The 60,948-nt window shown below is 40.7% G+C and overlaps 1 protein-coding gene across 3 annotated transcripts; it reads left to right on the top strand.

The window, feature by feature from the left end:
- The first annotated feature begins 5,061 nt into the window (after positions 1–5,061).
- On the top strand, positions 5,062–53,707 carry ACSL3 (acyl-CoA synthetase long chain family member 3). Of its 3 annotated transcripts, none has more exons than XR_005629026.1 (16): positions 5,062–5,153; positions 19,593–19,696; positions 24,156–24,577; positions 31,153–31,330; positions 35,228–35,337; positions 36,547–36,685; positions 38,459–38,609; positions 39,224–39,347; positions 39,509–39,580; positions 40,085–40,224; positions 40,921–41,093; positions 41,840–41,914; positions 42,555–42,746; positions 43,526–43,640; positions 47,950–48,140; positions 48,341–48,479. XR_005629026.1 is itself a non-coding variant. In XM_039722363.1 (16 exons), exons 3-16 carry the CDS (start codon positions 24,227–24,229, stop codon positions 49,810–49,812), a joined length of 2,142 nt encoding a protein of 713 aa, XP_039578297.1. In that variant the 5' UTR covers positions 5,069–5,153; positions 19,593–19,696; positions 24,156–24,226; the 3' UTR covers positions 49,813–53,707. The 3 variants fall into 3 exon arrangements, 2 of the variants coding, with proteins under 2 accessions (XP_039578298.1, XP_039578297.1); XM_039722363.1 differs by lacking the exon at positions 47,950–48,140 and adding an exon at positions 49,649–53,707 and having other exon boundaries at positions 5,069–5,153; positions 48,341–48,498; XM_039722364.1 differs by lacking the exons at positions 39,509–39,580; positions 47,950–48,140 and adding an exon at positions 49,649–53,707 and having other exon boundaries at positions 48,341–48,498.
- Positions 53,708–60,948: the final 7,241 nt, after the last annotated feature.

The raw sequence follows: 60,948 nt of genomic DNA, 5'->3' as shown, positions 1-60,948 counted from the left end.
TTTGACACTCAGCTCCACTGTAACGTTTCAGTGGCCTAGAAAATGACAAGCAGCTCTTGAGCAAGAAAGTTCAGGAGCAGAAATAAATTCTATTTTTAATCCTTCCCCTGATTTTCCGTGGGTGACACAGTTTCTCATGGCACGGCAGTTCCAGGGTGTGGCAGTGTTGCCGAGTGTGCCTTGCAGCTTGTTTTACAGATTCAACCCGTTTACATGCTTTCCCTTAACTAGAAATTTCAGGTTTGTGGGGTTATCCTACTATTAATATCTGAATGACACTCTGATTTATCACAGTGGGTTGGTAACAGAACTGTAGGATGAGAAAATACAAGCTAGGAATGTAAAGTACTTTAAGCATTAAAAAAGCTGAGCCTGTGTCAAGTGGTGATAAATTTTCCACTATATCCTCAGTCACCTTATTATTAATGTCATCAATCTCTCTGTGAAAAGTGGCTCTGGGCATGCCCATATGACCAAGTGTTCTACTAAATAATTAATCATTGGGGCATGTTGCCAGAGTTTGCTGCTTTCCAATTTAATCTTAGCAACTTACTCATTCGTTTCTTTATTTGGAAACAAAAAGTTTCACAGATAAAAATGAGTCAAATGTACTGATATGTACATGAGGATTATTTAGCATTGAAACCTCATGTTGCTTGGTCTAGAAACGTTTTCTCATCTTTTAAAGCAACACCCCGAAATTAACAGCTGTGAGAATGATCACTTCAGGAACACAAGCTGTTTTTGCTGCCAGAACCTGCATCCCAGCTGGCTCTTCCTGCCCCTTCAACAGTAGCTCAGCCCTCTATATGCTTAAAAAGGCATCAAAAATGCCACACTAACAGGATATCTTTAGATATAAATTATTACAACATCAGTTTCAGTCTTTAATTAAACACGGTCATGGATATGAATCCCTTTGTTGAACAGGTTATTGTTTGTAACTAAAGCAAAATAAGTTCTAAGCAAACTGTTTAAAAATGTTATCTTTAGTTACAATTAATTTAATTTAGACTAACACTGTATTAAGTTGTAGCATTCAATTATTTAATGAGACATGAAGACAGTTTTGTAATTTTAGAGTAATTCATTTTTCACAGTTTTGAAGGCATACACTGAAATATATTCTGTTGAGAGCATGAGCTTTGTCCCACTCAAGCCCTTCTTTAATGGCTTTTATTTCACATAGGAAGTCAGTTTGATTTTACTTTAAACACATGTACTGTCCTGTACTCCTAAATTTTGTATCCCTCCAAGGATTTTTAGTTAAAAGCTCCCACATCTGTTATATCTGTGACACTGTTGGGTTTTCCCCCTCTAGCTTCTTCCCAAAAAGAGGTGGGCAGCAGCCTGCTCATGAAAGATTAATGCCAACCTTCCACACATATTTATCCATTCATAGCTCTCCTCTTTCAGTGTGGCTCGTGGTTTTGTTTTTATTAATTCCCCCTGGATATTAGCTAGAATTGGCCAAATATAACATTGGGTTGCTGTTCTCTTTCCTGATGAGTCAGTTGACTTCCAAATCAGTATTTTCATAAGATCTCTTGCAATCTTCCCTGCTATTTACCACTTGCTATTCATTCTGTTGTTGAACAAAACATATGGCAATGTTTTTTTCCCCTCGACTGCATGCCTGAAACTCTTTAAAAGGGAACGTGAGAATAGTTAATGAGCTTCTCCTTCTGGAAATCAAAAAGAACCAAGCCAAACAAGAGTTTGTGAATACATGAATGTGGTGAGGAACAGCCATGCATGTTTTCCCTGATACTCCTTCTCTGCTGAATGCTCTAGGGTGATACAACTACTTCTTTCCTGCCTTCAATTGTGCTCTTGTGCCTTTCTAATGAAAATATAAATAAGCTACTATTCAATTTCCTATCATTATGCACAACTTGTGTAGGAAAGGCTACTGTCCCCCATAGTCTCTAGTGTAGTGCCTTGTGCAGGTTAAATTTCCAAGGACAAACATTTGTTATTCCCTCATTTAATTGGTGACTCTTTTGTGTACTATCTATCCCCACATTCTTTGGTTTCCCCATGGGATACTCGGCATAGGCTCCTGCAAGAAAAGAGCTACAGTAACACATGACACCAGTACCTTCCAAAGCCCTGCCCTGTGAAATCTACATTTAAGCAAAAGGCGGGGTAATACCTCTGATATCATGAAAAGCTTTACTTCTGCTGTATGTAAACACCACGAATCTATGAAGAACCTTGTGAAAGTACTGCATACATGTAGGAATCTTTAAATCAGCATGTTGTTGTTTGTGTATATATGTATAATTTCTTAAGCCTTAGGTGTTTGTGAAGTTGAAGTTGCTTTATCAGTGTAGGCTGCAGTTATTGTTTCTCTTCTGATGCTGAGCTGAATTAGGAGCCATCAACTCCTCATTTACCCTGAGAACTGTTAGGGGTACAGCCAATAGCTGTGTCTATTTGGAATAAATATAGCCAGTTACAGAGTTAGTGTTTGGATTTCAAATGAATGAAAAGTTCGGGCAAACTTAAATTGATGCACCCTGTAATAAAGATGAGGCTGAAGTCCAAAGTTTACAACAAATCTGTATTTGAAGTTAAAGTTTCTTTGAAATCTCCTTCTCATAAAACTTGATAGTATTCAGATCCAGCAGTTTAATAAGGATAATATTTAATTTCAAGTTGCAGATTCCAAGCATTTCTCAAAGTGAGGCTTTTGACAAGGTGTTTTATGGCTCAGTTGCTGGTGCTAACCCAGAAATAAATAAGAGCAGAGGGTTCAACATGAGATCTGAGGAGATGAGCTCTGTGCTGTCCAGTGCTTTACCTCCAATCTTCCTTTACATCAAATCACTTTTGTAGTTTTATCCTGAAGCTTCTTTGCCTTGAAAGAAATGTGAAAGATGGTGTAAGACAAATCTAGGACTCTTCCCTGTGCTAATGTTCCCAACGAATTTATTAAGTTTACTCTGTCTCTACCAACATTAGTAAATCTTTTGGCAGACAATGCCTTAATTCCCTTCTGTTGCACAAATGTCTGCATTTTTCATCTTTGAAAACTGAGTTCCTTCTCCTTCCATGTCAGTTTATCCTTTTTCACTTTTTCCCAGTGAGCGTGCAACTGTTTTAAGTATGTCTCCACACTCCTACCCATAATTCAGGTAGCAGCAGGTAGCAGCTCATGACCTTTATGGCTCAGATAACTCCTGTGGATAATGTTTCCCTGCTTTTCAGAACAGCCAGCAGCCATCTCCTGTGTTCCAGTTCTAAACACTTGGAAGTGTTTTTTCCAGTAACTGAGGTGACTGACTTAGTTGGTCTTTGGATTACAAGTATATATCCTGTTAATCTGCTTTTAGCAAGGGTGAACACCCGAGTAACTCTGCAGATGACTGGACTTGCAAACAGTGTTTCTGCCTCTGAAAGGCGGTGTCTGTGAGGGGAAGGAGGAACGGGAGGCATGGGCGGTGGCAGCTGCACAGTTCACACCTGGCTCCAAGCAGCTCACAGCCGCTGGTCTGTGGGCTCGGGGTGTCCCAGCCATGCCCGATGGTCTGTGGGCTCGGGGTGTCCCGGCCATGCCCGATGGTCTGTGGGCTCGGGGTGTCCCGGCCATGCCCGATGGTCTGTGGGCTCGGCGTGTCCCGGCCATGCCCTCAGCTCCGCAGTCCTGCTCTCCCCTTGCCACGGGCCGTGCCCTCACACCCCCGGGCCGCAGTGCCAGGGGCTTGACCAGGGGAGGCAAACAAAGCTGCCCTTGTGACAGCGGTGGCTGTCACCGCCGCAGGGGCCGGCCCGGCACCCTGGGCTTTGAAACCTTCTTCCCATTTGTTGTTTTTATTTCGCTCCTCTTTGGCAGGGGCTCGTTTGTTTTGTTTCAGTATTGCATTACACCGGTTAAATGAAAACCTCTGATTCTGAAGGAACATTTGCAGGGCCTGGATGAGTCACTGGTGACAAAAGATCCTCAGGAATTGCTAAGGAGGAGCCCAGCCTCGAGCAGCACCGGCCAGAACCTCTCCAGGTGACGCCAGCTCTGCCCAGGGGCTGTGCCATGAGCGATGAGAGGCCGGCCAGGAGCCCCGGCAGCAGCAGCTGCGGCGGGGGACACGCTCCAGTGAGCCCCCAGAGCCGGCAAAGCCCGAACGGCGGCCCCGGCTCCTGCAGCGACCCGCGCGGGGCGGCTCCGGGGCGCGCTCAGCCCGCCGCCGCGGTCACTCGCTCTGACCGGGAGGCTTGGCAAAAAGCATTCTTTAACGCACGGCCATTCTTTAACGGCGGTATCGGGCGTGGGCCAGCGGCGGGCCGGGGCCGTGAGGAGGCTCCGTGAGGGACAACACCGGCACCAAGCGCGGGGGCGCCGGGGCCGCGGCGCGGAACGACGCGCAGCCGACGCGGCTCCGCCCCCCGCCAGCGATTGGCCCGCGGCGCAGGCCCCGCCCCCCGGCGCCGGTGACCTGTAGTAACCCCATTCAGCGGGAGCCCGGCCCCGCGCGCCACCCGGCGCGGGCCAACCAGGAGGCGGCGTGGCGCACGGAGTGCTGAGGCGGCCCGGCGGGGCCGGCGGCTGCGCACCGGCGCCGCCCCCGCGGGAGCGGCGCTCCGGATAATTAGCGGGATAATAGTCGGTAACAGGCGCGGTTTTGCGCGCTGCTCTGCTTTGTGTCCGTCCGAGCGGGTGGCGGGAGCGCGGCGGGCGGCAGGTGCCCGGTGCCGGGTGCCCTGTCCCGGCCGGGTGCCCTGTCCCGGCCCCGCGGTCGGTGGGCGCGGGGGGTGCGGAGGCGGCAGGGCCGCGGGAGGAGCGGGCCGGGATGTGCGGGCTGGGTTCGGGATTGCCGGGCTGTTTCCAGGGGATCCATGCAGGGTTTGATGCTGGGGTGCGTTCCCTTCCAGGGCTCGCCGGGAAGGATAGCACAGGGACACCTTTCACTCCTAGGGAGAGCAGCAAGCCTTAAAATACTACTACAGATAGTTCCATAAGCGTGAAGCTCAGTGTTTGGGACTCACACAGAATCCCTGCGACATGAGGAAACAGTAACCTCCGGAGAAATGAGGGCAGTAACAGAGTAAAAATATTTGTAAGATAGTTTATAACCAATCCATTTATTTTTTTTTTACTGTGCTGAAGAAACAAGCCCTCCCCACCAACATTGAATTATTGTGTACAGCAGCTGGTATGTAATCTCTTACAATAAGTACTGCATTTTGTTTCGGAGTATCAGATTCTATAGTTCAGCACTTTTTTTTTTGGCCTGTGAAATGGGTTTGGTAACACCAGATGTGAAATTCTTGTGTTTGAGCAGCCTCAGTTTTTAAGTGTTGTTATCAGTACAGAATTAATGAAAAAGAGTAATACCAGTGATAAAAATATTTTGGTTACTTTAAAAAGTCTGTTAAGGGCAAGGGAAATAATTTTTGCTCAAAATACAAAAATTTGAGTTCACATGAAATTTGTTTTTTTTTTTTTTTGTCGTGTTATTATTTTAAGTATCATGTAAAGAAAAACATGAAAAAAAATGAAACCAAAAGCTTTAATGTGATTTTTGACTGCTTGCATTCTGCTCTTGATACTGTCTTTCTCCAGAGTGGATTGCCATCTCGTTGTGCAAAAATTCACTTTGGCTTATGACTTTTATTTCCTGGGGCTAAAAAATCAGAAGCATGAAATAATAGATGTGTTATCAGGTCTTAACTGTATCCTAAGAGGAAGGTAATCATCTGGGTGCATTCGTAAGACTTTTTATTCATTGCTGTCTGCAGCACTTCTCATCCTGTTTGTTGTGTGTGCTTTGAAAAGTTAAGGAAAGACATTTGTAAGCTTGGTGAGTCTTCCCTGACCTGTAGATTTATGCCTCAGGAATGGCTGAAACTGAGCATTGTGACTTACAGACCTGTTTTTGTTTGTAGTTGTTCAGCATTTTTGTTGTTGTTGGTCCCTAGAAACAGGAGGTTAGTTCAGGTTTAACATTTGTTTGTTCAGTGACAAACTTCAGTCAGTGTGAAGGAGCTGCTGCTCTGTGTGGTGAACAATTTTGAAACTTGTATTGAAGTCAGTCTGTGGTATGGATCTGGTCCCTCTTGGCTTGCTGACTTAATTCCACAGTAGTCTCTTTGACCTGCAATAAGCTGGCACTTGGTTCTGAATGTTTGTGCTATCTTCAAATGTCCTGCTCCACTCAAGTAAGGATGCAGGTATAAATTCCAGCCTCAGTTTTATTCTTTATATTTCACAGAGGTGGGATGTTTTGAGAGAGCTCTGGCTTACAGCTGTGGACAAGGGGTAGACTCTCCATACCTGTGCATCGAGTGCTGTGGGGCTTTGATATAAACACTATTAATGGCCTGAAAAGAGGTGTGAGGACTGTGGTGTGTAGAATCTGGTTCCCCTTTTCAGAAGTGTTTCTGTGTGGTTCCCATCTTCCCTGCTCCATCTCTTTTGCTTGGAGAATCCTGAGTATGTAAGAACACTGAGTAGGGCCTGTTGAGCTGACTATGAGTAATTTCTCACTTAGGACACTTCCAAAAGTGTCTATGATGCTTGTAAGAAATAACTTCTCAAAGATGTGGTTTAGCCAGAAACCTCAGAAAATCAGAATGGTATTTATCGGAAAGCTAATTAATCTCTGAAGAACTAGGAGAGTTACTGTCGTGTTTGACTTAAAGCATGGTGTGCTTTTGCTGAACTGGTGAGCATTTAAACCACTGTTTTCCCCAGCCCCCATTCAGTGCTGATTGTAGGGCTTTTATTCTGCCTTTCTGTAGACCAGTGAATGGTTTGAGCCATTGAGTCATACTAAAGACCCAATTTTTTTGAATGGACTGTCAAGACTTCTGGAACAAACATAGCACATGGCTCAGGACAAAATTCAAAAGGACTATGGATAAAGTGTTCTTGTTAAAGGAGATCCAGCTATGGATTAAATTTCCAGAAAGTAGCAGGAAGAACTGAGTCCTGAATTGTTTAGCAGTCTACATTTTCTTTTAAAATACTTGTTCCAGTGGGAGGGTAACTAAACCTGTCCTGACAGCCAACTGTTACTTACTGCCATGGTGGCAAATCCAAAAAATAGTGCAGTCTGATGCTGCAGTGTTACTGGACCTTAAAAACTAGGCTCAGGTGGCCTGAATTCCACTGGAGCCCCTTTTCCCAGTCAATGGAGAATTCTAGGTGGTTCTGAAAAGCAATTCAGAGAATTTACATAAGACACTGAGTGGGGAGCTGCCTGAAAGCCAGCTAATAAGAAATAGGAGGCAGAAGGATTTATGTGGAATTTAGGCCATCTGAATATGGCCCTAAGAGGCGACTTAGTACTACTAAGTAAGGTGTATTAACACTAAGAAGACTTGGCTTCAATTTCGATCCGTTTCATCTGCTGCCGATTACTAAGCAAATTTACCATTTAAGCAGCTCCTTAAGGGTGGGTGGGGGCTCCCTGGCTCTCTCCCTGTCAGAGTGACCCCTGCACCAGCACAGCCTGTTCTGGGGCCAGCCCAGCTAGGAAGGCTCTGGGGGCCATGGTGGCCAGCGAGCTGAACACAGGAGCACAGCCAGTAGGACAATTGAGACAATTATCCCATCCATTTGGCACTGGTTAGACCATGTCCAGAATACAGCATCCAGTTGTGCTCCCCTCCCTTGGGTGAGGGAAATGTAGACAAACTGGAGTGGGTTCAGTGGGCAGCTGCCAAGATTGGCTGGAGTTGTGAGCTTTTGATTTGTGACAAGTAGAGGAACTGTGCCTGTTGTTGAGCCTGGAGAAGAAAAGGCTTGGGGAACCTTTCCAGCACCTGTGAAAGTTTTCAAGAGAGTGAAGCCAAGTTCTTCACAGTGGTGTGTGGTGGGAAGAAGAGACAGCAGGTGTGAATTGCAGTTGCAGAGTTCTGTGTCCATAAGGCATTTTTCACCCTGAGGTGTGTCAAGTGGTGAGACTTGGTAGCTCAGAGAGCCCGTGCAGACTCTTTCTGTGGAAGTTTTCAAAATCCAGCTGGATAAAGCCCTGAGAAAGCAGGTGTGATTTCACAGCTGAGTCTGCTTTGAGCTTGAGGTTGTACCAGAGTCCCCCTGCTTTCCTTTTCCACCTGAATTATCCCATGGCTCTACCTATTACTGCCAGCAGATCAGTTGCAGTGGAAGGTTGTGAGCCAGCTTGTTTAGGGCTGCGTGTGGTCTGGCAGTGCAGGTTTACATGTCAAACTTGGAGCAGTATAGCAAGCACTCAGGCAGCTCTCAAATGGCAGGACTTTGTTTGTTTAATTATGCAGTTAAAGTTGGAAGAACCTGCTCTTCATCCTGAGGGCCTGGTCTACATCAGGGCTATGTAGTAAAGCTTGAGAGGCTCTCAAAGAGTTCAGTACTCAGCTGCAAGATACAGTTTGGGATCTGTTGAAGGAAATCATGTGGACAAGGCCACATCCTAAACACACCTCCTGAACAACTATTCCAAAATATTGGGGAGGGGCAGGAGTGCAACTCTGAAGGAAACTCAGATCTTATTCTGTATTACCTTCTGAATCAATTAGAGAAAAGTTGTTCACAATTCAAAATGGTTTGAACCAACTCAGTTCAAAACTTGCAAGAGTCTTTTACAGATCCTTGGGAAGGAATCCTCACCCACGTGCCCTCTCATTCCTTAAGTGAGCTCATGGGAAGTCTAGGTGCTGACTTAAGGTGTCTGTAATCCCAGAGGAGGAGGTGGCAATTTGTCACCACCTGTGCATTGGGACGTTGTCTTTGCCTCAGTGTTCATGAGCCTTGTTAATTACAAAAATGTGCTAGTTAATTACAATACCTGAAACGGGACAGGCTGGCCTCTCAGTCTGATGAGTTTCCTGAAAAGCAGGGAAGATAAGATTATTGAAGTTACTGGCCTATGGATTTTCACTGTTGACAGTGAAAACAGCAAGAACAAACTGCAAACCTTCTCCCATTGCACTATAAAACTGGAAATCTAGTGCTTTGCTTTTTAGAGCTGAGTAAATATCCTTACCTTGAATGTTTGTATCTATTAGACGAAACCAGTATGAGACCTGGAAGGGGAAAATAGATAGTGAAGATTAGAAGTGACTTGCTGAAGCAGCAGAGTGGCACTAGTACAGTACTGCCACGTTCAGTCCCCTTCTATTTGCTGTGTGATATTCCTGTCTGTAGAACATTCTCTCCTGAGATAACTCCATAAGGATACTGTGAACTGAAAACTATGTAGAAAAGCTTTTTCTGCATCTTTAGAAGCAGGACTTCTGCCTTTGCCTTACTGCTCTCCAGGACAGGGTATGGAACATGCCTCATTTTGTTCAGGGTGGTTGCTCAGACGTGTGAGAAATCTTGGCCATCCTCAGGAAAGTTTTCCATGGGCACTGTGCTTCTTGTGCAATTGTTGCAGTGCCATACATCAGTGTGCATGGTGATGCAAGCTCTGTTGGATCAGATATACAATAAAATTTCTACCAACCAAAGTTGAGACAGTATGAGAAGACAGTCTATGAAACTGAGTGTGGTCTGCAGTTGTTTCACCAAACCATTATTAAAATCAATGTTTATAAGCTCATTCTGTGAGAACCTATGAAAAACTGGAAAGTAGAACATCTGTGGTTAACTTAAAATTTAGATGAGTTGATAATTTGTGTTTGGTAAAGAGGTATCTGTAGTTGGTTTTGAGTGCATGGGTATGGAAAAAGGCAGAAGGGAATAGAAGAAGCAGGAGGTGATGGCTTGCAGGAGGATTTAAGTGGTTATGTAGAGAAACATCTGCTTTTTTGTGTCTACAGATTCTGGCAGGATTTTTGTGAGTGCTGAAGAGAGGTAAAGGCAGCAGGCGCCCAGGGGAGACAGCTGTCCCAGGAGTGCTCAGGCAGGGAGCTTGGTGGCAAGCTGGGTTTGGTCTGCCCCAGTGTAAGTCCACAAATGACTTGTAAAGCCCTGGTAACAGAACTTTCCAGGCATTTACAGCTGCAGTTTAATTGTCCTGTTGAAGTATTGCTGCAGTGTATTGTTCTAGAGAAATTGTGAATAGAGAAGTGCTTTTCCTAATGGATAACTTCAAGATGCATAGAAAACATTTTCCAATTCTGCAGTGCTGAAAAACTGCGTCAATTTTATTTTTTCACCTTTCTTGAGGGGGAAGATGCTTGTGGAGATTCTTACCTGTTTTTCTTACAATCTGCACAAAAGGTTTAACCTGGTAACATCCAGTACTTTCAACAAGGTACAAATCCACTTCCCAGCAGGGCTGTGTGCTCATGTGTGAATGTCTGGGTCACCAAGCCAAGGCTGTTAGTGGGTGTTGGAAGGTGGGGTGAGGGTTTTTGATCAGGAAAGCTAGGTAAAACAGACACTCAAAAAAATTTAAATCTGTAATTTACTAATAATATCAGTTATAGTTAAGAAAAAAAGTCTTCTGCCCAGATCCTGTGTTACACAGTCACAAATGCAGTTGTGGCTGGGTCAGCTTGTGAAAGGACTGACATATCTGCTATCCTGACTTGTTTTTTTGTGCATCTGTAAATGTGTATACATCTAAGATAACAGATTCTAAGAGTACAGTGGTTGAAACTGCATATATTTTAATTACATAATGAGCTTAATATTTCATTATTCTTTGGGGGATTTTTTTTAAAAGCAAGATGTATTTTCCTTGTCGCTTGTAATGCTAGCGGCTCATGAAACATGTGAAATATTTATATTCTTCTAGAAATATTTAATAGTCTATTCTGGACTTCCAGCTTGTCTCATTGTATTAATCTAATACTGACATCTGTATAAAGCAGGCAAAATAATTTTTCCTGAGAACATTCACAAAATTACTACAAAAGGTGTTGCTACTGTGGCACCTTTCTTTTTAAAAAAGGTCAGTGCTCTTGAAACTTAGCAGTGAAGGCTCTACCCAGCCACGTACCTCAATTTTGGTCATGTTTGCATAATCAGAGTCTAAGGGTGTGTTTGATTTCCCTGAAGAGAAAAACAGGATTCTCTTCTACCCAAACCTCCCTCTACCTACGCAGTATTTGTGTACTGATTCTGAACTACTGACTTGAGTGATCTCCTGGGAGGATGTAGTTCCTTCCTCACCTTCATCCCATTCTGAACATATCTGTGGGCACTGGATATTGTCCTCTGATTGTCACCACCTGTGTTTGTGAGTTTTATTTTTAAGGGTGACACACAAGGACTTGGAGCTGAGAACAACACTTGTGTAATGCTTCTTCTCAGAGAATAAAATGGCTTCTAATTTAATGAGACCTTGTTCTGTGTTTGCTTCGAGTTATGCAATTGTTGAGCATGTTCATGACTGATCCTGCCTTGCTTTGCTTACAAAAGGAAGAGTGATAAAAAGAGAGAAAAGGATATTTGTTCCAGTGTGATGGAGAGAGGTTGTCCTGATACTCTATTATTTCTAAAGCTAGAAAATAGAATGATGACTCAAATAAGCAGGGTAGACTTCTGTATGCCATGTTTAAATAAATTATAGTGCTGGATTTTGAACAAAAGAGTAATTTTTCCCCAGGCAGTATCGAGATAAAATCTAGATCAAGTAGCTCCTTAGGAAAACACTGAATTTGAAGTATTTTCTTTTTCCTTGGCTGTTTCTTTCTTTTGTAGTACTGTATTCCGCACCGTCCCTAGAACTTTAGAGCAGCCAAGAGAAATAAAAACCATACAAAGCAGTTTGTAGAGAAGCAGCCTACTTGTCTTTCTGTAGCTCAGCCTTTTGTGTGACTTCCATCAGTCACCCCACAACGCGTTGAATGCAAAATGTGCTGTCTGTCCATAGATAGATGGAGAAACGAGGCTGAAGCACTAACAGTCAAAATCTTCTTCTCTGGTAGTCTTCCCCAGATTTCATCAAGTGCTTGATTGGCCAATGGTTTGGCCATGGTTTCCAGGCTTTCCAGTTCCTTTTGGTAATTTGGTGTTTATGGTGCTATGCTTGTATCCATAGGAAATATTTGTTGAAGTCCCGTTTCCACTGATTGTGTGTGCAGCATTTCTGGTGTCTTATAAATTGGTTTGGTTTAGTTAGAGTTTTTTGAAATCAGAAGTTAAATAAGTAATTTTTTAGCATTAGGTCCTGAATATCACTAGGAGGGAGGCAGTTTCTTGCCATTGCAGGACAATAGTTGCATTTGGACATATACTCCAAATCTTAAAGTATTTCTGTTAAACCAGCTTAAGAGTCAGGCTTAATCATCTGTGAACCTGGGTGTTTAGGATGTGGGGTTTCACAGGTACCACTGTAAGCAATCTGAGAAACAGATGACTCTGGTTTTGAGAACAGGTTTCTAACCTGTGGCAGGGGTAAAGTTACCAAAAGTGAAAATTACATATTCCTAGAACTTAGAGCAAATTTAATTTCTCTCTTATGGAAAAGCTCCATGGTTTATTTTTGCATGTAGAGTGAAGCAGTGCTTTTGAGATGTCTTGCTTAGTCCTTACGGAGAGATTCAGTCTACAAACTGAAACTCCCAGTGAATCTTGTGTGAGTATTGGTTTGAGTCAAGACTGGCTAGGGCTGTGATTTTCATAAATTGCATTCCTGTTGTTTTTCTGCTGTGTGGCTCGAAGGGGAGCTCTTCATTGTACCGAGTGTGAATGTTGGATAACCCAGTCTGAACCATGCACATGGGTTGGGAGAAGCAACCTTCCTTAATAAGGTGGTGATCCTTTCTGAAGGACTTGTGACTTCCATTGCAGGCCAGTGGAGAGGGGTTGTTCCTGTTCTGGAAAGTGTGGGGTGTGAGAAAAGCAGATATTCTTGTGGGATCTACTTAATTCCATTTATTTTGGTGGTAAATCACTCTAGATGACTGGACACAATGATGTTTAAAAAAATAACAAACCAAACAAAATCTAGCAAAACCCCAAATAATTGGAACCTGAAAATGTATTTATCCTTCAAAAAAGAAAGTGTATAAAAAATGTTGCCAGCTTAGCCTTTCAAATTAAATGGTGGAACATCCCTCTTTATCACTGATAGCTTACATCATGCTATGGATATCCTTCTTGCTTTGAAATGTACTGTAAAATTCCTCCTGTAAAATTCCTATGTATTGTTCATCTGGCTGATATTTTTCTTGTGAGAAATTTGTCTCAAGACTTGGAATTTTCACACTTCCTTGTGACGTCTATATCTTCTATTTTGTTCTGTCAGATTTGTTTTGTTACCTGAGTATTCATCTATTTCTTGTTTTTCAGGAGCTTCTGGTGTAAGGTTATCAGGTCCTTCAAGATTTGAACTGAACTGTGCAGTTGTTTTGATGTTAATTAGTAGCTATAGGTAGGCAGTTCTGATTAAGCAATTGCACTGTGAAACCTGCAGAGACTTGTAGGCTTGGCTAATCTTCTGTTTTGAGGGAAGGAGAACACGGTCCAAGATGAGAGGGCTGTCTGGACAGGAGCCACCAGTGTGGAGTCAGCAGGACTGAGCAGTGCCTGGGGAAAGGTGATTCTGGCAGGGGAGTTCATGGCCACCACCCACTGACCACCTACTCAAAACTGACCCTGGCTCCAGTGCAGAGGAGGCTGTGCATGTGGAATAATGAGCAGGGAGTAGTAAGAGGTAACTGGTGAATAGGGGTTTGAGGCTGTGTATTTGTGACACTGATGCCCTTGGTAAAATGTGTAACTAAAGTTTCGCTGACTTTTGGGGTTACACCTAGGTCCCTACTTTGTGCAAACTAGAATAAAGAAATCAAATCTTCATCTTGGTGTGTGAATTGACATTGCACACCAGGGAATGTCAGCCAGCATCAGGGCCAGCAGCTAGCCCTAACAAAATCCCATCAAATAGAGAAGAAATGTTAAAGAAAGAAGGTAAAGACAACATAAATATACAGGCTTACCAGATTTTGGACCTGGCCAAAGTTCATTGAAAAATGAATGCAGTATAATGGGTTATGATTTTTACTGTGGCACTGCATGAACTTCAATTCATCTGAAAGTAAATAAGAACAATTTTCTGCATGTATAGCTTCTGCTGGTTAAAAAAATACCTAAGCACCTTTACAGTTAAAAATATGTGGGACTGTTTTGTTAATTTTTTTTTTGTTCTGATCTAATGAATACATGACTAGGATACAGTACAAACCACATTGAATGTATCGCAGTTGATCATCTATTTTTATTCTGTTTTCTAACAAACAAACAAACCATAACTGTTCATGCCTTAGCATTTCAGATTTCCCAGAAACTGGAGAGCTGATCTTAGGCTGTGTTTTGTAGTAGAAAACAGCACATGAAACCATTCTGGTGAATCCCTTGGGCTGGGATGGAGAGCAGAGTCTGCCTCCCAGTGGAAGCACTTAGGGCAATTGTCTTAAACGAGCTGGAAAATGACTGTAGGAATTTGGAGTGACAAGCTGGCAGTGATAACTCAGCTGTTACACCACTTCTTCAGTAGGCAAAGGTTACTGCTGAAGCTTCTGGCTTATTTTTTCGCAGACTTTTAAAATACTGTATGTGCCGTGGTGTCAGTGTTTGTGTTTATGTACTCTTCCACATTTAATTTGTGTCTGTGGTTTGAAAATCTAGCAGTATGCTGGGGAAATTGGTCGTTTCATCTCTCTCTAGCAGTGAATTGGCAGATACCAAAGCTCCTCTGAGGCCTTCTCCACTAGCAAGGTACTTTACCCACTAGTTTCTTTTTTTTCTCTGTCACAAACATGAAAACATTTAATTTAGTTTGGCACTAAATGCATTTCTTAAATGCTCTAATAATTGCTTGTGAAGAGGAATGGAAGCAGAGTATTGACAATATCTGGTAAAGTGCCTGAAACGAGTTAAGACACTTGTTTGCCATGAAGTTTCGTGTGTGTAGTGGGAGGGGAAGGAGATGAAAGATGGAGCAGCCCTGGATTGTGTTCTGGCATAGCTGTTACTTTGTTACATCATTTTAAAGCATGTTTTTAGCACATTTCTTTTGGGGAAGTGCTTTCAGCTTTTCTGACAAAGTTGTCACATTGGAGCTGGGTTTTATTGTTCGTATTAATAAAGATGTATTTGTCAATCCATTAAATATCTAAACTGTCTTGCATAAGTTAAAAAAACCCCAACCATATTTAAGGAAAATAAATTTTAAAATGTTTTAAGTAGAAAAAAATCTAAGATACAGAGTTGCAATGAGGTTTGCATTTTTAGTTGGGTTTATTGGAAGGGTGTTCATATTGTGGGTTGAAGGTAGCTTTAGGAGTGTTTCATTATTGTTCCAGGAGCTCATTAGTGTTGAACTCACTTTCATTTAGTTTTATTTTTCACCTGGAACTAAGATTTAAACTTAAGTTGTAGCCTGTGCAGTCGGACAGTGCTTTGGAGTCCTGTTCCTTTTTTGTGGGGGAAATAAATCTATTTGCTTTGTAATGTCACTTTACCTTTCATTTTCTTACAAATGTCACTCTGTTTCGTTAGGAAGCAGAGGAGAGATGTACAAACCTGGGCCCTTGCTGTCCTGCAGTGTGCAGTGATATTTCAGATAGTGGGGCTTGGGTATACCTAGTGTGCAGTGATATTTCAGATAGTGGGGCTCATCAAAAGAGATTGATGTCAAATAGAAGTTTTTATTACCCACTTACCATTACCTAATTAGAAAAACTGGATGTACTAAGGCTCTATTTTAGAAAAGCACGGTTCTGTGCCCTCAAGAAATGTCAGTTCCTTCTATCTAATTTAGTTCTGTGCTACCTCATTTGTCTCCCTGTTGTTTGCCAACACTAGGTGTGATTTTTTTTTCCTCACACTTGATGTAAATTAATCTACTAAGAGGAAAGAAATATTTTCTAGATAATAAAACTTTTTCCTTTTTGTCAAAATTTAGTTAATACTGTAGAGTGTCTTTCTAGGGTAGAAGGACTTTTTTAGTTCATGTAATTCCCACCTTTGTAGTATCTTGGTGTTTAACAAGGACATAATAATTTATTTATCCTAATAACATGCCTTCTGGCTGCCTCCTAAGGAAATAGGAGTAAAATTTTACAAAGGTAGCACTGACATGTGGAGGACATAAATTAAACCCCTTTGTATTTATAGGATGTGTATTAGCCTACACCCAAACTTTAAAGGTATTTAAGCTTGTAGCACTTGAAACCCCCAAGGCTGAGCTCCTGTAAAGGTAAGCAGTGAGATCATGAGCAGGAGAGCAGCAGGTTAATCCCCAGCCCCAGCTCTGCCCTGACCCCGCAGCGTGCTGTGACACCCGTGTCACAGGGTGTCCTGCTGTCCTGTGCTGAGCCCGGTTCATCCCAGCCCAGTGGGCTTTATTTGCAGCTCCACTGCCAGCCTCTGCCCTCTCCTCCTCCTGTTTTGCTTTGTCTGTAACTCCTGTCAATTCATGGTTACTCACTTTGCATAGCAGAAGAATAACATCTTTTGTAGTGCTAATTTTCTGTTGATTTAGGTGATTGCAGTGATTCATGGTAGGCTCAAACCGAAGTTGATACAAAGGAAAATCCACCTTTCCACCCTGAGAACGAGAGGGTTTAAACTGGATCAACAAGCTAATCTGACTCATTCCTAGCCACACAGGCACTCTGTGTTGGTACAATGGAGGGCAAGAGTGGAATTACCTTTTGGAGATGAACAGTCTGTTTTTATTAGCAGCCCAGCGTTAAATCTGCCTGAGCCAAACTGAGATCACAGCCTCAGGCTGTGCAGTTCATGCACAACCTTTGCTGCCCCAGCAGCCTGTTGAACTCCTACCTGGAAACTGGTTTGTTCCAGGTCATGATGCCTCTTCCCTGCTGGTCTGTGTGCCCCGTGTGCTTTCCAGAGCCATGCTCCTGCAGAGCAGTGCCTGAGCTTCCCTCGGGACTGGAGCTGAGTTGTGGATTTGCTCATGCTGAAGCGTTGAGTGGGTCGAGTTGTGGAAGCAGGAGTGGGAGTGCTGTGTTGGCTCTGGCCATCTGCCAGCGTTGTGTTCCCTGGCAGAGCAAGGGGAAGCATTTAAGGAGTCTTGGGATTCACCCAGGCTTGTGCTGGAGGTGGGTCACAGCTGGAGGCTACAGATGATCTGAATGAGGTAGCTCAGAATTACCCTACTTGTCCTTTCAGAGGTGCTTATTCTCTCGATGTCCTGAAGATCTGCTTCCTTTTGAGAGCAGAGACGTAATCAATAGCAATTTTGGTCTCCCACCATCCCTCTTTCTGTGTTTGACCACAGCAGTTCACACAGAATGTGGAGCAGCAGGGACGGCAAAGTCCGGGGAGAGACAGGTTGTCTCCTGTTCAGGACTGGGAGTGAGACATCAGGGACTGGAGTTGATGTGGGAATTAGTTTCTTGTGTGCTTGCTTGAAAGAGTTTCAGGACAACCTCTGGCTGAGTGTGCACATGTGTTACAGCCATGCAATCCTCTTCCTGATCTTTCTGTAGCAGAGGCTGTTCCATGCCTGTGACAAGCCCAGCGTGGTCGTGTGGAGCTGTTGAGGAAGGTCCTGCTGGATTTGTTCCCAGAGGGTGGGGGTTCCTGGGTGTCAGTGTACTGAGCAGTGCTTTTCCTCCCTGTTGAAAGCAGATGTCCTTTGGGACAGAGCCATTGACCTGTTCCCAGATGGACTGCAGAGAGCAGAGAGGCACTCCTGTTTGTAACAGGGCTCAGGTCTGCCTGGAGAAGGGTTTTGGGGATGTTTGGGAGGCTCATGGAAGGTCTCCCTTGTGTTAGCAGTGATGCTGAGACCCAGGCAGCCCTGGAAAAGGGTGACTGGGAGGGGTCAGAGGCTGGAAAATCATCAAGCAGGGGACAAGGACAGTGTGTGCACTTGTGTGGAAACCACAGGGCCTGTGAGAGAGGGATGTGCCAGGATGGCCTGGAGGGTGCTGGGCCCTGGAGAGCAGCACAGCTCCACAAACAGTGCCAGGGCAGCAGTGCTCAGGGAATACAGGAGGTGGTGACAGGGGGGCTTGTGGGAAGCAGTGAAGGGTGGCTGGGGAGGTGAGGTGTGTCCTTGTGCCCACGCTGCTGTTGATTCCAATTTGGGAGGATGTGCTGAGGACCAGCTCCTCTCCAGGGACCCAAAGCATCCATTTCTATCATTCAGTAGGGCTTGCTGGGATTTCTATCCTCTCTGTTTCAAGAAATCCGTGAAACACTTCTGCTGTACCCGTGAAGAACATCTGTTTTTAAATATAACTGTCCCTTAAACCCATATTGCAAAAGAGACCTTCCCCTTAGGCAGGTACATGTCTGGGATTCTCCTCTGCACCGTTCATCCCTCAGGCCCTCCTTGCTTCACAGTCCAGGGAGCTGGCTTGGGAAACACTGGCTGTTGTGTCTGTGTACATTTGGTTTGCCTTCTTATTTTTATACAGATGACTACATGAGTATTTATAAATCAGTAATGGGGACTTCTTTCTTTTTGGTCTCTTCTTTGTGTAAAAGAGAGGCTTTCTTGCTGAGTGCTAGCAAATACTGACAGCTCTTGAGTGAATTCCAGATGCAGTAAAAGCTTGCCTCTTCAGGGTTGTTAATGTTTTGAGTCCAGATGTAAACTAATATAGGCTGGTTTTTGATACAGTTAGAAGAATTAAGGGTGTTGTTACATTGTCTTGAGAACTCCTGTTGTTATATTCTGTAATGAAGAGATTGGTACATGAAGATAACGTGATTATTTTGTCTGTTAGAGCCTAACCCAGTGAATAACCTTTTTATCCTTTCAGTGAATGTTAATAAATCAGGGTTGATGTTGGGTTTTTTTGTGGGTTTTTTTTTGTTTGTTTTTGTTTTTTTTTTCAAGATTCACCAGTAAGACAAATTTAATATGTATTTCTACAACTACAAATTGTTGACCAAAATGGTTTCTTTGCAAGAGTAACTGTAGTTGTAGAAATACATATTAAATTTGTCTTACTGGTGAATCTTGAAAAAAAAACAAACTACAAATTGTTGACCAAACTGGTTTCTTTGCAAGAGTATCTTGGAGTCTCTGGGTTGTGGTTTGATTAGTATGTGTGAAGTTATGGAAGTCAAAAAATGGGGTCCTCACCTCAAGCAGCAACTGCTTAATCCATCGAAACTGGAAAATATTATCTTTAAGAACTGTGTAAATAGTAATGTTTGCTGGAAGGTGATAGGTACAAAATGTTTACATTTGCCTTTATTTGCATTTATATTTTAAATGTGATTTGCTGGCATAGGTTTTCAAGACTTCTTTCTGCAATGGACAATAAATAAAACGTTAATGTATAGTAGAACAAAATCAATAAATACAATGATTACTATTAAGTCTTTCTGTGAAGTGTTCAAGGATATTGTATTACTCAGGCTGAAGTGCATTCTCTGTGTGGGTGGATACACAAAGATAGGTCAATTTTTTTCCTGCCACAATGGTTGAAGCAGTGTACCCTGAAAGGCACTGGGGAGTTGGAATTTCTCAGGGAGACAAGTACCATGAGCTCCTGAGTTCAGCCAAAGCTGCTGCAGCCACCTTGATTGCACAGGGCTCGAGTGTGAGCAGTGGCTGTGCTGTGTGTCACATCTGGCTTTCTGTTAACTTGCAGTGGGCCTAGATTCTCTGAGGTGATACAGTGCAGTATCAGATGAGAAAAAGGTGTTATTTATTACAAAATATGAGTGAAAAAATGGAGGATGTGTTTTATAATTGCCATATTTAATGGGTATTTTCCATTTTTAGGTTTCATGCAGTTGTCTGTGACCGCTCCTGTTAAGTAAACTGAGACTGGAACATCTTGTATCAACTCTTGTACCTGTACCTGCCACGATGAGAAGTTGCATAAGGTTCCTTTTTTTCTTGTTAATTCATGCTTTTATTGTAATGTAGTTGTTATAAGCAGGTCAATTAGTAAACACATTCCTTGAAGGATTGTTCTTCTTTCTCACCTAACAAAAGTTTTCTTCTGAAACTAAAGGGTATAACAGTATTAGTATAAGTAGTATATCAGCCCAAATCACTGATTATGTATTAAGAAGGATCAGTCCTGAAAAGTACTGGTTTATTTCTCCAGACTCGTGAATGAGTGCACTGGTTGCTGCTTCTTTCTGCTGTTGAAAAAGTGTGTCAAAATTAATTTATCATCTTGCTCTTTCCCATTTGGTGGCTACCAGACTAAACATGAATTACATGTAACTGAACAGTTCTTATGCATGTCCAGAACCCTTTGCTTGAGAAGATTTTCTGTAAATTGTATCCTTGTATAAATTAGCAGCTCTTTCATCCAGGATTTCACCTCCCAACTTTTCCTGCATCACTAGTCATGGTCTGAGCACTGAGTCCTCAAAAACCCCAGCAGGATTATGTGAAACCAGGATGGATTCATGTTCTGTAAGAACCTGAGTGTTTACAGCTGATCTGCAGATGTATTTTTTGAGTTAGAATATTACCACATGTCATGTATTTTTATTTTTCAGTGATTAAGCAGGAGCTACCTAAGAACAAAATTCCAGTGCTGAAAATGCAGTGAACTTTCTCACTGTGTCATAGTCTCATACTTTAAAAAACTGCAGAGGATCATGTCCTCTGCTTTCTGTTCCCTGCCCCAAAATGATGGGTTTGCTTACACTCTTTTTATGGTCAGAAGCAGTCATCTACTTCCAAAATTAAAAAGTACAACATATTGTTAAAACCATGTATAGTATTTCACTAAACCTTTCAAAGTTTTGTTTTTGTTAGGTACTATTTTTTTTTAAAGGCAGAATGTTAAGCAGCAAACATTGCTTCCCTTTTAGGCCTTCCAGATCTGATACAACCTTGAAAATTTCACTAAAACTTCTAATTTTTAGATTAGTTCTGCAGGTTGATTTTTAGTACTGTATTTTCATTTTGAGTTCTTAAAATAGCATACATTAAAGGTTTGAAATAATAATTGTTACAGAGAAGAATGCATGAGCAAGCATTGTATCTTAATGTAAACAGTGTTCTTTTACATTGTCATTAGAAGCGATTTTCTTAATGGATGTTAAATGACCTTTTGTATAAGGAAAAAAAAAACCAGCAGAAAATGTACTGTCATGTTCAGCTGCATTGGGCTTGCTTGCTGTAAGTCATAATTGCCTTACATCTAGCACTCCAGCCACAAGTCAGGGTAGGGTTTTGCTTCTACACTGTCATCAACATGATTTTTTAATTGAATGTTTAGTGATCCACTTAGCTGACTTTTATGTTCTCCTGGGAATGGCAGTTATAAATCTGTTGGGCACAAAGGCATTTTAAACTGCATCTCCTTTTCTTACTTGGTGTTTTCCTCTTCAACAACATAGCAAACAAATCAACAAAATGATAAGTTAAAATGCAGCTTCTGTTCTTCAGTTACACAAGGAAAGAGGGGGAGCTTTTGTATTGCCACCAAGGAGCTTCCTTTGTGTCATGGCTCAGCTCTCCTTAGAACCATCACCCTACAAAGATCCTGGAGCTTTTTCTTCTAATGAAACTACTGGAATATATTTTTCTTTCATGTTCCAAAAGGCATTGCACTTTTCCAATGTCCAATTGCAATGGTAATTACAATTAGGTACAAGCATAGATGCTCTGTAAATATCACAGTCTGAAATCCATTGCCAAATTCTTAAGACATTGGCACCTGAGCTCTCTCTCTTGTTCAAGTTTTCTATCTCATAATTGTAAGGTTTTTGAAGGAAAAAAATGGACTTTTACTCAGCCTGTAAGACAAGGAACTTCAATTGCAAAAGATAATTTTGAATCTTAAAAACAATACATTTTGAGTGAAAAAAAATTGTCTTAATTTTTAAAATAAACTGTTTTCAATAGATGACTGGTAATAGCCTCACTTTTGTGAAGGAATAACTGAAATAATTACCAATTTAAGAGATGTACATCAGAGTTCTAGAGCAGGATGCTTGCTTTTCTGAGCCAGGGGACAGTCCAAGACCTTTCCCTTTAGTCTGTGCTGTTGGAGTGTTCCTTGCAGCACAGCCTTTTAAGAAATGGTGAGCAAAGCACAATTTATGTTTGGGTTTCAAAGCAGAGATTTCCAGGTTTGGGGGTTATTATGCAAGGGTGAGCCAGAAGAGGAATTTGATACAACACCTTGGCTTGGTTATCATAGAAATAGTGGAAAAGGTTCCTCTCTCCTTCTTAGGAAAGAATAAAGCTGTTGGGATAACTAACTGCAAAGTGAAATGGGAGGCTGCTCTTCTGGAAGGGTTCAGTGTCTCTCTAACCAAGGAAAGTTATGAAATCTAGAGAGAATATTATATTTTAACAGACTTGACTGTTTTTCAGATAGGGAATTTCTTTGGAGAACAGTTTGCCTAAAGCTATTAAATAAGTTACTTTAATTTTCGTAAGCAGCAGTGTTTGGTTAAATTCTCTTTCTACTTTTTAGGCAGAGAGAAGTTCTCCAGCTTTATAAGGAGGAAAAAGATGTTCATCTCCTGAACTGTGCCAGGCAAAATAATAGTGCAACATAAAACTTTTTTAAAAAATGGGTAAAGTCTGTTATGTGAACTCTGGATTCAGCTTTTAAACATCTTGTTCTGTGCTGCTATCAACAACAGTATAATTTTTCTGGCCTGCAGTAGCTGATTGGCTGGCTCATGATTATTTTCATTAAGTATCTTTCAGTGGCACCCTAAGAACATAAGTCTCTTCAAGTGATTACTGAATTTGCCCTTTAGCCTATTTAAGTTTGTTTTCTATTTGTCATTGCTTTTTGCCTTTGATCTGAAAATTAAAATATATGCACTTCCATTTAATTTTTAAAATATTTTAAATTTTTCCTCCACTGCTGCTTGTTGCAGTAAGTTCCTGCTGTGAAGAGCTCCTGTGGTTTATTTGAGTATGTGTCTCAGGGTGCTCTGTAGAACAGACTTTGATGTTGTTTGGTTTCTTCAAACTGCCTGTAATGCTGCAGTGTTAACAGTGAAATTTCAGCAGCTTCTTAGGGAAAAAGATGATAGTGAAATATTTCTGCTTGGAGTTTTAAGAAGTTTTGTGTTTCAGGGAATGATGGAATGAATCTCATCCTAGAAATGAAGGATTCTGGATTGATCCATTCCCAAAAGGGCTGCAGATCCAGGATTAATGAAGCAAGGTTTCTTTCCATTGCTACTGAAGGATCTTATATGAGTTAAACATTACTTGTTTCAACTCAAATTTCTGTTCATTAGGGTTTTCAGAGAGTTAATGGGATGAAAGTCTAAGAGTGTGAGACATCAGCACAGAATAAAATACCTCTAATGAATAAAAATTTACTTAATTTAGAATTGTCAAAAACTGTGCAGCATATGTATACATCATTATTAGTTGCTTGATTTATGATACTGCTTTTAATAAGTTGTATCAATAAGTTTGAAAGGTTAACTGAGTGAAGTGCATTTGTAGTTTATTATGTACAGAACACTGATTTTCAGCTAGTAGCTCATTGGCTGTTGCAGAAATTCATCTTTAGCCATTATGGCAACCATCCCTGATTTCCATAAGGATTTCAGTTATTTTGTTTTGATTTACCTTTTTAATCTTTTAGACAGATTGCATAACTTCATGACTCAACAGTAGAATACATTAGAAAGTTGCATCATCATTGTAGTCATTAGATATAGTAAATTATGCTTTTAAAAAAGACAAAGTGAATATCCTGGCATCATTAAGGATTCTGGAAAGTTACACATCTCTTCATTGTGCTGTTGTTAGGAGTTTGGGGATATTTATAAGCCCTTTTCTGGTATTTTCCCAATATTACTTAGCTCATGTTTGTTGATACAAGTGGGCTCATTAGTTAGTGGTTCTCAGACTGAAATCTTAGGACTGATGGGAAGTCCCTAGGAATAAAGCAGCAAAGTTCTGTCACATACACAGCTTTCCTTCTCTCAGGTGGGTATCCCAGTGTGTCCAACACTTGGGAAACATTTCAACATCCTTAATGGTCAGGGTTCCCATGTGCAGAGTGGTGACATTGCCTGTGTTCCTAGGGCTGATGATTGACAGTCAGAGGTCATAGAGATTCCTCGTGAAGGTGCTCATGGAGGTGCTGTGATGTTGAAGAGAGTCTTTAAAATTGTATAACCACAAGACTTTTCCAGATCAATACCTGAGATGCACATGTCATTGTACTGCAGTCTGCTAAAGGAGAGTGGAACAGTTCCACCTCGTGTGTCTGCTTCCATTTGTGTGTGGGGCTCAGACTTCTGACTCTGGGATAGGGATTGTAATATCATGTTTAAAAATACTTCCTGCCAACAGTAATAGTTTACTATTAACCCTTCCTTTTCTCTTTTTCAGATCTTTTTGGACCCCTGTCTAGCTGATCCATGTTTCCAAACTGTCTCTTGTAACATTCTCAAGCAGCCAAAATGAAGTTGAAGCATAACATCAACCCTGTTCTTTTGCAGTTTATAAACTTCATAGTCCTGGTGTACTCCCTTGTAACCTACATTCCATGGTACATCCTTTCAGGGTCAAAGCAGGCTATAGCAAAAGCCAAGCAGGTTAAAGCCAGGCCTGTGAATAACAAGCCTGGGGGTGCATACAGATCTGTGAACAGTCTGCATTGCTTAGCTTCAGTTTTATATCCTGGGTGTGATACACTTGACAAAGTTTTTAAATATGCTAAAACGAAATATAAGGACAAAAAACTCTTGGGAACACGTGAAATTCTGAAAGAGGAAGATGAAATCCAGCCATCAGGAAAGGTTTTTAAAAAGGTAAGTCTTTTTGCAGTCTGCCTTCAAGAGTTTTTTTTAAAGTATGTTTACTTTTCTACGCAGCACTTCTAGTCTAGTAAAGCAAAGCTGGAGAAAAAATAAATTTCTCTGCTTAGATCCAGTAGCTGTCAAAAGAAATTAAATTATCTAATTCCATCTTTCAGTACTTGGCATTTAATCCAAATCTAAACCTTTTTGCACTCTTGAATAGATATCCTATTTATGGTTTCAGTCAAAGAAAAAGCACAAACATGTTTTAGATATTTGTCTTTAATATTCAGCTGGTGATTTAAGTGGTTTTAAAGGTTTCTTTTTTAAGTGAATTTAAAAAAGTCTCTCTTTGTGTTATTCTGAACTGTCATCAGATAAATATACAAAAATACTAGATGCCAGTACTCAAATGTGCCTTTCTAACAGACTTTGTTGTGATTTAAGGATTTTCTGTTCTGTCCAGGGAATTCAGGACTTAAATAAATTTATTGTTTAGAAAAGGATTGTTCAGATTTCACTGAAGAGTCTTTTTTTTCTTTGAGTCTCCTTTAAGGTGAACTGCTCTGCTAATCTGTAATCCTGATGTGTGTGGGAGATGTGATTTCAGTATGTGACAACAGCTCTGTTGTTTCAAGGGACTGACTTTTTATAGTGTATTATGCTTAAGCCTGTATTGTCATTTGCTGCTTTGTAGTTGTTCAGACACACTGAGAAATGCTCTTTTGCCTGAAGAAGGGCAGAATACTGCCACAGAATGCTCATATTTGTGCATCTCTGTGTTAAGGTTCTGCATTTCTATATTAGAAGGTATTAAATCCATAATAGATTAATAGATAATTTTTAGTTAAGATCAGGTTCTATCTGTGTTAAAGTTCTGCATTTCTATATTAGAAGGTATTAAATCCATAATAGATAATTTTTAGTTAAGATCAGTTTCTGTGCAGATGGAGAAAATTTCTCTTCATGCTGCTAGTTTTAATTCTGATAGAGGAGTATGTTTAAAATCGAATTTGGTTAATACACAATAAGTGGCAAAGTTTAGTTCTGTTAAAATCTTTATATAAACTTCATTGTTAGTGAAACTTCCCCTTAGCTGTGGAGGTAATTTTGCAGTATGAAGTGTGCTTCAAGCACATTTTGCTGCCTCATTACCCTATAAAGAAACAGAAAGTTCATGTTGTACAAAGAATGGCTTCTGAGCACAGATCAGAATTTTGGCTGCCCTGTTTTTTACATAAAAAAACATGTGTCCTGTTTTTTAATTATAATTTTGAATGTAAGACTTAAGGACTTAGGAGTTTTAGCCTTTTCCGTTATGCAAGCAAAGTGTTGTGAATATTGGAAAGCTGAAGGATGTTTGTGTTGATCCACTTAAATTACTTGTTTGTGAGTATTTAGACTTAGAAATTACCCAAGTTAGGTAATTTTGTCTAAGCTTGACACAAGGGTTCATTGTGGTCAATTCCCATACTTACTCTCCTGTTACTTTGTTCCAAGTTTCGGCATTATCATACAAGTCCACATTGATTTTTTTTTTTTTTCTGTTATGGAATACAGTGTTTCTTACGACCTCATAGCATGTGTTAGCAAGTGAGGAAAATCGCTTGACACAAGGGTTCATTGTGGTCAATTCCCATACTTACTCTCCTGTTACTTTGTTCCAAGTTTCGGCATTATCATACAAGTCCACATTGATTTTTTTTTTTTTCTGTTACGGAATACAGTGTTTCTGAAGAACTCATGGCATGTGTTAGCAAGTGAAGAAAATTAGAACATTTCACAAGATACCTTGTTGATTCTAAATGTCAGGTTCTCTTCCTTTGATTTGTTTCATTCCAGGTACCTTTTATTGCCTGGTTTCCTTTAGCAAATCCAGCTTGCTGTGGTTTGGTGCAGCCTTTCAAAAAGGTGCACAACAGGTTTAATTCTTAGGTATAATGCATCTTATTCCTGCACCTTACAGGAGCTGCAACATATTTTTATATTTTATATGTATTTCAAAAAAGTAAAATATTCAGCTTTTGATTATTGGGAAAAATAAGTGTCCTTGCACTTGTAGCTAAAATTATTTAGAGTTTCTTATAACATCTTTAAGATCAGATACTCCATTCATTTCTTCTGAGAACAGTGAGATCTCAGATAATCTGTAATTTAAAAAATTTTTATGGTAGATTGTTGCAAAAATACTTGTTTCTGTGCAGTTTCCAAAGTAGTAGAAATTCATGGATGTGAATAAAATACAAATACTTACTTATGCACTTGTTGCATTTCATAGTAATTCATAAATGGTTAGTTCTTCTGTTTCCTTCTATAGTGTGCTCTCCAATTTCCTTCTCCAATATCATGCATACCTAATATTAATTTCATAAACCATGCATTTAAGTCACGATGAAATAAAGTTGAAAATACCTCTGAGATTAAGATGTAATTAATTGGAAAAGTGACTTCATTTAACCACAGGTGACATTTTATGATGCCCAAAAGATGAGCTTCATTATTTTCTGTTGTCTTAGTTATAGGTTATATCACCAGGTGCTTGCTTTGATCTCTGTTGGTATGTGGATGTGGCTTTGTGTGTGTGTTCTTTCATTGCTTTATTTTATGAGGGAGATGTCTGTCTGTTTTGGGGGTTGTTTGTTTGTCTTGCTCGGCTTTAGAAAGGGTTGGTAACCAAGAACAGAATTACTGGGAACATAATAAATAAAACATAGTGGGGAGAAGAAAACTCAGCTTTGTTGGGGAAGGTGATGCATCTAAAGCCTGAGAGATTTGGGTGCAACAGCAAGCACATGGGCAGTTCTTGGGAATTCAGAAGTTTACTTGTTATTGCTGATACTGAAGCTTAAAGTGAAGGTTCAGGAAGTCATTGAGCAGTAAGAGAGTCACTTTTGATGTTGAAAACCATAGATTCTATGTAAGTGGTATGTTAGGGTGGGGGTTTTCAGGTATACTCAGCTGCAATCCATGTGTTCCTGTGAAAACCAAAAGTGGGCATTTCAAATAACCTCCTTTGTATTCTTTTTAATATACTTCTACAGGAAGATGTATTTAATTCGTGATCATTGCTTTCCAAATCATAGTTGATGTTCTTTAAGCCTTATAAGGTACTTTTAGGAAGACATTCAAAGGTAACTGAGATCAGGTAGTTTAATGACCCTGCATGAGCCTGCAGCTTGATGAAGAACATTTTTATACACCTTTGCACAAAATGATTTTTAATTTGTTTCTAAAATCCAGGCAAAAGAAATGCTAGCTGTGTGTTTAGTCTCTGTTTCTGTGGATTTCCAGACATGAACAGTGTGGACAGTCCCTAGTGTTGTGTGGCAGTGTGACTCAGGCTGCAGTGTGAGCCTGGAGCACGAGAGGGCAGCGTGCTCCTATGGAATGCTGTGTTTCCAGGGACACCCCAGCACTGCGGGTCCTGCTGCCTGCACACTGTGGGCTCTTCATCTCTGCTCAAATTCACTTCCTGGACCCTTCTGCCAGCTCTTGGATAGTTATTTTCTTTCCATTATTTACCAAGCAGAAGTACCCTCTCGAAGCTGTTAAGTGAGAGGTGTGTGAATGTTTCAAGGTTTGTGGTGCCCAATGCCAGTCTTGCCACCTGTTGGCAGCAGAAGCAGAGTGACAGAATTGTTAGGGTTGGAAGGGACCATCCAGTCCTGCCCAGGCAGGGTCACCCAGAGCAGCTGGCACAGGAACGTGTCCAGGTGGGTTTGGAATGTCTCCAGAGAGGGAGACTCCACACCTTCCCTGGGCAGCTGCTCCAGGGCTCTCCACCCTCAAGTGGAGTCAAGAAGTTCTTGCTCGTGTTGAACTGGAATTTATTCCGTTTTAGTTTATGGCCATTGCTCCTTGTCCCATCACTAGGAACCCTTGAAAAGAGCCTGCCACCACACTCTTGACACCCTTTTGAGATATTTGTATGCATTAATGAGATCTCCTCAGTCTTCCCTTCTCCAGACTAACCAGACCCAGCTCCTGCAGTCTCTCCTTGCAAGACAGATACTCCAGACCCCTCATCTTTGTGACATCCACTGGACTCTGTCCAGTAGCTCCTTGTCTTTCTTGCCTGTACATTGGAAAATATTAGCAAAAGCTACTGAGGGCAAGGCCAAGAAGGGAAGTGGGTTTGGAGACACACTCCAACATGAGGAGTATGAGATAAACTGCAATTGCTCCATGTCCTGCAGAGGAAGCTGGTAGAGAAATACAGGAGAAAGGGACTTAGAGCCAGTTTAGTAATACATATATATGAATAGCTGGTATTCACTAATGTGTATGTAATATAAATGTCTTAGGGATGGAATAGAGAAGAAACACTGGGCAAGGGAAGGAGCACTGGAATTTGAATGTATGGAAGGCAGTAGGAAAGTAAAACTCAAAATTACTGCATTGAAAAAGGTCTTACCTCTTCTCACGTCAGTGTTTTTCAGAAATGTATTTTTATATAAATAGCCACAGCCAATGGTTGTACACATCCTTAAAAATGATTTTTCCTTTTTAAGAAAAGAAAGCACCAGTGAAGTGGTCTTTCACTATATATCAACAATATTAAGATGAATTATTTAAGAGAATAAAAAAAGGGGGAAATAGCAGAATCACAAGTATTATTTGGAGAGATTAATTTTTGGCCAATTACTGCTTTATGTTCCCCAGTTCAGTGAGAGTGATGGAAATTACTAAAACCTCTTATGGATTGGCAAGCTTACCAGAAACAGTTACAAGAATCTGCTTGTATTTCTCGGCCTAATTATTTGTGAGCAGTTTTCCTGAGGCTGTACTGAAGGCAGAGTATAATGAGGGAAAGGGTATTGCCCAAGTCACTGCTATAAATTGTTTTCAACTGATGAGCTTGTCAAGAGCTTCCCCATCTGCCAAAAATACTGCCTTTGGGGAAAAAATATCCCAAATTGGATTTTAAATTCCAAATTACCGAAATTTGAATGGACAGGAAGAGGTGCAGTACATTTTGGAAGCAGTGAGAGTTTTCCACACCAGAAATATCCTAGTGTGTTGAAACAAAAAGGGACTCCCAGGTTTTGGGGTTTGAAACAGCCTTTTGCCACTGAAAAAGTTTTTGGAAATAAGCCAGGAAAACCTGAGCAGATATTTGTGTGAGAAATCTGTATTTTCTGGTAGAATTGCTATATATTGCAGTTATTGACAAATGATGTTTGTTGGGCTTGTTAAATGATATTTTCCCATAAAGACATTTGTGAAATTCCAAGCAGCTGCACATGTACCTGTTTGTCCTGCTAAACAAGTATGGTAATGAGCAATATGCAGTAAAGCTGTAGTAGGTAAAACTCACTTTGCAACTAATTTTAACTATGAAACAGTTTGGAAAAGTGTCTTGACAAAGGAAATCTACTAAATTTAATTTTTCTATTAGAATTTGAGAGAGATTTAAAAATCTTTTATTGAAGAAGTAGATGTGGAAATACAGACTCATTAGAAATGTAGTTACGTGTCAAAAATTGATAGATTTGACAGCCCGAAGTTTGAAATTTAGTTCACATTGATGAATGAAATATGGAGAAAAGAATGAAGGAGTTTTTTAGTTCTAGCTTTTCTAGTTTTTGTAGTGTTTGCTTGCATTTATTACTAATGCTTTTTAAAGAACATGTCTGAAATACTTGATTAATAAATTGTTTTTCAGAATTGTCAGTGTGGTTATATAAATTGATGGGTAGGATATAATAATTTGAAGTATAGATTTTCAGTATAAAACATTTTCATACTATATCTACATATGAAACTTTCTAGGTTGGTGTCAAAGAAATATCAGTCAGAAAGGAAATAGTACTGCAAGTGCACACAGAAACCTGTAAATTCAAATCCAGTTTTACTGGATATGAATTTATGCAATCTCACTTTTCCATATGGAAAAGTGAGATTGCATAATATATTCTACACAACTTCTCAGAACGGAGGTTTGCCAGTAATTTCCTATCCTGTCTTCTGTCCTGCTTTTTTTTAACAGTAAAAGGCAAAATTATTACTCCTCATCCCCTTGGCATTTGTTTCAGAACAAAGGGAAAGGGATTTCACAACTTCTGACTGAGGGCCCATGGATATACTGCTTTTTGGATTCCAGTTTCCCTTTTCAAATTGCTTTTTTAAAATGAACATCTGACTGTGATATTTGTGTAGAATTGTAGCCCAAATGTCCACGAAAGTAAGTACAGAGAATGTACTGTGCTAACTAGTGCTTCTCATCCTTTGCATAAACCAAACTTTTTTAAAAAGTAGAGGTATGTGAGCCAGATAACCAACAGTCTTTCAGAGGACTTCTGAAGCTACATAAGATGGTGGAAATCATGTACTTTCCCTTCTGTGAAAACAGAGACTGAGGTGGTAACAGGCATGGAGATATTGCATTGTGATATGGTATTTATTTTGGAACTTCCACAGGCCCTGTAGCTTTTGGCAAGAAAAAGTGTCATCTTTATCTTGAGTAAACTGCAGTTACAATTCAAGCACATGTTATTCAAACATCCATGGATTCTTCATGTGGGTGAAGATGTAGTAGGGCATGTGTTAAGGATTTTCATTTTATAAATTGATTTTGTTCTTGTTAGGTCATCCTTGGCAAGTACACCTGGCTTTCTTACGAAGATGTGTACATTAAAGCTGTTAACTTTGGAAATGGCTTAGCAGTCTTGGGTCAGCAGCCAAAGACTAACATTGCTATCTTCTGTGAGACCAGAGCTGAGTGGATGATTGCAGCCCAGGCCTGCTTTATGTGCAACTACCAGCGTGAGTACCTGTCTTCCCTGGAGTTTTTATGGCTTTTGATCTCACAATCTGAAAATAAAACTCTTTTTTTGCTTTGCTTTATGTACTAAGAAAACTTTATCTCGATTTTATAGAGAACATTAAAGTTTTCAAATTAAAAAATACTGCTCAAGGCAAAACTATGCACTTTGTAGCCTTTTGCTTTAGTGACTAGAGAAACCTGTATCTGTTGGCAGGTGGGAAGAATGGTTTTGGTAAGTATAGTTTGCTGAATGAATTTGTGAGAGGTTTATTTTCTTTTCATCTCAAATCAGTACAGATTCCCAAGTTTCTGAAAACAAACAAACAAAAATCACACATGAATTCATTGACTCAGTTTCAGGAGTTGACGTCAAACCTTCATCTGTGCCTGCAAGTTTTGTTTTATCTGGATATTTTGTCAGTTCTTCAATTTTGATTTTGGTTGGGCCTTTTTTTCTTGATCAGGAATGTACTGAGTGCTGGTCTCAGTGTGCTATAGCTGTTCAAATGTCTGTTTCATCATTGCACTGTTTCATCATGTGTCCTTTACCTAGCTAAGCCCAGCCTGGCTGGGTTCTGTGTGCTCTCAGGGGGACACATCTTGTTCCATCTGGGCATGCCAGAAACTGCTGTTCCTCACAGGCTTTGGCCTTCTCCCTCCTGTGCCACATTTACCCTTTTATTATTATTTTATTACCCATTTATTACATATCAATAAGATATGGTTGTGAAATCTTCATCCTTGGAGAGCCATAAAACCCAGACTGGCCATGGCTCTGAGCACTCTGCTGCAATGGATGGTGCATGCAGGTGATCTTTGCAGGTGCCTTCCCACCTAAATTGGTGATGTTTTTGGTTGGCTCTTCAGTGAGTAAATGCTGCTGGCCTACCAACCAGAGCAGAGAACTGCACAGACTATTTCCAGATAAGATGCCTGTGTTGCTTTTGAACTAGATGTCTCTGTGCCAGTTCCCTCTTATCACTTTTGGGATCTGTCAGATTCCTAGTGGCTATCCTGGGAATAAAATGCAAGGGCTTGTATAATTTTTTTCCCTTTGGAACAGAAGCACATTTACAAATCCTAGAGAGATTTGTAATTTGTTGGGGGGGGTGAAATCTGAGCTAGGGGCTGGATGTTGTGAGCAGAATGGTATGTGTGTGTTCTTGGGTTTGCTGGATTAGTGCTTTAAATCCCCGTGCTGCGACGTGCCTCAGCACACACTCTGACGTGGTGTTCAGCATCTAAGCTGTGACATCTTCTGTGAACTTGGCTGACTCGTGCTGGCAGATGAAGAGAGAGCTGTGCAGTGTTCACAGGCAGCTTGCAGGACAAACTGGAAGATTCAGATGATGTTGAAACAGTAGTGGCAGGACATTGCTGAATGGCTTATGTTAGCATTTTTCAGTGTGCAGGGCTGATACCAGCTAACTGCTGGGGGGTGTTGGGACATTATTTCCAAATGTGAGATGTGTTCTGATGGAATGGGCCCAGAGCTGATGTCAACAGAGCAGGTTCATCTGCTCCGTACATAGTGTTGGAGAAAATGCCTTTTGCACTATAGAATTAAAATGAGGAGAATGATGTTTGTTATGGATTACTTGCACAAACAAGTTATATTACGGTTATAAATACTTGCTTTATTTTAAATGTGACTTTTTCTGAAGTTCTCCAAGTCTTACATTTGCAGGAAGTAGAGTGGGATTGCTAGATCAGAGACGGAAGAAGTAGTACTAACATGCAAACAGATTTTCTTACTGAGTACCTCTTCATGTGTGTGAACAGCTCTTCACCAGAGTAGGCAGATAAAACACAAAAGTGCATAGCCAAATGGTGGAATAGGAGAGGTTAGGATTCGTTTTTCAGTCATGCTTGGGCAGAAGTGGTTTTGTCAGAAGTAAATTTGGCTGAAGCGTTTAAAGATGCATTTTGCTTTTTATTCTTGATGTATGATGGGTGCTTGAATACTTCATTTAACATTCCAGTTACCTTGAAATAAATTGTAAAAGTTCTGTTTGTTTCTTTGGGGTAAGGTTTTGTCTTTTCCTACAAGCTGGTAGATTGTGTTGTTGGAGATTTTTTTGTCAAGCCTTTGGTCAGATAACAAAGACTCACTTGTACTGTTGCTTGTATAAAGGTATGAATACAAAATAATCCCTTCTCCGTACATTTTCAAGAGGATGAGGAGAGAAAAAAGCGATCAAAACTTTTGGATTTGCCTGAAAAAGTTTTAGGTGCCAGCATGGAGAAGGGAGAATTTCAGAGATGAGTCATTGCTCAGGTTTTTTTTTTTTTTTTTTTGCTCTCTCCATGACATCAGTGCACCATCATATAAATGGTCGCTCTTTCCCTTTGGCTCTGTCATATAGCTCTGAGAGTCTTAATGTACTTATTTGCAGATGAGTAATTAAGTACCCCCGTGGTTATTCCCGAGATGATGCTTTGCCTTCTGGGCGGTGTTGTCAGCTCTGTTCTCTTGTTGGCTCAGGGCAGCTGAATTTCTGCTACATGTTTATATAACAGGGGTCACTGCAGTAAGGAGAGAGAGCTCGTGGGAACGAGGAGAGGCACTCTTCTGGACTTTGCTCCCACCAAATTAAAGAAAACACAGTGCATGTGTGTTTGCCCTGCAACAGTTCTGAACTATGATGGGCTGTTTTAACAAGAAAAAAATAAGTAGAGGTCAGCTGTTTACTTTTCTGTGTAAGAAGACTGCTTTAGAGTTGTTTTGGGTTAGTAACTCCTTGGATTTAAAATATTAAAATAAAAATCTTGGAATACAACAGAACTTATTTAATTTTAATTTTTAATCTTCTCTGCAGTGATTACAGTCCTAATGTACAGTGGGCTGTCTTATTTTCATATTTATGTTCTTTAAATATTCAGCTAAATACAGACTAAAAAGCAGAAGATATTCAGATACTGGATATGACAAAACTCCCAGCAAGAATGCTATAATTATGGATTGTGTTGATTGATCTCAGAGATTTTATGAGATGTCCCTGTTTAGTGTTCTGCTTGGAAAATAGAAATTTTTTTTTTTTTTTGAGAGCAATACTTCTTTTCAATTTGTAGCTGCCTCTTTCTTCTCTAGTCTCTTTTGGTCTCTTGTCATTCAGTTCCATTGAAAATGCCAGGAAATTAAAAATTATTTTAAAGGTGTTAATATGAAATCATTGTGTAACACACTCACTAATGATCTGACCTTACAAACAGGAAACAATGTTTCTTATAGTCAATTTTCTAAATGTTTTCTTTCTTGCTATTCTGTATGATTCTCATGATGTCAGTTCAAGGTCTAATGACTGTGATGATTAAACCTTTATTACATTATTTTAAATATATGGCAGAATAGGCTAGTCACAGATTTATTTCTGAGTGTGAGAATTCTCTGCTGATGACACATATTGCCATGCTGTAATAATTTGTTATTAGCAGTCAATTCTAAAAGGTTAGTGACAGAGTATGTGAATTCTGGAAAGAGAAGTCACATGGATGAAAGCTGTTTCTTATTCCTCTTAAGAGGAATGTAACGCAGTGATTAAACTGAGGAGGTTTGCCTACTTTTCAAATGGTAAAAGCAGTGACAGTATGAGAGTAGATCCAGGAGAATTTCACAAGGTGATGTGGTTTTGGGACCTCTAATTAGACCTTGGAAAAGAGTAAACAGTCATAAAGAATGGTTGTTCATTATTCCTTCTGGGGGTAACTGAAGATCACACTGTATTTAAGTTCACATGTTAAGAGGCTTTTTAAATACAAAACTGTCCCATCTTTGAGTTGACAAATATTTTTACTGTGTTGCCTAAGTTGGAATAGATTAATCTCAGTTCTTTTTTGTAAACTACTCTTGAAAATGTAACCCAGAGGCTGACCATTTGCCCTGTTTTGTGTTCCAGTTGTTACTCTGTACGCCACGCTGGGAGGCCCAGCAATAGTTCATGGGCTGAACGAAACGGAGGTGACCACCATCATTACTAGTAAAGAGCTGATGCAAACAAAACTGAAGGTCAGAAGACTGCTCTTTGGCTATCTCTTTGCAGTGTGTCCGTTCACCATTGTTAAATGGCCTGATTCCATTGTACAGAGCAATGATTTATTGCCTTTCCATAAGGCAGACACTTCTGGAAGAAAATTTATCTATCTGTCTTCATGTACAGAAAGTGGTAGTTTGCTTTTAGTGGGTTTTAGGCTGCTCAGTGACTGGAGAATGAGCAATTTGCAGTATTGCAGAGCTGGAGTGCTGCCTGGAAAAACACCTTTACAAGAAACTGCCGTGGTTTCTGGGTGGATTGAGTGCCTATAAATGTAACAATGGGAAGAACAGAAAAATGTATAAAGAGCTAATGTGATCGTGCTCCTGGCTTGTTATCAGATGTTTTCCCAGCACAGAATGGTTTTTACATCTAAAGATAGGTGTTTAAAGAGTTAGAGCTGTTTTTCCATGCAGAGGGAGAAAAAGCCCACTAAACATTAACACAGTCAAATTTTTGACTTACTGACCCTGATGGAGTACATGGAACTACTAATCTGCATGAGTTTCATCATTGTGTGTTTTGGGGAAACTGGACCTTTCAGTTAAGGAAATTGTTTTAATGAAAAACTGTGCTGCTGTGGAAATTTGAATGAGAATTTCCCAAACTTTAAAATAAAGTTACTACAATGACCGTATCTATGCCATGCACATTTATTTCAGCTTGCAGTGAGAAAATGTATTTGCTCTGCTATAGATGATCTTCTCTTCTTCCATGAGAACACTGATAAATGTCTTTGAACTCATGTTTAGCTTGAAATGCTTAACTAGTGATTTTCAATATTTTTGCTAGCTATTGCTTATTTTAAATAGCATAATAACCAAGGAGTAACCTAAGAATTATTGTGAGCTCAGTATCACCAGCTTTTCTCAGTGTTCTATGGGAAGGGAAGGTCAGTTATGTCTACTGCAGTTTTATTGGTGGGGTTTTCATGAAATAAAATACAGATCAGTAAATGTTTGGAGAAGTTTTTGGACTTAAAATTGGTAAGCTTCAAGGTTTGCAGCTATTTGAGCTTGGGAGGTTTATCCTTTAAAATTCTGAGATGTTTTATGTTAGTACTTTAAAAAAAGTGTACAGCAGATAGCATGGAGGGTTTTTTTTGGTTTTGTTTTTGGGAGTTTTTTTTACTTCCTGGCATAAACCAAATTTTTAATCTCTGAACCTATTTTTCATTTTCACAGGAAATTGTTTCTCAAGTTCCACTACTGCGACATATAATTACAGTGGATGGCAAACCCACAACGTGGTCAGAGTTCCCCAAGGGTGTCATTGTTCACACCATGGCATCTGTGCAAGCCATGGGGGCCAAGGCAGACACTGGTGGGTTCTTCCTCTTCAGACCATCTCTTTTGATGCCCTAGTTTGACCCCATTGAGTAAACTTGAAGAAACTGCAGATTTCAAAATTCTGCAGATTTAACCTTTTCTTGTCTCCTTTTCCTTTAAATAAAATCAGTGTGATGTTTTTTGTTTTATTTTCATGGGTGGTTGGATTTTGGGGTGTAAATAAAAAGTAAAAACTGACTCCACAATCAGGAGGTTGAAGGGTAGTTTTTAGGATAAGCAATTAATTCAGGATAGAAACTTAAAAAGCATTCTTATGGTCAGATGTATTAAAACCAGGTTATTCGGGGCACAGAAGGAAAATCATTGTATATTTTATAACTAAAGAAATCAGTAATTTGATGCCATTAAGTTTTGTAAAATTCACAGATAGCAAAATGTAAAACAGTCATTTGAATCTGAAAGATCTTGGTCACTTATTACATTTCTGGAAGCATCAATCTATGTAAATTAATTGAAATCTATTTCTGGTCTGTGTAATATTTTTAGAATGCTAATTCAGAATTTTAGAACTTATTTCAATTGTAATCTTAAGAAAGTTTTATTCTTGGCTCTGAAGAGCTGCCCATCCTAATATTTTAAGATTTCAATCTATTCAGTAATTGCTTTCTTTTGTTCTTATCCTTTGTGTTATCAGAATCTCTCAACTACTGCAGGCTCAGGAATGTTGGATTGTATTTTAGGAGTGGGAGGGGTGGTCAATCCATCTGATTTTGATGTTCAGGGGAATGGCAGATTTGTTCCAAGTATCATGACCGCTCAATTTCTTTGGAAAATGCATTTCCCTATATGATATACCAGTTTCATGTACTGCTAAAACAGTTTAATACAACACCAGCAGAAAAATATTTGGCTGTAATTCACTAGCTCCCTGAAATTTTTTAATCTATGTGCTATGTAAAATGGTATTTAATCTTTCTTGAGTCTTTTAAATATCACATACTCTGCACTACAATAAAGCAACATTATCTATGTCAAGTTAAGCATTCATAAACTGTGAAATGCTATCATGAATTGTTTATGGTCAAGCATGTCCAATTAATATTAAGTAGATGAGCTATTGCTTATGTTTCTTTTCCTCTGTGTTGTTCATTGTGCAGGACAGGCAGGATTCAGTGAGTGGAAAATTATTAAATGTTGCTTTCCTGCTTCTCATTCAGTGTGTGCACTGTGCCACATGCACTGTGTGTGATGCAGTTTCCTCTGAGTAAGCACAGTAGTTTGTGGATTTTCTTGCTCTCACACAAGTATTTAAAAAGCACTTTAATCCAATTAAAGCTGTTGAACTTCTTTTAAATATTTATGGAGATGGGAGCTCAGGTTGGCTCAGCAGTGCTTTGCTGCAGGTGGTGCAAATGAGGCAGAGTGTTGTTCCCTGCCAGGGAGCAGTGAGGCACAGAGGGGTGGACCAGGGCAGTGAACCTTCCCGAGGCAGGGGTGCTCAGTGGTGCTGTGGACAAGCCAAAGCTCTACCTGGTTTTCTCTCCACAGCAGGAGTAGGGGAAAAATAATAGGAAAACTGTTGTGGTGGATAAGGACAATCAAAGTATTGCTCAGCTAATGCAAAGTTCCTACTCTTTGTGAAGGCACTTAAGGTTGACCACAGTCTTTTTTAAGGAAAAGCAGAATGTAATAACAAGAGTCCTGTGGTGCTGTATTGCAGCACTGCTGAAATGTGTCAGTGTGTCAGATCTCCCAGCGTGACAGGCTCTCCACACATCACATATCCTGTTTTTTTAACAACTTGCAGGAAACAAGCAGCCATCCAGGCCTGTGCCCTCGGATATTGCAGTGATCATGTACACAAGTGGATCCACAGGAATTCCCAAAGGAGTTATGATCTCCCATTGCAACATAATTGCTGGGATAACTGGAATGGCTGAGAGGATTCCAAATCTGGGGTGGGTACCAACTGTTACTGACCAGCAAGTAAAGAAGTCACGTAGTTGCATTTAATTTTAGATTAATTACTGTGTAAAATGTGAACTGTTTTATATTGCTCTGGCTGTGACACATCATAGTATGCACTGACATCTGAGCATCTTCCAGCACTGCACTAAATGACATGATACTACTTCATGTGCTCTTTGTTCTCTCCTCTTTGGTATGTGGGCAAGACCAGGACACAAAAACCTGTGACACCACCTTGCATTAGAGTGGTTGAAAACCTCCCTAAGCAGTGCTTGCTGTGGTTAATGTTTAAATCCTGTGGCTTCTTTCTGTGTGGTGCAGTTTTTAATCTCATCCACTGAGTTGCCTTTGCAACCATAACATATGTTTAATTGTCTTGAGATGAGTATCCAGAGTAACCATCACCCTTTTTTCATGCCTAAAATCTACAGTATGTAGTATCCAACTTTTAAAACCCACGCAATTTGAAACGTGCTCTCAAGCTCAAAGGCATTTTTTCCTTTCTCATTTCTGCAGTAAACTTTGCATGAATTTCACTTAACGATATATCTGAGGACTCTAGTGATAAAACATAAACTGATATTTTAAAATAAATTCTTTGCAGGGAAAAAGATGTTTATATTGGGTACCTGCCCCTTGCCCATGTTCTGGAGCTGAGTGCTGAGCTCGTGTGTCTGTCTCACGGGTGCCGCATCGGTTACTCTTCCCCTCAGACTCTGGCTGACCAGGTATGTTGTAGGTGTAAGTCCTTGCAGTAGGAAAAAAATGAAATTAATAAAAAATTACTTACATTAAATCTTTGTAATATCTTGTTAAAAATAGTGCAAATTTTGTTTCTGATGTTAATGATCATGAATGTGTCTGCTAGTAAACTTGTTCTTCACTTTAGTCTTCTAAAATAAAGAAAGGAAGCAAAGGGGATGTTACTACACTTAAGCCAACTCTAATGGCAGCAGTTCCGGTAAGTAACTGAAGGATGAATAATTTTTAAAACTTTTTAAAAAATATAATGTATAATTCAATTTTTAGCAACAAAATTAATACCATTACCATTTAAATAGAAAAGGTAGAATCTTTGATGTTAAGCTGCCTTAAAATAATAATTTTGGTACTTATTTGTATGTTGAGAATAAACAATCATGATATGAGTATCAAACTTTTTCAAAGTTAAGGTAGCTAGAGAGAGATTCAATTCCCATTTTACTTGTCATTTCTAGTTTGTTACAGTGAAAGAGTGGAATAAAGAGTGTTGGCAGCTGGGGGTTAACTGCTACTTGTGCCCAGATTTTGCTTTCTTCCTTTCCATGAACATCTTGCTGTCTCTTAGCAAGGGAAGATCAGGGAACCTGGGAGTGGGGTTGTCACCTAAAGCTCACTTGAATTTCTAGATTGTGTTTTCTTTTTGCTGTACTGAATTCAGGATTTCTGTTTCTTTGAGATAAAGTTCATCTTTTTACGTAACTAGGAAATTATGGATCGAATTTACAAAAATGTCATGAATAAAGTGAATGAAATGACCAGTTTCCAGCGGAATCTATTTATCTTGGCCTACAACTACAAAATGGAACAGATTTCCAAAGGTTACACTACCCCACTCTGTGACAGGTAATGTTAACTTCCTTTGTAATGACACCAAAATATCAAAGTCTTACCACAGGAGCAGTATTTGGTTTTCTTGCGCTTTTCTTCGTTTTATCGTTGACACTTTGAACATGCACGAATCTGTACTTGAGTGTAAATTGAAACAACAAGTCAGGAGTTTGTGTGATAGATTTAAATACTGATACAATTTGAATGTTGTTTAACATGAAAGTGATTGAAAATTTACATATATTGAATTTTTATCAGGAAATTAATAATATATTTATACAATTTTTTGGTAAGGTGAGAAGTTTATTCCTACAGACTCCACATTTTGGCAGAAGGGAGCAATGGTATACCTCAAATTGGAAAGAGCCCACAGGACCGTTGAGTCTAACTCTGGGTTTCCGTGAAAGTAAATGATAATGTATTTGCAAAATTTATACAACTTAAAGTATTCTTAGGAGAAAATCATGCAACTATATAGCCTCATTAAATCTGTGTTCTCAAGCATTTAACCCGTCTTCAAACTAGAACATGGAAACAATCTTAGAAATCTGTGCCTGTATTTCTGAAAACTTCAATGTGCTGCTTCAAGGCTTTCCTTGGAAGTCCTAGAAGTGTATTTGAAGACAGTGGAAACTCGGTTCAGATCCAAAACGAGGTGCTCTCTTGCTTTGTTGTGAAACACCACGATGTCCTTTTCCCTTTGCCTTTCAGCCTGATCTTCCGCAAGGTGCGGATGCTGCTGGGCGGGAAGATCCGCGTGCTGCTGTGCGGCGGCGCGCCGCTCTCAGCGGCCACGCAGCGCTTCATGAACATCTGCTTCTGCTGCCCCGTGGGGCAGGGCTACGGCCTCACCGAGTCCGCTGGGGCTGGCACCATCACCGAAGGTGGGTGGCACTGCAGCCCTCGGGGCTGGCACCATCACTGAGGTTGGGTGGCACTGCAGCCCTCGGGGCTGGCACCATCACTGAGGTTGGGTGGCACTGCAGCCCTCGGGGCTGGCACCATCACCAAAGGTGGGTGGCATTGCAGCCCTCAGGCACTGGTGCCCGCACTCAGCCCCTCGCGGCTCAGCCCTGCCCGCCTGCTCCTTTGCTGGTACCACCAATGTCATCAGGGAATCCTGCAATCAGGTGTTCCCAAAAATCTATCAAACAGTGGCAGTGCTGATGGGGATGTGTGGTGCTAAAGCAGGTGACCCACGTGTAAGATGCAAGGTCTCATTTTTGTGGAGCAGCCCATTCTAGCGTGAATGGGATCTTGGCATTGTTGTACTTGCCACATGAACGGAATAATTATTTTCAAATTTTGTTCAGTATATTGAGGTGTCAGGAATTAAAATCTTCTTGCACCAGATTTTAATTTCATATAACACAGCCTAATGGTTTCAGTTGCCTTTTAGACACTGAGGGTATCTGTTGATACAGCCATCTACTCTCCTGGTGGGTTAAGAATTTAATCTGTGTTCTCTTGATAAATCTGTTGGGTTTTCTTGGTGGTTTGATTCTGTGAATTAAAGTTCAGAAATAAATAGCAGTCAGTTTTCACTAAGAATGCATGACAACAAAAGAGTCTTTTTTCTAGCTGTCTTTGGTTTTTTGTTTTTCTGAAAATGCACTTATTTAAATTCTAGTTTGGGACTACACTACAGGAAGAGTGGGAGCACCTTTGGTCTGTTGTGAAATCAAGTTAATGAACTGGGAAGAAGGTGAGAATTCCTGCTTGTGATTTCATTGTAATGTGTTTGTAAGAACTGGGTTTTCTATTGGGTTTTGCTCAGTAGCAGTAATTAAAAACTATTTCTTGGCTGTTTGAATTTTGAATGCTACTTTTGCCTATAAAAGTTTGCTCTTGGGGAGAAGAACCATAAAATAAACTTCTCAGTTTCAAAACAGGGAAATATCCAGACAGAAGTTACCAATGCGAGTGGCATTTTGACTAGGTAGCATGCATGATAGCTTCAGTTGCCATTAAGAAATTATTTTAAAATAATCTTCATAATATTATTCTTAAAGTCATTAAAAATTGGCATGTAGAATAGAAGCTTAATGGATACATTATAAAATACACATAATAAATTTTGCAATGCATTTGAGTGTTTCCTTTCACTTTAGGCTTTTATGTACTGTTGAGTAGAAATACATAATACTTAAGTGTGTTTGGGACTAATGCAAAACTTTACGGATTTTTTCTTCTCTAAACTATGAGGCAAAATTGTTTGGTTTTATTTGAGGCTGTGTGAAACTGATAAAGCACATTACTTACTTCTGCCTGAAGGATGGCACAAATTTTTGCTTTGGAATATGTTTTCATTCTCATAAGCTTAATAAAACTCCCCATCCTTCTAGGTGGATATTACAACACTGATAAACCATACCCTAGAGGTGAGATCCTTATTGGAGGGCAGAATGTGACTGTGGGCTACTACAAAAATGAAGCACGAACCAAAAAAGATTTTACTGTTGATGAGAATGGGCAGAGGTGGCTCCATACTGGAGACATTGGGGAGTTTCATCATGATGGATGTCTAAAAATTATTGGTGAGTTAATAAATTGAAGTGACATGTATATGTATAGATATTCATATACACACAGGTTTTTCAGGGCTGTGAAATACAGTAATGAAAAAAAACCTCCATATCTTGTCATGCAATCTAAAGCCTTCCCATGTATCCCAGGGAAGTTCTCATATGTTGATGTGAATTTGTATGTTTTAGAAGCTGATTTTTGGTTCACTTTGAAACAATCTTCACATTGACTCACTAAGTTAGTGAGACTGAGTAGTAATTAGGGAGTTAAGGATAAGCTGACTGAGTAGATAAGCTGCCTTATATTGTATAATTTAGTACAGTTGCGTTCAATAACCTCGATTAATTTGGGCCTAATTTTGGTTCCTATTGTTGCTTTTCAAGTAAAAGGTGAACAGTTGCTCTTTAAATATGGATTTAGCTTGAAATAAATAACATAATGCCACCAAATGTTGCAGATTCTGCCTTATGGGTCAAAAATGTGTGCTCCTGGCTAACAGTGGCTTTTGCATAGTCCTACTTGTGTTCCATGCACATGATGTGCTGTCATATAGGAAATGCTGTTCTGAAGGCAGAAATTGTATGGAATTATAATATCCCTTGTTTTATTGGGACAGACTGATAAAATGCAGTCTGGAAATGGAACAATTAAAGGTTTCTGGTACATTCACCAAACATGAGTCAGTTTATATAGTTAAGTGTTTGTTTAAATAAGCATTTAAAAATGTAAAATCAATATTTCAAAATTTTCTATTCTGCAATTAACACTTAATTCCTTTCTTCTTCGATAGATCGCAAAAAGGATCTTGTAAAACTGCAGGCAGGAGAGTATGTTTCTCTTGGCAAAGTAGAAGCAGCTCTGAAGAATCTCCCACTGGTGGATAATATTTGTGCATATGCAAGCAGGTAAGAGCAGCTTATGCTTTGTTACTGCTCTGTTCTTTGTCCTCTTGAAGCAAAATTTTTTGTCACTCAGTGTGTATAAAATTTTTTTTAAAAAAGTTAAAAAAAGATTTTACTTATAATGCAATGGAATAACTCTCTATCAAAACTAAAGATCTGAAATCCATTTTTATTTTTCTTTTCTCATTTGTTGTCATCATTTATTGGATAATACCAATGATGAGTCTTTCATTCCCCCTTCCCCTATCTGAAAAGCAGCTGAGCTCTATTGCATCACTCAAGCACTTTGGAGACTATTACCTTCAGAAGCCCTAGGACACCTTGTTCCTTGCTGTGTTTAGTTGTGATTTGTCCTTCTGAGGAAGTACTGTGGTACTTCAGAGGAAGGTGGGGGGAAAAAACCACCAATGGCCCAGTAGCTGGCTTGTGAATTAAATTTACTTTTCTTTGCCCCTCTTCATCATCTTGAAGCTTGAGAAAAACCACAATCTAAACACTGTGCAAACACACAATAAATGACAATCAAATGCCATTTCTATTTGCTTTATATGTGTACTAGTAAGTGACGTGATAAGGGCTCAAACATGTCTTGAGTTTCTATTTCTAGAGTTCCTTACATCTTACACATATAAATATACTTCAGGTGGTATTTGTTTCCTGTTGACATTTGACATTGATGTTTGGAAAGTTATTTTGGAGCTTCTGAATGGTCACAAATATTCTGACTCCCATTGTGTCCCAAAAGGCTGCACTTTACTTTGAAAGAAGCCAGGATAAGCACACCAGAGAATTGCTCAGTGGTATTAAATAAAACAATTAACTTTTGGTTTGTTCACCTGGTTCTCTAATTTTGGAGGGGTTTGTGTAGTCATTCTGTAACTGCAGTTTTGAGAGTTTTGGATCAGTAGGCTGGCATGCATTGGGCCAGCCACTGCTGAGGAAATTTCCATTCTTTTAAGCTTTATTTGTGGTTTGGACTCACTGTGTGAGTCTCATATTTGCTGGCTTTGACAACCTGAAGCTGCAGCTGTTCCAAGCACCCTCTGTAATCTGTGGAGAAAGAGCTTCCTACATGTGATTTCTTCTCTTCCAGGGTTGCAGTTCACTATTGGACTTGTGCTACCAAATTTTTGTGTTAATTTTGCCAGGTCAACATAACATTGGAAGCTAAAATACACTTGCCAGCCAGACACTTGACTCTGATAGGCCATGTCATGTCTATTACTTAAAAACAGGAAAACCTATGAGCAATTTTTAAAGTTAATTTACAAGCAAGAGTCCAGACCAAGGACAAACAAGACAAGACATTCCAGATTGGTTTTTCTGTTACTGCTGTTACTTTCTTAATACTGTTATGTATTTGATGTGGCCTGAGTAGCCATGTAATAGAGTCCCTGAATGATTGTCCATATGCACATTTCATTGTGGGCATGTGCTCACCTCAGCAGTGTGAGCTCAGAGAGGTTTTGTAACAGTGCCTGTGACCTTTCTTGGATGCTGTCTCTCCTTATACTTTGCCTGGGTGATCTCGTATGCAGGAGGAGTCCTTTATTTGTAGCTGTTCTGTCTCCCACATGCAAAAGGACAAGGAGGGCAGACTTTTACAAATGGGTTTAATATGTGATTTGACCTTAGATTTTAGGGTGCAAAGCTCCTCTGAGCATGGTAGTAGGGAATCAGAATTGTTTGCATGCTATTGCTGCTTCAAAAACTGTATTGACTTCAGACAAAATAAGTGAGATAAGGAATAAAAACATTTGCTGAAAGGAATGGTGATTAGAGCTCTGTTGGGGGAGACTCCTACTGCTTTATCAACACTTCACCCATCCAAGCCACATTAAGTGGGTTTCAAGCATCACATCAGGAAAATAAGTAGCTCAGTTACCTGAGGAATGAGCAAATGTGACAAAAAACCTGAGGGAGTCCTCAGTAATCTCAAGGGGATAAGGACCAGGCTTTACAGAATAGAAGCAGTGATAGCAATGTGTAGTGCCATTAAATATGTTTCTGACCACAGGTCTGAGAGCAATACGTGGGTAGAATCGTAAGCACAGCAAGGGAATGAGGCTGCCTAGTGTAGGACTGACATTTTGGCAAAATCTTTCATCATGGAAGAGATTACTAAGGGGGTCTTGAAAACCAAAGTCTGAAAATTTCCACTGAAAATCACTTCCAAGACAAAGGTACCAAGGATTGGCATACAAAGGATTTGCATAAGGAGCAGTGACAGGGCAGTGACTGCTCCAGAGGGAAGGTGTGCTTTCGGGATACCTCTCAAGACAAAACAGTGCTTTAACATTTGAACTGCAACAGGTGAAGATTTAACTTTGTGGCACAGAAAAAAAACCCTACATGTACCAGGAACTGAGAGCTGCAAGGTGTTCTTTATAAGAAAAAAACAGTTGGATGAACCTGTTTGTCCAGAACAAGTACACTTCTACTGAAGGGGCTGAATTTTAGATGAACCGAAGTTTTAATGCTTACCCAGCCAACTGATTACTTCTATGTGCTGTTTATCCCTGGAGACACTGGTGATATTGATGGACATGATCTCGAGCATTTCAAAAGACTGCAGGAACCAGGGATGAAAGTGCCAGAGTCCTTTGTGTCTCAGGTGCCTTCACACAGAATACCTACACAGCAGGGAGCAAAGTTACAAGGGCTCAGTGTAGAGTGCAGCATGAGTGTGCATGGGGGAAATGGGGCAGAAGGTGAGATGCAAGCAGTAGTGATAGTGAGGCTAATCTGAAATCATTATTTAATACATTTTCAGGAAGGGAAAAATGAGAATGGTTTTGAGCTGTCAGGCAGAGATTGTAATGATGCTGCCAGGGAAGTCTGTGTTTATAATGGACTCTGGTGCAGTCTTCTCAACTCCTGTCAGATGCCCATTATGATTCATTGCCAGGGAAGTCTGTGTTTATAATGGACTCCTGTCAGGTGGCCATTATGATTCATGCCAGTAAGAAAGGAGAAAATTGCAATGTACAGAACCCAAAAGCATTGGTCGTATCTTACAGAGGTAGTATTGTAAAATTATCTTGAAGTCAGATGCCCATTATGATTCATTCCAGTAAGAAAGGAGAAAATTGCAATGTACAGTAACCAAAAGCATTGGTAGTATTTTAAAATTATCTTGAAAACCTTAAAGGATATAGTACAGTAATCTGCATGCTAGGGCTAAGGTTACATATTTTGTATTAATGATCTGTCTGGTGAGAGTTGAAAAGATTTAATAATTCTGTAGATAGTTAAGATGGGAGGGAACCAAAGCCACAGTGGAGGATAGGACGAGAATTCAGAGCAAGCTTGGCTAGATGGAGATGTGCTTGAAAATAGCAGTAAGTTGAAAGAGGGGGGTTGTAAATTATACTTACATCTGAATGAACTCGAGAAGTTGAGGGTAAGAACCACCACTTGGTAGCAATTCTGTAGGAGCTGACATGACTCTACAAGTGCCATGCTGTTATAAGAAGGTAAAAGGCATAATCAGATATATTGCCTACAAAATGCACAATGATCTCTTTGCTCTAACAAGTGTTAAGGGACTGAGTTCAACATGTAGCACATCTGAAGAGATGGACCTCATGAAAAGAGTCCAGGAAAAAAATGGCAATGTCTGGGCAGACACCTGCGATGGAATGAATTGGGAGGAAAGGGCACTGCTGATATGTCTAAATAAACCTAAGAAAGTAAGCAAGACTAAAACGGTGACAAGGAAAATCTGTGAATAAATAAATAGCTTCTGTGGAAAAGAGAGTGACATCTGACAATTGTGAGGTAAATTTCAAAGAGGAAGAGTCAGGAGTTGCCATCAGCAGCATCTAATCCATGCTATGAGTGATGAAGCATTGGCTTTAGTGGTTGCTGGTGTTTAAGAAAGATATGGACGAACATCTGTTAGATATATCTGACTCTGCTTCAGGGCAGGTGAATTGATTAGGAGCTCTTCTGAGATCGCTTTCAAGTCTGGCTCTGTGATCTGCTTTGTTAGAATGTGTCAAGCTGCTGTGTGAGGCTCTGTGCAAATTTTACCTAAACTTTATGCCATCTGAAAAGCTTTGAACACCTGTTTCAGAGTGAGTTGTGCTTTAGGGCCCAAAGACTTTGAGATCACAGCTTCCTATGTTCTGGCATGTCAGGAGCAGACAGAGTGCCAACAGTAGAGTGAGTGTATGGACATCCACTTGAAAGAGAAAGAGAAGTCACTTCCCTTACAGAAGCAGGCATCCTTTGAGATGTGTTGTGCATATGCTCATTCCACAACCTGCTGTCCAACCCCTCTTCACTGCAGTCCTCTACTCCTCTACAGTAACTGGACTCTGCAGTTGAGAGGAAACTGAGGTAGGGAAGCCGCACACCAGTCTCCATTCCGGGCTGCAAAACATGAGCAAGGCAGGGCGCAGTGACATCGTGTGGTGCTGCTTCCCAAAGCTTTGGGCATGAGACACAGTGGAATATGCATATGGACAGCACACCTTGAAGCAATCCCGTTACTGTAAGGTAAGTAGCTTCTCTTTCTACTTACTTTTAAGCAGGCAGAGGTAATTTGTGTGCTATTTCAGGAGGATTATCAGGTGAACAAAAGCCAGGTGTTAAGAGCAATATCTCTGTATGAAGTATAAGCACCCTAACTTGAAATGTTATTTTTGAAGAGTTGTTTACTTTGCCAAATTCATACTAAAGTACGTTGTGCTTCTCAGCTTCCATTCTTATGTCATTGGATTTGTTGTGCCAAATCAAAAGGAGCTCGCAGAACTAGCCCGAAAGAAAGGATTTAAAGGAACCTGGGAAGAGATCTGTAACAGTCCTGAGATGGAAAAAGAGGTTCTGAAGGTGCTAGCTGAGGCTGCCGTGGCAGGTGAGTGGCTGGGTAGATGGTATCAGTCTTGTGGACTGCAGTGTCTGTGAAATAGATAAGCATAGGCCCTAAAGTATTTCCTTGGTTGGGTATATTTCATTGCACCTGTATGAAGTGAGATTTTCATACAAAAACCCCCAACAACAAAACATGAGTTGGGTCAGTCCTTTTGTTTCCTGCAGCTTCTTTTGCTGTGGCCAATAGCTGAGGAAAGAATATAAAACCAGGGAAGTACAGTTCTCTGTGTGTATGTGTGGTGTCTTGAAGATGTCCTGTAGTATCTTGTTGGCCTTAATGTTGGTCCAGAACCAGTGTGGACCAGCTATAAATCCATAATCATAAAATATGCATTAGGTATGAGACAGTCTCACATGCTGCATATCAGTGCAGAGTTGAAATATTGAAAAAAAACCCCTGAAAACCCAAACCTAGTAATCTAATGCTGAAGGGAGAAAAAGGGGCAGGAAAATCTAAAAATGGCAGGTTGCACATGATAAATATACATTTGTGTATATTTTTGAAATTCAACTTGAAAGGAGAGGATTGTTTTATTAATGCTATCTGTTGACTACTTTTCTTAATTTTTTTCTTTTCTCATATCTGAGGTAGTTATTTTCTTTTTTCATATCTGAAACCACAACAGAAATTGTGGCAAATGATAGCTTTTTGTGCTGAAGGTGTAATGTGAAGAGAGAACTGCTCTCTTTCAGTAAAGGGAAGAGCTCCCATGAGTTTAGTTCTAAATTCATGAAGGGAGTTATCAGGAAAAAACAAACTCACCCATTTTTTCTAACCTAAGTAGTATGGATTTTAAGATTTTTCTCTCCAGATGATGGGTACCATGATGCTGATAGAGCAGTCTGTTTTGAGGATATAATTTCCATGCACGGAGGTTTCTTTTGAAGTTAGGGAGCTGCAGAGATACCTGAAGAGCTGGGCTTTTTTCCAGTATTTCTGTGGAAACTGGACAACAGGTACTAGCAGATCCTGCCCCTCTCCTTGTGACCCCACAGCTTGTCAAACCAACCATGGGGGCTGGAGGAGCACTTCTTCATTTGGGTCACGTGCGTGTGGATATTTCTCCTTTCGTGCTTAACTTTAGGAAGATGATTCCGTTTAGGTTCTGTATTAAAAATGTTTATTTTCACAGCCAACCTGGAGAAGTTTGAAATCCCGGTGAAGATCCGTTTGAGCCCCGATCCTTGGACCCCAGAGACTGGTCTGGTGACGGACGCGTTCAAGCTGAAGCGCAAGGAGCTGACGGCGTTCTACCAGCCGGACATCGAGCGCATGTACGGAGCCAACGTCAAGTAACCCTCCTCAGCACCACTGCTGCACTGCTGAGCTCGGAGCAAATAGGAAATACTTGAATTGCCTGTCTCAACTCAACACTTGAGAGCGACACACAAAACCACCACTCCTCATCTCCAGCTTAAACTGTTCTTTCTAATGACGTCACCGTGATGACTGGCAAGTTTAGTAAAATGTTATGGCAGAAAATTTGTGTCTGTCTCCTTTTTTCCAGTTTTCTCTGCTACCTTGTCAGTCTGTGGATTTTCCCGGGTCTTTTTGGGAAACCATGACTCTGAAGCCTCAAGTTTTTAAACATTTATAAATCCTGTATAATGTTTTATTTGTATCTTTAAAATTTGGATGTATATAGAGAGAACTTGGCTATATAAGAAATGGTTATACTGGGGGCCTTTTTTTACCTAATTATTTAAAGATAAGAAGGTATTGATATTGTGACATTATGTACATTGAAAATGCTTGTAACAAGGTAATAGTTGAACAGAGGACCAGGTTATTTGCTGCTGTGCTATTTTTCTGTGTAAATCTGAGGGAGAAAATGTTTGACATTCCAGCTCGTGTAATGCACCTTCAATATGTGCCTAATGGTTACTTTTATTTTTGTCTGAAAATGGAAGGATGGTCGTGGCACAGCTCTGCCTCAAGGCAGCTACTCTTGCAGGTGTTAGTTAAAGCTCCTTTAATACAGAAGATGCTATTAACACAGCAGAAGTTAAACCTTAGAATAACCTCTCAGATACAGAAACTCCTTTTTTAAATAGCTCGTGACCATTTCATCCAGAGCTGAATTGTGTAGTGCTAATATGAACTCTCATCATTAATTTCACCTTAGACTTTACAAGCTTGACTGTGTCCTTTTAACAGAGGGACTGTAGTAACCTTTGTATTTTCTCATTAGGTTTGGACATTACAGTGGGTTTCCTCTTTCATTGTTTATGAAGGTTTGGCAAGACCCCTGCTCTGCCCTAGCTGCAACCCAAATCTTCCTGGGGGGATTTTTAAAGTCATAATGACAGTTATGTTCTCAGCTCACACAGTGCCTAGCTGCCCTTTGTGCCATTAAAAATCTCCCTTTGATTCTCTGTTCTTTGTGTAGTACTTTTTGCTTTAAAAACAGATATTTGAAGCATTTGTCAGCCAGAGTTATGTTGCTTGGTTTGTTGCACCTAATTCTTACTTTGGGAAGGAGTCTCAATTTCTGTTTCAATAGGGATTCATGGATGTTGTTTGAAAAAATATAGGGGCTCTTTTCATCTTGAGTGAGAATGTTCAGATTTGTTTCAGATGTGAATTTTATTTTCAGAATATTTCTGGAAAGAATATTCAGGGTTATATGACAATGTGAAAAGGCATACATCAGTCAACTTGGTGATGAAACAAATACTAAAATGGTTTTAATTTGGAGATTACTCCAGTGTGTATAATTTACTTGTAGTACTAAAATTCAAGGTCCTGATGCTTACTTAGTGCCCTGCTATGGTAGCACATAGCAATGCTGAAGGCCAGAAGCTTAGTTTGGGAGAGGGAGTTCCTGCTGATTGTCTTTGTGACTTGAGGTTTTGGGAGGTATTTGATCTGCAAGTTCTCATTTTATGAACCTCTGAAATACTTTTAATTAATGCTCTCCATTGATTATAGAAAGCAGATTCATAGGAGTTGAAGGTTATCAAGCCAGGTTCCCTGATGAAATGATGAGGTGGTTTGTGCTAATTAATTGATTTCCCCTGCTGCTGTCCATGACAAACTGTTAACATTTGGTAAATTTTGGTGTAAGTAATCAAATGAAAATAGAAGCAACAAAAAGAAATCAGAACCATATTTTTGAGATTACTGCCTTTAGATATCCAGATCATGAATAAAAACCTTGTGACAAATAGAGATAAGACAAATGTTGAAAAATGACTGAAGAATCCAAATGTGGAAAAATTGCCAAGGCTGTAGGGAAGTGTCACATCATGTACTAGACAGTACTAACACTTAAATTTGTATCTGTGCTCCATCAACAGGTTCTTAAATAGAACTCAGCACAGACTGTACATTGTTCAAATGTTTTAGTGACTTTTAGTGAAAAATAATAAGTTGCTGAAGTACTATGTATATCACTTGGTGCATTGTGGAGCAGATTTAGGAAAATAAATCTGCTTTTGTTTAAACAAATCTGAAGTTAGTATTTTGTTCTGCTAAGGGTTTTAATCCCCTTTTGAGAAATTTCGCAAAGGAAACTTTTAAAATGGTTTGAAAATAGTTTTATTTTATTTTTTTCTAATCCAGTCACAAGATGGGGTTGCAGTCTAACTGTGCATTTGATTTTACAGTTCAGGTTTTTTATGTTTAAAATGGATGTGATATATATAGTTTCTCTTTCATTAGACATTAAGATTCATTGTGGACATTTATTTCTTCTACAGAATGTGAAAACAAAGCAGTTCATTAAGTTTAGTCTCAGTGCTGGAGATAGAAAGACTTTTAAAATCCTTTGTGATGAGTGTGGGTTTTTTTTTCTTTTGATTTAGAGCAAAAGACAGACTGCACTCCTGCTGGATCGTGAGTACTCCCGTGTCCCCTTGAGGGACAGTGATGGGTGTTCAGTCAGGCTGCAGCTCACTGTGGGGCTCCTTCTGGCTGCCACCCTGTGCTCCTGCTTTGCTGAGCACAAGAACAGCTTGGGAGGGATTTGTCCCAGCCCTGCAGAGATGCACTGCTTGCCAGCTGGGAATTCCCTCCATTTAAAATTTTTTTGTAATTTTTTTTTTGTTTTTTGTGTGTGTCTTCCCATGCCCTGTGTAACAAGAACAAAAGCACCTGCTGGAATGCACTGCACTGTCCCAGGGGCTGTGGGCAGGAGCTGAGAACACAAGTGTGTGTTTGGGAGGAGTGGTCTCTGTCACTGTAATGGAAAGAAGGAGCTGTAACTTGGAACAATCTGAGTCCAAACGAAGAGCAAGGGGCATATACCTCACCTGAAGGGCCCACAAAAGAGGGGGATTTTTAACAAAACTTTTGTAAATTGAAACTTTCCAGGTCTCTGAATCCTTGAAAATTGTAACTACTTACTCTCTTGTGAAAATCTATGTATTTCATTATTAAAATGGTTGACCAAGAAATTCCAGGAATGCTGTGAATATCCTTTAAATTTCACAATTCTTTTAAAATTTCCAGGACTATCATTCAATCTAGATGTAAGTGTTCCTTACAGAGCATGATGTTTCTATGATAGGTGAGAAATTCACAAGTTGCATGTCAGCAAAGAGAGTGTGAGTTTGCTGCTGCAGGTGTCCCGGAGGCAGGAGCACAGCTCAGAGGGAGCTGCAGCTGGGCAGGGACAGGTTCTGCTGAAATGGCAGGGGACAGCAGTGTGTGACTGGGGCTGAGAACAGAGCAGGTCCCCACACCCACTGCTTTACAGACAGCATGCAGAGGAGGGTATGGAATCCAAACCATACATCAGGAACACCCTGTAAAGCTGGTAAGTTTATGCAGAAATTGCTATAGGACATCAAACTCCTTTGCAATAACCCTTGTCCTGCTAAAATTCCACAAACTTTTTGTTCTGTACTAAAATTACATTTAGGTGATGCAATGGAGTATTTTTTAATTTTTGTTACTGTGGTGTATTAACTACTTTGGGCTTGGTATAAAATCATGTACATCTGTTTCTTTACTAGTAAGAGGAACAATTTTCAACTTGCCTACACCTTGGACCAGGCTGAAACATGAATTGAATGACCAATTGTATATTGTTGTAATGGGTTATTTAATGTAAACTCATTTTCAATGTGATCTTGGTTGTTACTATGAACTGCCTGAACATTGTATACCCTAATTGAGTTATATTGTATGAATTATTTATTTGTAATTGGATATCATGTTTCAAAAATAAAATTAATTTCACAAATTGTGTCCTGTATATCTATTTTTTTCAGTGGTACAGAGTTGATAATATAGAAATGTGTTCATTATTGTCAAGTATTTCAAATACATGTGACCATTTTGGACTGAATGCAGGAGCAGGAATTACCAGGTTAGCCTGGAATTTCACTGCAGAAAAATTAATAGTGTTTGGCCAATTTTTATTTGCATATGATATGCCATTTACCTGATTTTAAAAGCACTGGCTGTGGCTAATACCTGATGTAAAGCTGTAGGCCTATGACTTTTTTTCCTATCCAAGTGTGCCAGGACTTTTATTTAGTGTGTTATTTTCCTTAAGTTTGTGTGTTGAAGGGTCAGATACTAGATGCTTGCAATTGGACTTCTTAAGAGATCTTAAGCACTTAAATTTCAGATTTTGGTTACAAGCTCACAAACGATTGCTGGGAACAGTCCAGCCTGGAGGCATCTCAACAGAAGCCTTTTACCCATTTTTGTGTCTCTGTTTACAGGTTCCATGTCAAACCCTCCTTGCTGTATAGCTGATATTTTTGTTTATCCCTTTAACCAGCCATAAGAAGGCTCCATCTTCCTCTAGATTCTGTTATATCCAAAGTAGTTGTTGGGTTGTTTTTTTTTCTTTCAAAAATACTGGGGGGTTTTAAGACTGAAAACTTATTTCAAATAATTTAGGATAATATGATTCACTTTAACTGATTTTTTTTTCTTTCTTTGTTAGACATTTATAGCTAATAAAATGCTGTTAAGGGTCTCTTTAGTAAAGAGAAATATACAAGTTCAGAACTATTATAATAGGTATTTATTATAGCAACTAATATTCAGGCAGGATAAATGTAAACATATCAGAAAATATGTTAATGTAGCCATTAGAGGGGCGGGGGGAGAATCCAAAATAGATGCAATAAAATACAAATAAAAACATTGTAGACCTGAGTGGCTGTTATTGTCTACAAAACTCCAGGGGATGACAACAGGGAAAGCGAGTACCCAAACAGCTGAAAAGGTGAGTAATTTTTGAAAAATTAATTGTAATCCTTTTAAATATTTTTTAAACCCTGTGGTTATTTCTGAGTGTGTAGAATTTCTCTCTGGGCACTGAAGGTTGAAGGAGAGCCAGGCCTGAGCTCTGCTGTCCTGGGGAGCTGCTGGGAAAGGCTCCCTGAGCCACCTGCCCTCCCTGTTCAGTGTTCCCCTGCAGACCAGAGTGCTGTGGAAGGGAACTCTGGCTTTCCCTGGAATTGATGTACAGGGGATTTGTGTGCCCTCAGCAATCCAGGGAGCAGAAGGCAGATGTGGTTTTTCTTTGTGCTGGGCAGCCGGTGGGAGAAGAGTTTCTGCTTTGGGCTGAAAGGTGCCAGTGATGAATGGGAAATGAGGGAGTGTCCCGGGCAGGACAGCCTCTGCACAGGGATAGCTGGAGCTGGCCCTGGGGGCAGAGCTGGTGGCAGGGGACTGTGTCTGCCTGTGGCTGTGTGGCACAGATCCAGCTGCGGGGCTGGAGGGACACAGGTGTGGGTGGCTGCTGGTTTCAGAGAGTGTTGGCAACTATTTACTGTAGCTATGATTAAAATAGATGCCTGTGGCTTTTAGCAAGTAGTGTCTCTATGGTTTGAATCCCAGGTTTCATTGTATAGACTGGCTTCAGCATTTCATTCCTGCTTTGTGTGCAAACCAGGCTTGGCTTTAGCTGCCTCCCTGCCCAACACAGAGTCCCTGCACAGGGCTGGCCATCAGGCACTGCCACCTGCAGCTGGTCCTGGCTGGGCATCCCCACGCTGCTGCCTGGTCCCCAGTTCAAGGTGGCTGATAGAAAAGCAAGCACTGTTCTCTCTTGGGAGCTGGGTGGCTTCAGTTTCCTGGGAGCACTTATATCAAAAGGATAGGGCAGCCTGTCATGCATGAAATGTCAAAAAGATGTTTTGTATCAGACTTCAGGGGTGCTCAGCATTGCCAAGTGCAACAGCAGGAAAAACCCTGTGCCATATTTGAATCCCTAGCCCCTGAATTTCCATGTATTCCACTGTACCCTTTCCCACTGCATTGCAAGTGTGTGTTTATTTCTTTCTCTGGAACTGTAGTGCCTTCTATTGGTAGCAAGGTTGGGTAGGTTGTTTGGTTTTTGTTTTGTAATTATTTGCAGATAATTGAGAGGCAACTTTATGAATGTAAGAGTTAAACTTCAGTGGAAAAGTTTATGTGGCTTCCCATTGATGTGGAATCCCAGTAGTGTTTGGCAATGAGCCTGGTGGCTGGTGACCTTTATTCCTCTGAAATGGTGAGATTTTGATGTAGACCCTTACATTGAGTAAGTTTCCTTACGTAAAGTAAATTTACATTGAGTTTCTGCTGCTTTAAGCTCCTAGAGAGGTTAAGGGAGAAAGAAGCATAATTTTGAAATATAAAATTTTAGTAGCAAAACAAACTATCAAATTGCCATGAATTAGTTGTATTTATGTTAATAATGCTGGTCAGATACAGTTCAGTTTTTCTGAAATGAGATTTGTATTGGGAATTTTTGAGCAAACTCTCTATTTTTGGTACATAGTCTAGTACCATATTTTCATAGTTGTTTTTAAATCGTAAGCATAGAGGCTTCAGCCTTCAAAGGCTGAAGAATGATTTGGAAAGCATAGTTCCTGTTATGTAGTGTAGTTAAGAAGATAGGCTGTGGATGTTTAACAAGCTGTAAGGAAGCTATTTACTGAAACTCATTAAGCATTTTATGTTTCATCAGTTCTCTGGATCTCACCCACATTTACTAGGTATTTCTGCCAGGTTTCTTGGAAAAGAGGTGATTTTGTTCAATTTTGTTGCAATTCAGGCCTGTTCCAGCTAAAGCAGTGTAACATAATTAGCAGGAGGGCTGAGAATGCCAATGAGCAATCTGGCCTGTTCAGCATTGCATCCTCTTCCCTCCCCTTCTTGCCAAAGCTGCATAAGAGCTGTAAAACAATGGCAGAATCAAAAAAGGGAGACTTTTCAAGAGTAATTTCTGTATCAAAATGGGTTGATTGACACCCATTGATAAATTTCTGTATCAAAATGGTTGATAAGTGATTGATTGAGTGCAGCTCCAGTGGTATATGTGCCTGTGCCTCTGCACTCCCACGGGCTGACAGGCAGTGCAAACATCCTGTGGGTGACCTGCAACAGGGGCAGATTTAGGGCCAGAAGGTTTTGGGTTGTCCCTTTCTGGTGCAGACCACCATGGAGCTTTGAGGGGAGGTGGTTCCTGCTGAACTCTTTGATGTCTCTCCAAGGATGTTATAAGTAAAATCTGCTAAAACTTCTGTCAGAAACTTCTTTCATTTTTATTTGAAGTCTGGATAAACTTCTGAAATATCTCTTTGAAAGTATCTCCCATGTAGTTATTCCTCCATGAGCTTAGCAGTGGATTATCTGAGGTTTTCCAGGACTGGCAGGTGACAGGTCTGGTTGAGGGCAGCATGTTGCTGATGGGGAGTGTGTATTTTGCAGTAATTTTCCTAATGTTTTCATAAATAGATGAGATTTGGGACTTTCCCCAGAATTTTTCCCAGTGCTAGTAAGGGATACTTGATTTTAAACCATTTTTCCATTTCCTTCTATCGGTTTTATTTTCTACCAGTAACTTTTCATTATACCATGGGCTGATCAGACCTTTCTGGTGTGCTTTTTTTCCATAACTGATGTTTTGTCTTTTTAAATAGTTTTACAGAATTTACAAAAATATGTAGATAAAATGGGTTTCTTCCACAGGAGGCATGATGCCCTCTGTAAGTGTGGACTGGCAGAGATTTCTAGATAGGATTTTTTCTGAAATGCTGCAGCAGTGAGGCAGTGACTGCCAGGTGTCACCTGCAGCAGCCTGTGCTCAGGGCACTGTGCAGGTGAGTGCCCACCCTGTCCTTGTGGTCCTGGTGGAACCAGGTGAGCTAATCTGGTGGAGAGAAAGAATTCCATTTCAGAAATAGCTGCCATGAAAGCAAACATTGGCTGTCCTCAGCCTCTGGCTTGAGGATGTGTGAATAGTCAGTGTTGCTGGTCTGTGTCAGCCCCATTGCCTGGCTGTCCCACTCCAGGGGCTTGTCCCCAGCTGGTGCCAGGCTGTTCCTCAGGGATCCATGGAGAGTGTGCTGGATGGGCCAGAGCCCAGGAACCTCCCACCTGTTTATGCCAGGAGTGATTTCTTTTATTTTTTTTTTTTTTTCTCTTTTCTAGCTTTAGCTAGAAAAAGCTTGGATGGGTTTTTAGGCCCCAAAGCAATTTGGGACAGTTGAAAGCAGCACTCCAACAATTCCAAGTATTCGAATTATAATTATTTCCATCTGTTTGTCTTTGTTTATTTACTTTTTCAAGAAAGCTCCAGTAGTACTCAGAACAGCTTTATTGTGATAGAAATTTCTAGCCCATTGTGGCTGGAAGAATCCTGTGCTGATTCAGAGCAGCAAAGCCTTAGGAAGTCTCTTCAGGAGCTTGTGCTGACACCATTTCACATCTTCCCCTCTTAGGGCTGAGATTACAGCCAGCCTCTGCCTTCTTTCACATTTCTGTTTCAGTAGGACCTCTTGAAAGAATTGTTTGGTTCCTTCTCTTCCACGCTCCCTGCTGCCTGTGTGAGTCTCTGGCTATTCCCAGAGCTGGAGCGCTGGCAGTGCTATGGGAGCGCTGGGAGAGCTGGCAGTGCCATGGGAGTGCTGGGAGTACCATGGGAGCTCTAGCAGTGCCATGGGGAGTGCTGGCAGTGCCATGGGGAGCACTGGCAGTGCCATGGGTGAGCTGGGTGTGCCCTGGGAGCGCTGGCAGTGCCATGGGAGTGCGGGTAGTGCCACGGGTGAGCTGGGTGTGCCCTGGGAGCGCTGGCAGAGCCATGGGAGCTCTGGCAGTGCCATGGGTGAGCTGGGTGTGCCCTGGGAGCGCTGGCAGAGCCATGGGAGCTCTGGCAGTGCCATGGGGAGCGCTGGCAGTGCCATGGGTGAGCTGGGTGTGCCCTGGGAGCGCGCTGGGAGAGCTGGCAGTGCCATGGGAGTGCTGGGAGTACCATGGGAGCTCTAGCAGTGCCATGGGGAGTGCTGGCAGTGCCATGGGAGCTCTGGCAGTGCCATGGGGAGCGCTGGCAGTGCCATGGGAGTGCGGGTAGTGCCACGGGTGAGCTGGGTGTGCCCTGGGAGCGCTGGCAGAGCCATGGGAGCTCTGGCAGTGCCATGGGGAGCGCTGGCAGTGCCATGGGTGAGCTGGGTGTGCCCTGGGAGCGCTGGCAGTGCCACAGGAGCTCTGGCAGTGCCACGGGAGCTCTGGCAGTGCCACGGGAGTGCTGGCAGTGCCATGGGAGCGCTGGCAGTGACATGGGAGCTCTGGCAGTGCCATGGGAGCGCTGGCAGTGCCATGGGAGTGCTGGCAGTGCCATGGGAGCTCTGAGTTGCCCATGGGAGCGCTGGCAGTGCCATGGGAGAGCTGGCAGAGCCATGGGAGTCCTGGAGGGCAGAGCAAAGCCACCCTTCCCATGCAGGGCTTGCACAATCCCTGCTGGGCAAACGGAGCCTTTCCTTCCCACAGCCCCTGAATTGAGCTTGTTCCCCTAAACACTGGCTTTATACAGTGAAGGACACCTGTGGTGACCTTCAGCAGAGGCTGCAGAAATGACACCCAGCTTCCACTGGTCCACAGTCCTGCTTTGGTTTTCTTCCCAGCTCCCCTTAATAAACAATTAGTATCCTTTTGCCCTTTTTACAAACTTTTTTGATTTTGCTGCCAAGACCTTTCTCATAGTTTTCAGGGAGAAATAGCTTTAAAGATTGATGCATCTCAAATGCTTGCATCATCTCCACATCTGGAATCTTACTCCTAATTTATAAATCATTTTTAAAGTCGGAAGCACGTGTTAGCTGCAGCAAAAGACTTTCTGTATTAACTGACCTAACAGAAGTCTTGTCAATTTTTTTTCTAAAGTATATTGAAACTTTAATCCTCTCCATTATCCCTCCTCTCCATCGGTTTTATTCTGGAGTTTGTACCTCCAGCTGTTGCAGGAGTTTTTGGGGTGAGCAGGCATCACTTCTGGAGGTGTTTACAGAGGTGGGGCTGGAGCAGCCTGGCTCCCCTGCAGCTGCACGGGTCACCCACCTTAGCATGGGGTCCCCAGGCAGTGTGGGGTGCTGGGGACATCAGCCAACAAGTGTCACAGAGCCCCTTGTCACTGCAGCCACTCTGGGGGGAATGCTCCTGCAGCACTGAGGGAATCAGTGACTCAGACCATCTGAGGTTGGATCATTTACTTGATTTTATTTTATTTTCTCGGCTAATGAGCTGAAATGTTGGTTTTGGTAGTTTCAAAGCAAAAAATCTCTACTGGTGTTTCTCTGCTGGTCCATGTGATAGCCTTAAAAGGCAGCTCTGTGAATCTCATAGGGCACAGTCTGAATGTGTTCATTCCCTGAAACTGCAGTGAAAGAAAACTCAGCTGAGTTTGAAGGATGGCAATAGACATTTATACTATTTAAATGTAATTTAAGTAATATTTAAAATGTAATTTTAAATTTTTCTGCTGGAACTGACTTGTTTTTTTTTTTTTCTTTTCAGTCACTAGACCAAAAAACCCCACAACCTTACAGGAAAATTGTGGGAAATGTTTGTAGCCTCTCAATGACTCAGTTACGATAGCAGTTGCGTGCATGGCTTGGTGACTGCAGGATGACTGGGTGAGCAGCAGCCACATTTGTTTTCCTGTGAATTTGGGAATCTCCCACAAGAGCAAAGACCCATGGTTCTGACCTTATTCCCTCACATTTTGGATCAAGAAAAAAGCAATACCTTTCATTACTGTAAAGAATTATCTTCTCAGTCCTACTTTATTTATTTTGAAAAGATTTTGACTGTCTATTTCACAATAGCAGAGCAAAATAAAAAAAATCTTTATCTCTTCTGAATCCATCCTTTGTAGTTTTCCTGCTGTAGGGGAGAGCCCCTGACCTCCCTGGAGGTCGTGTTCCTGCTGGGCAGTGACCCAGTCGTGTTTTCCTCTCAGTCCTGGAGCCAGTGACGTGTCCAGAGACAGAATGAAGGGTGCAAGTCAGAAATCTCCACTTCTCACACCCAGGTATCGTCACACCAACCTCAACAAAATGTGTTGGTTTGGGGTTCTTATCCCTCGTTTATTTGCCTGCAATATTCTTTTTCATAGATGTAAGGATTTCTTTATTTTACCTGTTCTGAAGGCCAATATCAAGTTCAGCTGAAATAAGATCTGACACAAACCTACCTGAGGGTAAG

The sequence above is a fragment of the Passer montanus genome, unplaced genomic scaffold, assembly GCF_014805655.1.
Source record: "Passer montanus isolate IOZ18808 unplaced genomic scaffold, ASM1480565v1 scaffold48, whole genome shotgun sequence".
Lineage (NCBI taxonomy): Eukaryota > Metazoa > Chordata > Aves > Passeriformes > Passeridae > Passer > Passer montanus.
This window is presented reverse-complemented; position numbering and strand designations above follow the sequence as displayed.

Excerpts from the sequence above, each read along its gene's own strand:
- ACSL3 (XM_039722363.1), top strand. The coding sequence starts at position 24,227 with ATGAAGTTGAAGCATAACATCAACCCTGTTCTTTTGCAGTTTATAAAC. Across the intron at positions 41,094-41,839 it reads GGCTGGCACCATCACCGAAG|TTTGGGACTACACTACAGGA; the intron begins GTGGGTGGCACT and ends TTTAAATTCTAG. Across the intron at positions 41,915-42,554 it reads GTTAATGAACTGGGAAGAAG|GTGGATATTACAACACTGAT; the intron begins GTGAGAATTCCT and ends CCATCCTTCTAG.